We start from the raw sequence: 72089 nt of genomic DNA on the forward strand, positions 1-72089 counted from the left end.
TCAGAGCTGTGTCCCTCTCCAGTAATTGCTTTTGACTGAAAGGAACATCTCTCCCAAATTTAAACTTCTTTCCAGAGGATGCCCTTAACTAGGGACAAGTCAGAGTGGCATCATAAAGATTTGGCTCCTTTGCCTTGATTGAGGTAAACTCTGAAGGACCATCTCAGTTTCAGAGCTTCCAGTGGGACTACCTGAGGTCACACGTGCTATTATATCACATTTCAACTTCCCCCTTCTGCCTAATGCTGCTTCCTTTTCTCCTCCTTCACGATTGTTCTCAGTAGCACTGCCTGATAAACCTCTGCACACAAATAGCTGGTTTTCAATGTCTGTTTCCAGGGATCCTAATTTACATCAACTGGTACTGAGAGTGGCACAGAAAAGCAGACCATAAAATGGAATTTTGGAGCAGACAGACCAGCTGATCATGAGGATTCCATCACTGGTGGAGACTGGAGTATGAATAGTTCTTGCCATACTATATCAGGGCAATTGTTAAAACTTGCTTTTTTAGCAATGGTGAATTGGATGTGGAATAGGATGTTGGTGGAAGGGAATGCACTAGCAGGTGCGGTATCTCAGGTGTTGAAAGATTTAAGGGAAATTGTAATTATAAGCAACATGGCTTGGATTGCTGTGCTGAGGGAATCTTTGGAGAAAGCCAATGGAATGCTGAGAGTAACCACCAATTACAAGCGAACTGTGAAAGCCAAGGGGCCTCCTTGGACAGTGTAAAAAAGGCTCTCATCTCCTGTGGTTTGAAGGCAGAATAAGCTGAAGTTCAGCCTAGGGCTTAGTTACAGAAGTAACAAATGTCCAGAGGAAGTTCAATTCTCCGTGTTAGCAAACCTGGTATGCCAAGATGAAAAATGGGTTAAGGACATCAAAGTTTATGATCTAAATTTCTTGAATCTTTATTCTCTGAAATGTTTAGCACTATAGAAGTGGTCCACTGCTCCCAGTTAAAGGCTACTACTTGAAGATGATGCAGTGGTCTCTGCTTTGCAAGATAGCTTACATAACACCTCTGGATCTAACCCTACCTACTCTTCTGGTGCCAGACCAGTAAATAAGATCAAATCACAATAGTAAATCCAGTAGATAAATGCTGACTCTATAACAGGGGAAAAGAGCTATACCCTGATGACAATGGGGATGGCAGGATTCCAAAATAATAGGTACAAAAGAAGCAAGAGAAGTTGTGATGCAAGCAAGACTGGACTGATAACAGGATGTGAAGATTCTGACTTGCTAAGAGCAATGGAGATGATCAACAGAACATGTTTTTTTCTAGGTAAATGGGCAGCTATCAAGGGTATTGTTTATGCAATTAAATAAAATAACCGGTAACCATAAGGGGAAGGACAACTGCCATAAACAAATCACATCCCTTGCTTAATTTCTATAATTGAACCTGTTTTCAGATCTGGAATCATTATTTACTCAAGAAGAGGTCCCAGGAAGAAAGATCCAACACTATAGCAAGTAAATATAATAACTAACACCCTAGTTCTTTACCTAAAGTACCCATGCTTTTATATACTGGGAAAAGAGGATTACTCAGACATTTTGAGGGCTGTTGGATACAGGCTCTCAGTTAATCTTGATATCTGGGGTATCTGTTAGAGTGGAGTGTATGAAGCCCAAGAGGAGACATATTTGGTACTTGGCAAAACCAACTACTGCATTGATTTCTTCATTCTATGGAATAAGAGGGGTCACAGGGAAGGCCAAGCAGACATCTCTAAAACCTCTCCCTCAAAGCCCTAAGCCAAGGTAGTTAATCAAAATAATACTGCATCTATTAAAGACTTCAAGTACGTAAGGATAATGGTCCCCATAATATCCTCCATTTAATTCTCCAGTCTAGTTTCTATGGAAACACAGATGGAGCCTAGAAGATGACAACAGACTTCTGCAGACTCAACCAAGTAGTGATACCAATTGAAGCTGTAAGGCCAAATGTGCTGTCCTTGCTAGAAAGATTAACATGGCCTTGGGCACATGATATATTTACCAGTGAACAGAAGCATGTAGTCTTTTAAATCTCCATCAAGGAGGACCAGAAGCAAACTGAATTCTCATTAGGTACACAAGAGTATTTATTCACTATCTTGTTTTATATCTGTGCTCTTTATCAAAATATAATCAGAAGAGATCTAGACCATCTATACATGCCACATAATATCGCAATGGACTGCTACACTGATGGCATCATGTTAATCAGACCAGATGAGCACAAAGTGGCAAGTACATTAAGGGCTTCAGTAAATATATGCACTCTGAAGGACTGGAAATAAACCATATAAATATTCAGGGAACTGACTCATTGGTGATATTTTAGGGGTTCAGGGCATGCCAGCACATCTTTTTTCCAAAATAAAGACAAATGATTGTATCTCATATTCCTACCACTAAAAAGTAAATACAGTATCTGGTAGGCTTCTTTAAGGTTCTGGAGGCAGCATATTCCACATTTAGAATTATTGCTCCAATTCATTTACTAAGTGACATGGAAGGCTGCCACATGCAAGGAATATGCTTTGTGTATTCCAGGCTGCATTTCAAGCAATCTTGCCACTAGGGCTATGCAATCTGGCCTACCCTCTGGTATTAGGTATCTTGGTGGGTAAAACTCCAAAAGAGAATTATAATATAGACATGCAGTGATCTGGAGCCAGTCATGCCATCTGCAGCACAGAGTTATACACTATTCATATAAACAACCCCTTGTGTGCTGCTGACTTCTGGTAGACACGGAGAATTGGACCATGAAACATGAAATGTTCATATGGCTAGAGATGCCCATGGTGAGCTGGGTTCTGACAGACCCAGTGAATTATAAGGCCAGGCAGGCCCAGTTATAGACTATATGATGGAAGTGATTTATCTAGGATTGGGCATGAGTAGAGCCACGGGGTATAAGAGGCTTCAATGGGTTGCCCAGAACTTATGTCATCTATCATAGGTGCCACTGGGCTTATACCTATGGCCACATGAGGGGATGTCCCTTGTGACCTGGTGACAGAAAAGAAAAATGGCTAATTGTGTTTCACAGTTGGGTTGGTTTGGAATATGGGCTCAAGTGCAAGAGAGCTCCACTCAGGGATGGTCTGAGTAGGGTGTGGTAAGGGGAAATTCTCTCATTAAGCACAGTGTTGGCCAGTGCCCTTAGTTAGGCACTCTATGTGGAAAGAAAAGTAGCCCCAGCTAGGAATATATTTATGTGTTTGTGGGTAGGGTCAAATGGCTAAGCTCACTGGTTAGGTGGCTTGAAAAGAGAAAGAAGTATTCAGAATAAGGAAGACTAGAGAAGAGAAGTGTGAATAGACCTAAGTGAGTGGGCATGAAGTGAGGCAATCTTGGAAATGCATTTTAATTTTCACTAGAGAGCATCCACTATAGAAAAGTTACTAGTCAACTAAATAGACAGCATCACTCAACCCACTGACATCAGTCAGCCTTTTGTCACCAGCCACCCAAATGCTGCCAAGATGGGCTTATGAACAGAGTAGCCATGGTGGAAAGGGTGGAGCTCCAGCATAAATCACCTACTTACCAAGACAGATCTAACTACTGCTGCAACTTACAGTCCAACATTTTGGCAACAGAAACCAATGCTGAGCCATTGATTTGGCACGAGTCCTCAAAGGGATCAACTACCAAAGTGATGGTAAGCTGATATCACAGATTTTTTTTTTAAACTCTGTAAGGGGCTGTGATTGATAGATAGCATCTGAGATCATGATATATTCCTGGTATGAGTCTCTACTTCCAGCAGCTGAGCCTCAGCCAGCACCACTACCTGAGAGTGTTTGACCCACCAATATAGAATCCTGCTTAACATTTTCTTGACTCAATGAACATACTTTAATGGAGGTGTGACAGTGGGCACATGGTTATGGGATACACTGGACCTGTCATATACCGCACCACCAATGGGTCTGCTGGTTGAGCAGTCTCTTGAAGTCTCTTGAACAGTCTCTTGAGGTGCTAATTTGCTGATGATACTCAGTGTTGATAAATACCATTCCATGGGAGGCAATATTCATCTAAATAACTGACCATTGGGTGCTATATCCCCAAAAGATGGTATACAAGTCTGGGAATCAGGGAGTAGAAATATAAGTGGTCTCATTTCCCATCTTTTACAGTGATCCACTTGGGGAGTTTGTGCTTCCTGTATCTGTAACTAGCCTTCATATGCCTAGAAATGCTAGTTCTTACAGGGGGAACATTTACTCCAGGGGCTATCTCATGGGTCCCATTAAACCTTATGCGGGAAGGTACAGCTCAGTGGTAGACTGCATGCTTAGCATGTATGAGGTCCTGGGCTCAATCTTCAGTATCTCCATTAAAATAAACAAACAAACAAGCATGTAAATAAACCTAATTAATACCCCCAAAAAACAAGCAACAAAAAATGTTATGTGATGATTTCCACCCAGTCACATTTGATTCTTTTTGCCAAGGGACCAACAGGCAAGGAGAGCAATAGTGACCTTTGTAGGTTAACTGATCTTTATAATCAGGAGGAGCTAGGGCTGTTGTTACACAGTAGGGGCAAAGAACAGATCAGGCACCCAGGTGATCCACTGGGGCATTTTCTGGTATTCCCCTATACAACTTGGTGGTAAAAGGAAAAAGCAGCAGCCATGGTCTGATAAATCTGTGGTGACCATGGGAGCAAACACCTCAAATATTAAGATCTGCATGGTGACCTATATAAACCAGCAGAAGTACTGGACTAGGGGGAGGGGAATCCACAACAGATATTGGAGAAAAGGACAATCAGTATCAAATGTAGGCTTGGGCTCCACTTTGTCACACAAACCTTCCTCTTCTAAGTTGTCCCAGGAAGAGAGCCCAACCAGAATTCAGTTTTCCCTAGGTAGGGTGAACCTGCTATATGAAGCAAGTGGATCTGAGAGGCACAGGGATCAGCTGAAGAGGATGTGTTGTGCTGTGCTGTCTGCCTTTAGGACCTGCCTAATGCTTTGCTACTACTTACAGGTAGCTACATTCCTCTCCCTTACCTCCAGTTAAAGAAAGCTGCCCTGCCAAAGACTATGTCCCATTTCCAGGGTGGCCTACATCTCGTGACTGGTAAATACAGAGATACAAGGCCTAGCTGGCTGCTCTGCCTAGACTAGGGACATCTCTAAAAGGTCTTTCCAGTTTCCAAGTTCTCAGTAGAATCAGCAGAGTCCACTGTTGAGGTTTTATCCCAGTGCAACTTCAACCTCTGCCAAACTATTATTTCCTTTGATCTTGTACAGGTATCATTTCAGAGAACATTCTCCAGTGAAACCCCTGTTGTATACATTTCAGAGTCTCAGAGTCATTTTCTTAGGGAACCTATCCTATGACAGGAGGAAAAGTAATAAGAGAGGATATTTCCTTTAAGGAAACAGCTTGTATAAATTCACAGGGGTGAGAAAATGACAGGTATGAACACCTAGTAACTTACTGTTGTTGAAGTTTAGGAAGTATTGGGGAACATGCTTGGGCAGAGATGGAAGCTAGATCATAAAAGATTTTGAATGTCAGAAAACTGCCTTGAATGCCTAATTTAATTGGCAGTGTGGAACATTTATGGCTTTCAGAGAAGGAAACCAAAATGACCTGAACTTTGCTGTGGGAATACTGAGCAGCGTATTGAAGGGGCACTGAAATGGAGGAAGAGTTCACATTTAAGAGCCATTGGAAGAATTACCTTCAGTGTCCTAAGGGAGAAATCGTTGTTTTAGGCAATGGTAGTGACAATGGAAATGGTGGGAAAAATTCTGATGCAAAAATTGTGAAGGTAAACAGACTTGGCATCTGACTTGACGTGAGGACAAGTAAGAACTGGCAAAATGCAGTATTTCTGGAAGTTTGAGAAAGATGTTTTGAGGCCTTTATAGAACTCTTTAGAAGAACCAGGAAGTACCAGTTGCCTCGGTTTCCCCTGGAGATAATAAACTAAAAATCTTCAAAGGGAATGGGGAAGCTTTTTGTTTAGCAGTTCCCTACTATAATCCTCCCAGCTGACTACAGAAATATTTCCTAATCTCTGTGCCCATTTTCTCCCTAGGTTTAGCCTGCTCCATTCATTCTATGGCTTTGTTCTTTTGGGGATTAGCTGGGACAAACTGTGACTAGGCCAAATAGCTGTTTCTCTATACTACAAACTAGGCCACTATTGTATAGGCCCTTTTTAAGAGCAAAGTTTCTTAATGACCCTAAGCTTTGACTTAATTATTCTTATTATAGAATTACTTAAACACGTTTAAGCATAAAAATAGTTATAAACTCTGTGTGCTCATTGGCTTTATATAACCATGTATAAGAAAAACCATTTTACAAGTTCAAGTCAATAAAAACTACAAAACTCATAAAATTTAAATTAAGATCATTAATTTAATGGACAGATGAAGCTGTTTTGTGGAAATTAAATTGCTGCTCACAACCTAAATGACAATCAGGCTCTTTTGAGTTTGGAATGCCAGTGCTATCTTGTCACTTATTAGGACTTAATTCTCTCATCATTTTCTATATTCAAACCATAGAAAAATCTTCATCAGGATTTCAAATGACATTAGTTGGCTTTTACTGAGCAGGTACCTCTCATTTATCTATGAAGACACTTCTCATTAGCCAGAGGCAATTAAAGGGTTGCAGCTGATTTGGTAATATTCTGAACATAGATGTGAATTTGGGAGCCAAAAGTGAGTTTCAGTATTTGGTTATAGAATTGTCATCCAAATGATCCATAATATGATTACTGATAAATTTTTAGGCTACCATGCTAAACATACATCTATTTTTTTAGGAGCTTAGGACTGGAGCAGATTTTTTTTTTTTTTTTTTTTTACAGTTCCTTCGTCCACTGATGGACTCTAAACTGCTGAAATGATGTTGGGGTCTTCTGGGTTTTTTTGTGGGTTTTTTTTTGGAGCAACAACAAGCAATTCCATACAATTTCATCTCTGTGTTCAAAGTCCTGCTATGGGCAAAATACTATGTAATTTATTCAAGGTTCCATGATTTGGTGTTTATAAGTCAAAATTTTTATAATCCTAGATTTGCTGTATTTATTTCTTTATTAAGTAGTTTCTGACACACGGTGCTTGGTAATTCTGAGAAACTTCTAGAGATGAGTGGCACTTTCACCATCCTCAGGAAAGCTGCTGTATGAATGTTGTAAAGCCTGTCTTGTGTTGGTGATGATTCTTTAACTATTATTCTTGGCTTTTATTTGTAAATTCCTTTTAGTTTAACTTTACCATTATCCACTTCATTGTGCATTGTTTGTTTAATTCTATAGTGGGTAGCAAGGTATAATTTTATCACTAATTTTTTTGTCCACTAAACTTCTAATAACTAGACTCTAAGATATGTATTGTGAATCATGTATGAATCATCCATATCACCCAACCCTAACCTCCTCCCCAAAATTTTAATTGTTCAGTAAGTGACATTTCATTGCTATCATGGAGCAGTATTTCCAAAGGAAATTAAGAACAGGTAAGGTAACTGAGTTTCAGGGCTCTTTGCCATGTTGAAATGAAAGCTGGTCAAAATAGTTTGAGAGTTACTATTCAAATTAGCAGGAGACCCCAAACCAGGTTATTTGTCTTTGTCCTCGGTTCTCTTCTAGGAAAGTCACACCTAATAATGTATTCTTTAACTAAATTATCTTAGCATAAACTTGGTTTTCACAGTTCGCTGCTTAAAATCTTTGGATGATTGTTCACAATTCAAATAAGAAAGAGTGTAGAAAGGAATCTTAGTGCAATTCTAGCCATAGTAGGTCAGATTTGGTATAAAACTAGTACAAGTTGGATCAGATCCAGATGGGCTTATTAGCAAATGAACCAGAAGGATCTAATTATAACACTTTCACATTGAATATGGTCCTGTAGAATGGATTTCAAGGATAGCATAGTGAGAATGTAGTACAAATGAGAACGAGATGGATAGTTCTGATGAAAGAGGGATGCAGGCAGAATATGGGATAGAAGAAATGTCTTGGAGAACACAGATGAGGACGATATAGGGAACCTGATTCTAGAGTTATTGTAAGCATTAGCCTTGGGGTATGAAATGCAAATGAAACAAAAAGTAAAGTCTAAGAAGTTTAGTTGAATGTCAGAGAAGTTACTGACTGAAAACATTTGAAACTGTTATACTAAAATCAGTTCAATATGTTCAGTATTATTATTTTTATAACTAACTTATTTATTTTAATGCTCTTGAGCACTGTAATAAGCCATACTTCTCAGAATTTTTTCTGGCAGGTTTCTAGAACAGAGCCCCACATATCTTCTACCTATCCAGGTTATTTAAGGCATTCGTTGTTTACTAATTTCCTTAGGCGTCTTAAGTACAAAAATACAAATTTAAGACAATTCAAAAAAGGCTTTAAAAAAAGTTGCTAAGGGTTATGGATAGCCTAATAGAATTCTGTCATATAGTATTTCATTTCATATTTTCATTGTCTTTTTTATTTACATACAATTAGAGGTCTTGCCCATGAGATATACAATATACTTTGGTAAGTACAAATCAATGGCAGTACTTTTGAAAGAAATATTGGTGGTTAGCTGATGGTGGCTGGTTTAAAAATCAGTTTTTAAAAGATGGCTTTTAGTGCTTAGCTTTTCCCCCGGAGTGAAACAGAGGTTAGTAACATATGTAAATCCAATACTCCTTCTGGAAAAAACAGAAATTACCAAGATAGTCTGTCTATACAAATCTATTTCTGAGTCTAATCTCTCAAATTCTCTTGAAGACATAACTGATGATGGACTTCTCTTTCTCTAGTTACCTATTTTTCTGTTTAAATCTTCATGTGCATAAGAATTACAAAAAGAATAGCTAGAGCTATATTAAAATACTTTTTTGACTTTGTGGCATCTTAACCAAAACTTTACTTTTTAATTTTTGCCCCTACCTAAGAATATATGCATCTGAAATGATGTTTTCTTAAACCCGTAATGGTAGTTATTTAGGCAAAAGCTTTCTGATTAATTCAGTAAATGAAATCCATACTCTGCTTTACCGCTCCACACTTTTTTCAAAGCAACATGGTAACAGCTATGTCTAGAATACTGAAATTCCAGGACACCAGGACAAGTGAATGTGTGGATTTTAGATCTAGGAGTTGGATGTGGTCTGGTTTCAGTACAGTTTTATCTTCTCCAAGTTTGTATAATCCCTGCACACTCCTTCCCACACAATTTTTGCCTCTGGGATTTTTTCTGTTTATGCCCTGTCAACCATCTCTTCTATTGCTTGCCAACTATGACCTCCCATTGCTCTATGTTTCCACTAGGAGAATTTTCTGGTCTCTTTCAGTGACTACAGACATTGAAACAAAGGATACAGTTTTAAACAAAAATTTATTTATACTTTTTTCCCTGAAAATTAGAAAAATTTTAATCTCTCCCAGACTTAAATTTGTTCATGTCACATGTCACATATAGTACCAAAATCAAATACAACAACTGTATTATCTTTGTGCCTGAAAGTAACTTCCTGGAACTCATCCAGGTTTTTTAAGAGTATAGTAATTCACTGATTATGTCTACATAATGCCTAAACATCCGCTGGAAAATTCAGTCAAATCATTCAGTTGTTTGGTCCACAAGATACCAATCATTTAGATATTTGTTTAATTAGAAGATATCAAAAAACTATTTCTTAATATCTGTGTGAATGGGTATTGCTTAGATAATGATAGTTTTTTGTTTGTTTGTTTGTTTTTTTGCTATTCTGGTTTCAGTAGACACAACTTTGTAGGTGCTATTAACACCTAGAGAGTAGTTTATGCAATGTGAGCACATTGCTGATAGTTCTTCTATAATCAGACTTATTCTAAGAAAAATGTTAGTTTCAGTTCATCACACAGGTTCATTTTTATTCTATGTGTCACATAATCAATAGGCCTTTATAGTAACACATTCATAGAATTCAGTTCTAACACAGAAATTTACTTTATTCTATCATGCAATATGTCAAAGTAAAACTGAAAAATTCATTTTTTATTCTTTTATAAAATATGGAAAATAAAGAATTTGGACAGGAAGAAGGGACAGAAGAAACACTTACCTAATCTTATATTCGTGTGAATATAAGAATTTCTTATTGAGAAAAGTAAATGTTTATTTCATCATTAGTATTAATTATTTTTGTCAAATGAAATTTATTTGTTTAATCAATTTTTAAATTTCTTTTATTCCTTTATAACTTCCTAAGTATTTGCAAAGTCCTTAACTTGAACAGGCATTTTATATTAAATTTACATGGAAACATCAATAACAAAAAATTAACTGTGGTCAATAACATTGAAAATATTCCCCTTTCTGTAGCAAAAATCATGACGTATTTCTTAATCAAAAAAGGAGACAAACAGTCTGAAACCTCTAACCAAAGCAAATGGCTTCAGTGAGCATATATATTGATGAATAGAACTGAAATGGAGAATTCATGCACAGATCACAAAAGTCACTATTACTGATAAAGAAGAACATTATATGACCTTCCATCTTTTGGACTTCAGTCAGAAAGAGTTTGAGCTTGGCTCCCCACTGTCATGCTAAAGAGATTAGTGATGTAATTGTCATTGAATCTGATGTCCTTCTGAAAAAAAGAGTGGAATTTGAAATGCAAATCAGAATTTATTGAATCTTTCATACATAGTGGAAGAATGAAAGAGCTCTGGTTTAGGATGAGAAGAAAAGTGTACGTAGGTGAGAGCTATATTTTTTAGTGAAGTAACAAAACAAAATAAGCAGTAAGATCAGATTTTGAGGGGTTTCATTTTAATATGCAAGCATTTTTTTTACTAATATAAAACAATAAAAAAATTTTTAAATTATCTTCTCAGCATCTAAGCATTCAGACAACTACCTTCCTTTCATCAAGCCACTTATTTAATGAGCTCAAATGAAATTCACATAGAAATCTTAAATACTTGAATGTCCCATTGCTGACAATGAGAATTGCATGTATATAAATACTATGCCCAAAAGTTGTAATGCTTAACTGTGTCAATAATAGTGGACATATTTGTTTTAGTCTCAGGGAATTGAAGAAGCCTGACAGACACATCCAAGAATTTATATTTATATTCTATAATGTAACATCAAGACACATAGCCTGTTTCGTAAAATGCAGTAGAGAGGGAAACTATATAATCCTGGATCTTTTTGAACTCAATACAAAGAATTTTCGTGTGCAAATGTGTTTTGTAATCCAAAGGCAGATATGGAGCCATCATTAAAGAAACATGAGTTATGGCTTTTAAACAAAACAAAACAAAACCAAAAATGAACTAGCTCCCTGTTGAAAGAGCATGGTTCTCTAACTTGACTAGGGAAAATAAAGGATGTGATAAACAGTGCTTGGTTAACTCATTGGAGTCTGTGCAGCACTAAATGTGACATGTTTGTAGAGCATGTATTACTTGTCAAATCTAGGCACAAGAAATACAAGATGTGTCTCTTTCTTAGAATAACTTGTATTTTTTTGTTTTGTGGATGTAAGAAATGTTTAGAGAATAACACATGTTCTAAACTGGAATTTGGGATAAAGGGTCAAAATGAATTCTGAGAAAAGAGAAATCACCTTGGACTGGTGCTCAGCTGAGCTATGAAAAAAATGTTGAATTTATAAAGGCAAGACAAAAAGAGATCATTCTAGGCAAGGAGTATAACATGTCAAAAGTGAAAAGCTTGAATAACAATATTAGGTTATGATAACAACAGTAATAACAGTAGCAAACATTTATTGATTACTTGTGTGAGACTCTGTTCTAAGCACTTTATATCTACCATCCCATTTCACCATCGATCTTTCTTATAAATGAAGAAACAGGAGTCATAGAGAAGTATGTGACTTGCCTGGGGAGGAGCTAATATCCAGACTCAAGTAATCTTGGAGCCAGTATACTTTCTTGGTTGAAATGACTAGATGTAAAACATGCTGACTGTGGGAAAGAATCAACTCAGTGTTGACACAGTATAGTTATCTTACTTGGCTTTACTAACTAATATCAGGTATTACATATTCTACTGTAAAATCAGATTACTGAATTTCTCTATCTTCAACCTTAGGAATTCCAATTTTAATGTTTGTGAAAATAAGTTACTGGTCATATGGGCAAATGTGAACAATACATTGCTAAAATGAAACACTATTCTTTACCAAATTTTAATTTAATTGTCTATTTCACTGAGTTCCTTTACTGCTCCAAAGCAAATTAAATTAGTTAACTCAGAAAAAAAAAAAAAGTCCTGAAAGATAAGGTTTAAAATGACCAATTGTTCAACTAGAAAAATGAAAAAAGTCTCAATTTGTGGACACAGTCTAAATATGGAAAAGCCATTAAATACTAAAACTGAGGCAAACTTACAAGTTCTCTTCCTAATTAAAATCAAAATTAATATTACAAAGTCATTATACTATAGAGCTGGATATAAATGTAATTAATTGACAATGGAAATATCACATAATTTAATAGAACTATTTTGCTAATAGATTTTGAATTGAGACTTCTAACTATAAAATAAGTCATTTTGATAGACTTCTTTTTGAGAATCCTAATAGACACAGTTAATATACATTATTTATGCTCAGCAGTGTTTTTTATTATGCACATATGCCTAAAGGCTCAGGCAATGGGTGAGGATTTTTTAAAATAAATTGAAAGAATAAATAAATTAAGTAAAATTGAAGCCACATGTTACTTTTTTTGGCTGGGGGTGCGGTGAGAAGCCATATTTATGTGACTGTTGGCTACTCCACATGCTAAGCTTGGGTCTGGTTTCAGGTAATCTCATGATTAAAGGCCTATCCCTAAATAGTCTACGGCAGTCTGAGGTGACACACAGAGAAGGCAATGGAAGGAGATTCAAGTTCCGCAGTTCCTCATGAATCTTAAACACAATCCGTAGAGCCCTTGATGTAGCTGTGAGACACCCTGGCAATTTAAAAAGGTAATTTCTCCCGAGTAGGTAACTTTTGAGAGGTGTTCAGAACAGTATTGGACAGTTTAGATCATCAGACACGGGCTTTCTTGAGGCTTTTCACAATCCAAAATCGGAGGAAAATATGAATCGATGAGAATTATCATCTTTTTCAAGAGACTGTCTAGATAGGGGTCAGAAAAATAATGTACTTCTCTATCTACTTTTCTCTTGATCATCAAATCAAAGGGAAGAAGGGAGATGGAAAGGGTTTGGAATGCAATGTGAAATTTGTTAAAAAAAATCTGCTATTATAGATTTACTTCCAATCATTCCCTGACTGTATGATTATGTATTATGACATTGTCATAATACCAATTTTTTGATGGACTGTCAGAAACATTTTACAAGTCTGTGGTTCCCTGAAAACTCAAGTGCTTTTATAACTCCGTAAAGTTACTATAATAGGCTTTATTCTTTCTTTTAAATGACTGTCAGAGGGACCTACCATTATCTTGACACTTATATTTGAGAAACTTTTGCTGAAGCTCTTATATACCTTCATGGCAACACTCAATTTCTAGGCTCTTTGGCAGCTTCCTCTTTCTGCTTCTCATTATGTCTAACTAGCTGAATGTTTTGTCTGTTTTGATCAGCAAGGTTAGAAGTGAGCTGAATTCTGCATATTTTTTGCGCTGTTTTTCAGTTCTGCTTAAGAAATATTTACTGAAGCTCTGGACCCATAAAAATGAAGTGGATTTTGAGATTTTATTGATGTAATTGAAGAGAAAGTATTGCCCATTGTTACTATATTCAAAACACTTCAGAAATATAAGCGGAGAAATATGTCTCTATCATCAGAATTTAATATGAAATCATGTTCTTCTTCTGTCATATGGAAAATTTGTCATAGATTTTATCTGCAATAAAAGCTGTGTCAGTGGTGCCACATAATACATTTGTAAAGGTTAAAGATATTTTAACCCTAATCTGTGACCAGAATTATAATAGTAAGTAACCCTCTTAAACACCAATGACGGATTGTTAAAAATCTAAAAACTTTCTGCAGACATAAATTCAAAACGGCACAGGAATCCACAAATAGTAACACAGTGGGCCCATTTAAAATAACATTCTAGATATGACCAATTTATTACACAAGTAAAAACTATATGATTACAAATTCCATCAATCTTGTGTCCTTGTCATGGATCTGTGTTTTTAAAGTCCAGAGAGATCATGCTGTTGTATTGGTTAAATTCTCACAAAGAGTAATGTGGCTGTGAAAACATAACAGCTACATTACTTTAATGACTTCCTTTTTGAAATGTGTATTGTTACAAACCATGCATAATGAATAGCAAAGTCTCAGAAATACATGTTTTACTTCTCTAAATTTCAATTTCCAAAATTTATATAATTCTCTAATTTTAAATTCTGCTAATTAGGGAAACGTAGGAGTAAACATTGGTAGCTAGATGGATTCCTTAGAAAATTTAAGCCACTGACATTCGCTTTTGTAAAATTGTAGTATCTCTTGTTTTATTCCTATTTATATTTCCTGGTGTGACTTTGCAGACAGAATTTACTTTCTTCTTTAATTGCACCTTATATTTTTATATTAAGAGCTCAATTTCAGATGCTACAACTTCTCTAACAGGCAGTTCAGCAACTGCTGGGCAGCCACAATACATATACTTAAGTCACTGTACCAAAAATCGAGTTACAAGAGAACTACAATTCCGAACAAGCTAGAAAAATAAAATGAATTCTCAGATTTTCTTTTTCCCTGGATGTACATAAGAAATGAATATTAGTTTTACTAAGGCAAATCCAAGCAAAACTTTACTGTTTTTTTTTTTTAAATAGCCCAGCAACTAAGAGCCTCGCTAAGGCCCAGGCTGGTTCCTGGTTATTTCATTCTGATGTACAGAATATATTTTGAACACAAGATGATTTAATTTAACTGGTTTAATCCACAGTTTCAACTTTTGCCTTTTCTTTTAAAACAAGTTTCACAAAAGCATCTGCAGAAGCCTTGTTTTGATTACCCTTTATCCTTCAGCCTTAGATCAGTATCAGTTTTTTTCCCCTTGCTCATAATCCATTACAGAAAATACTATAGCTTTCTACAGCATGACCAAAACTCCACGTTATGTTTGCAATTTTCTGTAAGATTTGTATAGTATAAAGTAAAAATGTTTGCTTTAAGAGACATGTGCTATAAATAAAATGACAGTGTAAATTTTCAAGAGAGCAGCACAACTGCTTCAAAGGCTCAAAATATGAGCCTTCTAGAGCGAGTTCCAGCACTTGGTGATTTTCCAATAAGTCAACAGTGTTCCCTGTAACGTTCTTGAACAATGCCCAACCCCACCCCGCCCCCTAACTCCTGGTTCTCCCAACCTCCCTCCCAGATCCTGAAATTACAATGAAATTAGCCTGTAATGCTTTCGACGCCCTTGCAGATCAGCTTTCATTCTCTGGGAAACATGTGAATGGCATTAAAATACTCTTCCCACTCTCACAAAATATTTCCTCAAAATGCTTTAGAAACTCAAACCAGTTACTTTAGATTCTGATAGTATCTTTATAGCACCAGCCAGCTTGCAAGAGTCAGCCATCTCGGTCAGTGACACACATTATTTAAGAAATTTCCAGAACTACTCATGAAAGCTCTGCCTCAGGAGAAATTTGTTCAGGAGAACAGAGGCAGACTGGCCTTTCTTCTTCCAAATTCTCCTGTTAGCATTCCCTAAAAACAAGTAACAGAGTTCTTGTAACACGCTTTTTTTTGAATGACAGAATTTTTCATTTTTCCTCAAGTGAAGATCCTTATAATGGTTGTGGTCAGAAACTGAGCTGTGAAATCAGTGAGTAAGGATGACAATGACAGCCCAAATATCCACTGAAGTTCAGAGGAAGGCAAAGTCACTTTGTTAAAAATATGGTCATTGAAGAATATTAAAAAAATAAAAACTCATTTAAAAACTCTTCATGAATGTCATTTATATTTTTTAATATAGAAAGTGAAATCAGAGGATCAAATAATACTTTAAAATTCAAAATATAAAATTCTGTAGAATAATAGATATATTATATTCAAGCTTTGACCTTAATAAAGGCTTCAGGGGTTGATGGAGAAATATGTAAATTAAGGCTCATTATTTTTCAGATAACAAGAAAGGCAGTAGCAACTTGTGTGAATATTTCTTCATTTATTTACTGCATCTCTAGTATGAAAGTATTTTTCAGTATTTATAGAAATATATTTTAAATTGTTTTTTCATTATAATACCCCACAGGCAAATTATTTTATTGGAAAATTGATTTGCTATCAAATAAAATAGAGATAAGAGTTTAAAACATCTAAAGTAGTCAAATGGTAGAAATTTAGCTTACAAACACTACTGGATGTGTTACAATAGTTTTGTATATATATATTTTTAAAACCTTTTCATATTTATTGTTCTCAAAATTGACTTTTTGTAGCAAGGGGAGAAATGCTAGGCTGCCACTTTTTCAGACAGCAAGTGCCCCATGCACACAGAAATTACATAAATTGTTATGACTATCAAAACCAATTGCCACTTTTTTTTTTAACAAAATACTTCCCCCATTTATAAATGGTTTAATTTTCCCCTATCTCTTTGAGTCCTTTATCTTCTCCAATGTCCTACCCAGCAATATGTGTGAAATTTTATCAAAAGCTTTCTGATATTACCATAAATTACTGTGTAAGCAGAGCTATTGCTTATCTGTCAAGGGGGCCTTTTTTCCCCTTTCTTTAGCAATTTTCTCCATTTCTATATATGTGAAAGGTTTTCCCTGCTATTTCTTACCAAGGACTGTACCTTAGAGGCTTTGACTTTTAGTAAGGGGATACAGTAAAAACCTGTCTGTAGAATAACCTCAAGAGACCACAAAGAGGCAAGAAGAGTCTTTTGCTTCATTTGTTCTTTCTTTAACAAGTATTTGGGGAAGATAACTCCTATATCGTGGGATATATTCTTATATTAAATACAGAAAATGTATCTCTTTATTGTTTAATGTATTTTTCTACTATTTTTAGTACATTTTGGTTGTATACTTTGCATGCAATGACTATTTACTATTTTTCCAGTTACTTATTTTTAAATCTCTTACAATATGTTTCATTAGTACAACATGGTAAATGTTAATCTTTTGATAGGAATTACTTTATGGGGCTCTATTGTACCTGGTTAAAGTCATAATTCTTGACAACCATGCAATTATCTTTTCTATTGTGAGCTTTCTTTAAAAATATTCAAGGTTAATTGGATGAATATTATACTTTGGGAAGAAGTTATGATGATATCCTATTATGGACTATATAATCTGGAAAAAGGCTGAATATTAGGGTTGTTTTATTACTGCCACAGGCAGAGATGAAGTGAAATTTCTATTTTGGGCAACCCAGGGAAAAGGTCATTTTGAAGATCCAGACTTTATGAAGAATTGTCATGATAACAGAATATCTAGACACGACTTTAAAGCAGAAAACCACAAAGCCCTAGGCAATATGCCTGGGGTCTCATCAGTCAGCTGGAATTCCCTGTTTCGCACTCAGTGACTTGCCCTGCCATATTGCTAATTTTATGGAAAGTCTACCTCAGGTATATTTTTAAATCCTTTGCGAAAATTAGACAACCTATTCTTCCCTCTATAGCATACACCACATATTAGCCTGACAAATGGATTGAAAAGCAAAATAGGGAAGATGGGTCTCTGAATCTATCCCTGTTGAGGTCTATACAGTAATAATAGAAAAATGTTCATATTTATAACAAAAAGACTATGTATGTCAACAATGATCAAACTGTTTTCAGAAATATCAAGAAAGGTAATAAACAATGACAAGCAAAACCCTCACACTATCAGGCTTCCTTCTTTTTTTTGCGGGGGGCTATATTCCTCATTTGTACAATATACCCTCGAGCCTACAGGCTTCCCTCTTGAATAGTAATTTTCTTCTCAGCACAACTACTACAAACAGATGCTTTCACTCTCTGACCACAAGGCACGGCCACCACTGCACACTTGACAGGAAATACATGTAAGCTTGCCTATCTTGTTATAGCTCTTCTTTTGTCACCATATTTTCCTTGTATGTTTAATGTCTGTGGTGAAGGGAAAATTGAGAGCACTATTTCTGGAGATGATACATTCTGGGTTCCATACCTATAGCTCCCAAGAACTAGCTGTATGAGTTTGGACAAAAGTCACATAACTTGAGCCAGTCAGTTTCCCCATCTTCAAGATGGAGATAATAATAGAAACTACATCAAAGTGATTTTTTAATGATTAAAAAAGCTTCTATATTTATCTATTATCAAACTAGTAACTGAGTGTATTTATTTGTTTAACTTAATGGATTCCATTTTGGGGGACAGTTTTAGGTTTTCAGAAAAATTTAACAGGAAGTACAGAGTTCTAATGTACTCCCTGCCCCCAATCTCCCTGATTATTAACATCTTATATTAGTGTGGTATATTCCATATGATTGGTGAACTGATATTGATATATTATTATTAAAGTCCATAGTTTACATTAGGATTCACTCTTTGTGTTATACAGTTATATGGATTTTGACAAATGTATAATGTCATGTATTCACCAATACAGTACCATACAGAATGGTTTCACTGCTCTAAAAATTCCCTGTGCTCCACCTATTCATCCCCCTCCCCACTTCCCAACCCTGGCAACCACTAATCCTTTTACTGTTCCCATAATTGCGTCTATACCAGAAGTCATATAGTTGGAATCATACTTTATGTAGCCTTTTCAGACTTGATTCTTTCACTTAACAGCATATATTTAAGATTTCCCCATGATTTTTCATGACTTGATAACTCATTTCTTTTTATCATTGAATAATATTCCCTTGCATGGACATACGGCAGTTTGTTTATTCACTCACCTATTAAAAGACATCTTAGTTGCTTCCAGTTTTAGCTATTATGACTAAAGCTGCTACAAATATTTGTGTGCAGGTTTTTGTGTGGACATGTTTTAAACTCATTTGGGTAAAACATAATTGCTGGATCATATGGTAAGATTATGTTTAGCTTTGTAAGAAAGTGCCAAACTGTCTTCCAAAGTGACTGTACCTTTTTGCATTCCCACCAGCAATGAATGGCAGTTCCTATTGCTTCACATCCTTGCCAGCATTTGTTGTTGTCATGTCCATGTTATGGATTTTATTCATTCTTATAGATAGGTAAAAAAAACTCATTGCTTAATATACTTATTTTTTTAAAGAAAGATTTATTAGCTTTTATGTACCAGACACTGTTCTAAGGACTGGGGTTACAGGAGTGGATAAAACAAGACAAAAAAAACCTTCCATGGAACTTATGTTGTAGTGAGTAGAGGCTGGAAACAACAAAAAAAAAATTAGTGGGTAAATGTATATAACATGTAGGATGGTGATAAATGTTATAATGGAAGAAACTTGAGGAAAGTAGTATGGAGGTGAGGACTGTAATTTTAATTGTGTGGTCAGTGGTGTCACTGAGATGACATTTGAGCAAAGATCTAAAAGAGGAAAAGTAAGTAGTCTTGCAAACATCTGGGCGAAGTGTTCCAGGCAAAGGCCCAGAGGAAGGAGTATGCCTGGAAGTTTTAAGGAGCAGCACAGAAGCCAGTGTGACCAAGGAGGAGGTGATATCAAGGGAATCTAGGGGCCATCTTATGTAGAACCTAGTAGGACAGGGTAAGGACTTTGGGTGTTATTCTAAAAGAAGTGGAAAGCCATTGAAAGATTTTGAGCAGGGAAGTGATATGGTATTGCTTATTCTTTAAAGCATCATTGGGCAAGATATACTGAAAATATGTTGTAGGAGTCAAGGGTAAGTAACAGACAGGTTAGGCTGGAAACCACTGCAATAATCTACAGGAGAGATGGTGCTGCTTGCATCAGGTTTGCAGAGAGTGGTTCTAAAGTGCTTGTAATGTTGCTTGTCACATGATATCACATCTATTATTATTTTTCTTATTATTTTGTCACTGAACATAAAAAATATAAAATATTTCTATTTCCTACGTCATGTTTACAGTTACTATGATATCATATTCTGATGTTAATTATTCAAGTATTTTCAGTAAAATTGTTGTAACTATAGTATATAATTATGGATCTTAAAAAATATAACCTCTTCTACTTTGAAAAACTGGAAGAGTTCTTATGGGTTAGAGTCGCATGATACTCCCAGGATATGTCTTTTAAATATTTTTCCCCTATTGGAATATATTTAGCTCATTAAAAATATAATTCAGTTTCGATTTGCAATCCTTTTAGCTAGCAAGTCAAAGTGTCACATGAAATAAAGGCAGAGACTTGTTAAAATTTCAGGCTCTTAATTTTTTTCTTCCCCAGGAGCAACAAAATCAGCAGGAGGAGTGTGGTTACAACAGTTGTCATTCAGAGTTATGAATGGGGACACTTTGGTTGGAGGTTCATATCACTAAGAGTGGGACTTAGGAGACTGTTGGGAGATAGCTTTTTTTTTTTTTTTTGAACAAAAGATTAAATCTGGAATGCTAAATGCCCAGATAGCTGTGAATGGGAGAAACTGAAATCAACCCTGCTATCCTCTGGCTTTCACCCTAGATTGGAACACAGTCACTGGGTCTAAGGGAGCCTATGGAGCCATCAAGGATACTACAAATGTGTAAGAATTCTAGAGAAACTCTCCAGTAATTCTGCTACCTAAATGTGGCATTAGGTAGCTATCTAAATTGAGCCCAACAAAGTGACCTAAGTGTGGACATAAATATAGACATTAGTTCACTTAAGAACTATTTACTGACATGCTTTATTTATGAAGATCTCTTAGGAACTAGGGTTACAGAGATAAATAAAAGTCCCTGCCTCAGAGTTTATATTGTAATAGAGACAGCTGATAAACATTTAAGCAATTGCAAATAAAATATAGTTACACTGTGATAAGGGCTAAGCAGAAAATATGAAGCAGGGTAAAGGAGTGGCAGAGTGTACATTTTGATAGGTTGTTTAGGTAAGAGATCTCTGAGGAAGTGACATAAGAATGACATACAAAGGCAGCAAAGACACAAGCCATGTACCAGCTCCTGTAAGCATTTCAGGCAGAAAAAACTCCAAATGTAAAGACTCTGAGGTGGGAACATTTTTGGTTTGATCTAGGAACAGCAAGGAGGCCACATGACTACCTCCCTGGAGGGAGTAGGAGGGAGGAGGGTAGGAGATGAGGCTGATTGGGAAAGATGTGGAGTTTCCATGTCATAGGAAGCCATGGGCAGTTGAGACTATCAAAGTGTTATGTTCTGATTTTTCATTTTGAAAAGACCACTCCGTAGGGCAAAAGAGAAGGGAAGCACAGATAGAAACAGAAGGTCTAATCAGGTAGCAATTGTAGGCACCCAGGCATGGACTAACTTGGTAGTGAATAAATTTGAGATACATTTGTAGGGAGAGGTGACAGTATTTTCTCATGTGAGAGTGAAAAAGGAGATTTGGTGTGAATGGTGATATTTTACTAGATGAGTTGGGAGAGAGAAGTTGGGATACAAGGGAAAATTTTCCAAAGTAAGGAAAATATGTTATCTTCTAATGTTCCCGCAAAACCCACAACACACCTGAGACATGAAAAACAATTTATGTTGTTTAAAAAAAATAGTATAACTTGAGATAAAAATGGAGATGGACTATTTACCTTGACTCTCTTAAGATGAACATAAATATTTTCTACCACAGCAATTCCTGAAGAATGTTCTGTGGCCTACTGGTGGGCTTTCAGCGACCTCCCAAAGAGCCTCAAATGTGCAGATGGTCTTTTTCATCCTTAATGAAAAAGCAGGCGTTATTCCATAAACCTATCTTATCTTCATTCACAACTAAGAGGTTTTTGTTTTGTTTTGTTTTGTTTTACTAGTAACCTATGGTATTAACATTTGGTATTTACATACCAAAAATACCAGGTTGCTAGAACTTCCTGCAGACTAATGCAGTTTTATATTCAGAAGTGTTGACAGTGCTTGACAATATTCCCTCAGTTTTAGGGGAGGACAATTTGTTATTGGTGAACCAGAAATGTCTAGAAATGGCCATTATTTTAATTGTAGTTATCTGTGCTTCTTAATTATAAATTTTTGGTTTAGCTTAATCATTAGCATTTTAGTTTCTTGTGGGATGTTTCACTAAGCTTACAGTGGGTAGTCATATATATTTGATCTAACAGTATTTTTAGATTGTAATATCCCAAAGCATTGAATCTCAAAGTACTGTTATTTGGATATAAATCATCTATACACCCCGTTGCTAAAACAGATGTCTACATAATTTCCCTCCTTCATCCCTTAACTTGCTTGGTCAATGACACATGATTGTTATCACTGAATTCATTTTCCACTGGAAGAAGTGACCAGGTTGGGTATGTCAATTACGGAGTCTTTGCTATAACTAAATAGTTTAGTTGACAGTTGAGATCAGAATGTGCTACCTGCTGTACCTGTACATGCAAATCTTTGCTTCTTCTAATTTTTCCACTTTATCATAAGGCACTTTAGTTATGAGTTTTATATATTTTTCCTCTTTAAGTTTTCAGATGTGCAAAGAAAAGTGAATAGAAAAGAACTTCAGAATTTGAGGAATTCTCCTTATGCTTCATTTAGGGTCAGACAAGTTTGCATTTAAGTTCTGGCTGCACTAATTATTACTTGCTTAATCACTGACAGGTTACCTAACATCTTTGCCTAAATTTTCTCACCTGTAAACTGTAATATTTTCTACTTTATTTTGCTACTGTGAGGATTCAGTGAGATGGAATATATGAACTTTATTGTAGGTCATGCACTAAAGTTTTGCAAAAATATCAATAAGAAGATAATAAAAATATTTGCTAATATTTATAGCACAATTGCTGGAATAATAAATGATTTTTAAAATTACTCTGGCCAAATGTCAATAGAATGATTTTAGTGAGTTTGATAGATTTGACTTTGTTATCAAAAGGATGACTTTTGGATGTAAAGAATGAGTGAAGAATTGACCTGATGTAGAAAAATACATTGTAGAATATTCTTCCATTATATGGGATAAAACCAAGTACAGAGACTTTTCATATAGGTGAATGTATTTATGGCTACAGGTGAAATTTTGTATCAAGAATGGAGTAAAATATATTTTCTTCTGGAGACATAAATGGTTAAGGTTAAATGAATTTGTTAGAATATCCTAATCAGACATTGGCTCAAATGGCTCTTTTCCCCTTATTTAAGCAAAAGAGATCAAAATTAATTTTGACAGATCTGGCAATTACTGATAACTGCCAGCTTATTTTGTTAAAAACTACCCAATAGCAATAAAATCTGATTATCAGAAATCTTGTGTGAAAAAAGTCATATACCGAGTGCTAACGGGACCGTGGTGATAATGTGGAAACCAAAATTTTGCTCCAAGAAGAGGACTATGACCAGCAAAGCCCATGGACAATTCCTGGGGATTAAAAATAGAGACTACGGGTAATAAAGTCTAACCTTTTTCTTCCTTTGCGCTTAGTCCAGTTTCTCTCGCTCATAGGGTACGACGTGCAGAGGCCGTGCACCTGGCACTTCAGACCAGGGATCCTCGCGCGAAGCGCCTGAGCCGGCGCCTCAGCACGGCAGGCGGTGCGAAGGAGCGCCGCGGGCGGTGCAGCGAGTCAAGATGGGCGGCGGGCTGTGTGCAGAGACGCTGCGCAGGCGCCGCGATCCGGAGCCGTGAGCAGTGCGCCTGCGCCCCACTCTCAAGGGCTCCGCCCCCTCCCTGCTGACAGGATTCCCGTAAAGCAGCCCCAGGCGCGCGGGCTTGGGAGAGCCTGCAGCTAGAGTGAGAGCTCACACCAGTCCATTCCTGGACCAAAGAATAAAGCTTCCCTTTGCTTCTGAGCCGAAGGAACTCGGTCTCCTCTATTGGTGTGACTGACAGCGGGCAAAAGGACCCTTGCTGGGGACCGACTTGGGAGGGTCGCTAACAGGTGAGTGAAGGAATACAGGGCCAGAGCGAGAAGGTTCCCTGGCCGGATGGCGGGGGGGCCTGGTAACGCGTGTAACAAGGAAATGAGAATGGAGGCCGTTTCCCTCTGAGTCCTGGTGTACAAAGACTGATTTTTATTAACATTTCCACGGATTCTTTTACATTTTATTATATACTTACAACGTAACAAAGAATTTTGAAAGTGGGACCAGGAGGGAGGAGATGAGGAAAAGATGTCAAATCAGGAAACTGCATCTCAGTGCCTGGACCCATTGCCAGGTCCAGTTGTTCAACTCCCACAGCGCCGCTAAACCCTCTTGGGAAGGAAATTGAGCCATGAATTTCTCCTAACATTATTTATTCTTATTCTGTGCCCTGGATTGTCAAATACCCCGCCTGCCTTCCTCCCCGTCCCTGTGACTTAGTCGCTGTGGTCAGCTTATATGGAGTAATGGGGATGGCGACAGGAAAGACCAGTGGTTATAACTAAGCGGTTTCACTAACAAAAAAGGGCTGAAAATATGGGCAGGGTTTTAAATAAGACCCCCAGTGTGAACTCAAATTTGTGCATGGGTGAAGGAGCTTGTATCAATGATTGTCAAAATACCACATTGTACTGTCCTTGCATAGGGGCTCACATATTGGGGAAACATCACTCTTTCTTGGTGAAAATTGGGCAGCTATTTAAAACGTTAATATCCTACTTTAATGAGTCTAAAAGGTGCTCAGGACATTATAGAATTTTCTAAAAGGAGAAGTTTTGGGATTTGAGAAATGGTTATATCAGAAACCAAGGCTAGGAGTTACGAAGCTAGTTGTAAAATGCATTTCAAAAATCAGAAGCCGGAAGTTGTAGATGAAACCCTGCCTAAGGACGAAGAGATTGGGCTCTGGATAGTAAGTTTTAAGACACTTGGTCACAAATGTAAAAAAAAAAAAAAGTTTGTTTTTTTTCCTTTCTTCTGGCTCTTTGCTTCAGGTCAGAAAACACGCAAGCAACGAAGATTTGGTTCCCTCAGCTGTGAGAAATGTAGTCATACTTGACAGAAAATGAATCACAGCAATACCTAAATTGGTTAGTTTCTTGCGGCTCCTTGAGCCTAAGTCTTACTGGGTAAAGGGTTAGAAAATGGCCTGTTTGCTAACTGGGATCAGAAAGGGTGTAGCTAGAGCCCTGACAGTACATTCCTGAAATTCTGCCTAGTTGCCGATTCCGTGATTCCTAGCCTGGGAATGCCACAGGTCTAGAGGACACTGGGAGAGTATTTACGAGGTAGTTGAGTTTATGGAGTTCCTTTTTCTTGTTTTAATCGAGGATCATTTCCTATGACTTTTTCAATATAAAGTACTTTCATTACTCTTCATAGTAATGTTTTCGTGTACAGTATACCACTTGTTTCCTATAGTTTCTCTCTTGAAGAGACAACCTAGCAAAGAGTCTAAAAGTATTTCTGTTACCTAGCTGCAGCTAGCCAGCCCAGAAATAAACTTCTAATGAAGGGCAAAATTTTTTCCCAAAGTCCTGAAAATGCAAAATGTCTCATAACAATGAAGCCCCTAACTGAGAGAGGGAGAGGAATGCCAGCACTCTTACTGCGATGGGGAATCTCGATTCACTTCTACAGAAAGGAAAGCATAGCAAAAAGAAGCCTGTGGCATCCACTGTTTTCAGATATTCACAAATGAAGGCTTTGAGGGTTATCAGAATCAAATCAATTTTGAGCCATTTAAGCTAATGAAACTGTATCTACACCAAAGCGTGGTTAGGACACCCTTCAGAACTACAATGGCTTCATTTAAATTCCTGCTGCCATTTACTAGCTAGGTGTCCTTTGGCAAGTTATTTGATCACTGTTTTCTGATAAGTAAAATGAAGACCATAAATGAATGAACTGAATAAGGTAGATTATATGAATCAATATATGGTAAGCACTTAGAAAAGTGCCCAGTGCTTCAAATTGGTAAATACTATGTAAGAGTTAGCTTTATTTTAATTGATTAGTTCCTAAGACTAAATCTTAAGTTCTACTACATCAGTTATTGCCTGAAAATTATTAAATTTCCTTTTGCCTAAGATCAGCCTTCTGCAAAATATGAGGATAAGAGGGTCTAAATGGTTGACTTAGTAGGATGGTTTTATATATATATACAAATCCAAATAGGGGCTTGCTATTACTATTGTTATCATTATTATTTTGTTACAATCTCAAAGCATCCTACCTTGTGGTTTTTTTTTTCCATATAGGGTTATAAAAAGAGTGACTATTTTAATTCTTCAGTACCATTTCAGGAATTTACACATTTGCTTACTCCGGAAAGTGTGCAGTTGTGTTTACTAAAACATATGGATGTTTACTATAAATGCTTCATTCCTAGGATCCACTTTCACATGTGTATATCAGGCATAATGATAATATTTTAACCCTGGTAAAGTAATGCCTGCTGTATCAATGTGTGTAATGCGCTTCACAAGATTATTTTCGTCCTAATGTTAATTATTGGATCAAAATGCAAATATTTAATTGAATGTAAAATTGATCCTATACATATTTATTTGCTATCTCTATCCTCAGTGTATATTCAGTATGATTACTAAGAGCATAATTTCAACTGACTTCTATAAAAAAGATTTCACAGTCACCTGAAGTAACAGCCTGCAGCCGTCATTATGGAAAGCCCCCAAAAGGAGCTTGGAAAATCTTGGGAGGATTTTTAAAATCTTATGAAAAAAAGAAAGAAAGAAAGTAAAAGCAGATTTCTCCTCTAAAAGAAATCTGAAAATGTAGTGATAAAAACCAAGAAGTTCTTATCTATTGACATTTTAAACTCTTACCACCTAGATTTACCTTTCATTGTTCATTTTGCATTATTATGCCTCTCATTTTAACAGTGCTTAAAAATCGCTATGTATTCTTAAGCCATGAAAACAGATGAAAATCCAGATGTACAAGTTTTGTTCTTTAAAAATACTTGCAAAATTGTTTCTTTAAAGGGTCCCACACCAACAAAGGAAAAATATTAATGCATTAATAGAAGCTAGAATACAATATGGTGTGGTTCACCACTGGAAAATATAAGCAAGTTTACATGATTTTATTTCTACCAAAATGAATCTTGAAAACTTTACTGATTATACATCTCCTCTTTTCAATGTACTGCTTAGAGGATATAGAAAAGGACAGAAGTACTGATGAAAAATTAATGGACCAAGACGTGTTTTGTGAAACTCAGATCTTACTGTTACTATGGTCATAAATAATATGTGAATGTTACAGTCCAAAAATTTTTTTTCTGCCCTATTTAGGATACTGTAAGCCCAAATATTTTACATAAAATGTGTTTTTTTTTCCTTGCCTTAGTTTTCTGTTTTGTCATCTTCAAGTTATACTGTGTTTTTGATATTATAGCAACTTGGAGTTTGCACCACTAAAAAAATGTAACCCTATAAAGGGCCTTTGATACTGTACTTTGTTATATTTATGTTTTTAAAATATAAAAGCAATATACCCTAGAGGATAAACAAAAACTTAGAATTGCACTATTTCAACTCATTTGCAATGTGTCTTGTTTGACATTACATGTGGTATACTTATATCAATCATAAAATAGAATATTTACAGTTCTTATACTACCTCTAGAATCTCAAGAATTTTAACATTTGCATTTCATGGCATCTTAAGAATATATGTTGGCTTAATGGACACTTAAACCTGGGGTTTTCATGTAATTTAAAAAAATTCTGGACAAAGACGAGAGAACAAAATTGCTTAACAAGGAGTCATTTTCATGTGTTAGTTCTTTGATTTTGGAAGAGTACTCTATGAAAAGTTAACTATCTAAGAGAAGGCCAGAAATTATTCTATAATATTATCCATAAGCTTTCTCACAATAATCTTTGTTAGCAATTTTCACGAAATATATATATTTTAAATTTTGTCCTTCTATGCTGCTTTGGATACAGCTTCAACTGTTCATAGTTATTCCTGCATCCAACATCAAACTATACAGACCCCCTCATACACACATTGACAAACAAAACAAATTGAGAAATATCAAAATTAATGTGAGTTACTGTATATTTTTGAAATGCCTGAAAGATAAAAGTGGAAAAAGAACCACTAACAGCTGTGGAAGACCTCTCCATATTTTCCATGGACTCTCCTATCCATCAATATTCAGCAAAAGCTGAAAATAATCACTCTAAAATCTTCTCAAAATGCAAAATACTCTGTTTCCTGCATGTGAATCTCAATTATACTTACTATTTTTTGCATTCAGAAGATGAGTTCTACTTGTGTTGCTACCTTACTTGCTGTGATGCTTTAGACAAGCCACTGAACCTCTCTGAACTACTGTTCCTTAATGTGAAAACTTGGATAAAAATTTGAGTTCTGTCTGCTCACAGGATTGTTGTGAAGATCAAATGAAGTTTATATACCCTATAAACCCTGTGTGTGTGTGTGTGTAGTTTATATAAGCAGTATTTAGCTAGACACACAGCATTAGATCCAAATAATTTTTTATTCTTAGAGGGTAATTTATGGCTTCTCGATTTTTATAGAAGATAACTTCTGATTTATTTATTTGGCAAACACTCTCATTCTGAGTGATGAATGTATGGTAGAAGTGTTCAAAGGGGACATTCTGAGATTTCTGGAGAGTAGAGGTGTCTGAGTCTCATGTTCTGTGCCAGCCCTGTTGAACTGCCTGGGATTTAATCAGGGTCTGTAACAAAGGCGGGGCAAGGTTGTACTAGGTACCTGGCGGTGGAGGGATGAAACTCAGCCTCCTTTCTGTTCCTCAGGCCACATGCCCTGGCAAGGGAGTTGCTTTGTCTGCCTGGAGCTAGGGGCTCCTTTTTCCAGTCTTCAAAAGTCAAAGTATGGGATAACCCTGAGTCTCTTCCTTTGGGATAATCACTCATCTCTTCAGGTGGAATAGGATTTTTCTTAGCTCTCTAAGAAATGCCAGATTCTTCAAGACATATTTTAGAGAGTTTTTCTTTAGGTTCTAACCATTTCTCAGATTATAATACAGGAAATTTGTTTGACCATATTCTTCTAACACCTCTACAAATTCCACACATCTTTGAACTGCACCAGAGACAAAATTCTATCAACAGGACAGAACACAGTACCTGTAGAAGATGAGGTAACATGTCCTTCATCCTTTTGTGGACACCGACTTTCAGCACTCAGGCTTGAAAGATCACCAACATCTCAGGAACTTTCCTGTCCTCATTTTTGCAGTTTCACTGTAAAATATTTAAGTTGAAATTCTCTGCTATTTCTGCAAACTTCGACATAATTAATGTTCTGAAAGTGTGCTATTGATATGGTTTGGAAAGGTTTAAATCTTGGATCGTACACAGAGAAAAGTTAAAATTCTAAATATGAATGTCCAATTAATCTACAAAGGAATCTTTAAATATTGCCATATATTCTATCCTCGAAAATCCTATTTTCCATTCAGGCAAAATCATTATAGAATCCAAGAATATACAATTATTAAAGCATATAAATTCTAAAACTTGTGGCTTGTTCCTGGAAATAATTACACTGATTGAGGCCCTGTGAATTTGAAGTAGAATGTTTTTGTGAGCTGCTGCAGGAGAAAACTCTTAGGCTTCATAAATCTAAACTGAGTGACTGAGAAAAAAGAAAGGGTCTATAAAGCTATGAATACCTATTCTAGTAAAGGATGCAAAAATTTCAATAAAGAAATAATTGGTAATCTTAAATTCAGTGACAGAAAATTATAAATCTGTCTCTTTTATGAAGTCTCCTGTGTGAAATATGGATGAGTTGAGGTTATAAAAAAGCATGTTTACCAGCAGGAGCTTAAATCAACAGCTTTGAACATGATAGTTCAGAAAGTAGCAGGGAGCCACTGTTCCTGAGATGGGCAACACTGACATTTATTTAATTTTTTACTTTCTCACTGTATCCATTTCACTTCCTGCTCTGCCCCTCTCTACCTTTGTCCTTGGTTAAAATAAACCATCATAGCATTAAATCTGTCTACAACAGTTAATTACTTCAGTTATGTGCAAAAGCATTTAGTTGCAGCACCTTCTCTCTACGGGTTTTGAAGACCCAGTTTAATATTAGTTTGTATGGTGGTTGCTGTACATCTTCAAACCCTAAACACCATGTCAAGTGCTCCAAGGGATAATGAAATATTAATTTCGAGACAAAAAAGTTAAGTGGCTTAAAGAAGAAGCTGTTGTCTATCCCATGAGTGGCTTTTAAGACATTGATATCTCTACTTTGAACATAACTATTCTTAGCCATTTAAACCACACATAATGAGGCCTAAGTAACTGTCTGTCCTCAGTTGTGCAGCACACAGATAGAAACCACCAATTCCTTCTCTCTGTCAGAGCACAGCTATGAAAAAAAGGCTCCCATTTCTTATCTACAGTCTTTTTTATTTTTTGACAGCCTTATGCCAATATAAAAGACCCATTATTGTCTTGTAAACACTGCAAAAAAGAAATCCGTCTGCTGCTTAAAGAAATAGTAACAACCACATATTTTGTGGCATGTATACATATGAATTCAGTGATGCTTTTCCACACTTATTGCATTAAATATTTTGTTTGTGAGAAGAAAACCCCAAATGCCAAATGGAAACTTTTTCCTTATTCATTTATACAATAAATGTTTATGTACTATTTTTTGTAAGTCAGGGTTTATACACACAAAATAAAAAAATGATTAAGATAAAAATGGATAGAAACAAGTTATTGCTGTAAGAAATGACTTCAGTACTACTAGGGCTCAATAAATTTTGAACAATCATAAAGTAGTTTCAAGAAGTAAAAAAACCCCACTTTTTTTTGTTTATATGTTGTTGCCCTTGAAATTGGAAGTTCCATTCATAACGGTGATACCACTTTGATGAAGACATCAGCTTTTTTATTTCACTACCAGTTTTTCTGCAAAGCAGGAGCACTATGAATGCTTAATTGACTCTTAAACAAAAATTATTTGTAAATGGTTTATGGGACTAGGTTAAGATGGGAATGGGTATAGAGTCAAAAGTATTGGGGGACAGTCATGATAAGGACTGATTGCAAGCTTTCAGACAATTCTTGAAGCAGAGGAGATGCTAGTGGAAAAGCTGAGTAGATACAGGAACCAGCAACCACTTAGAAAAGCCTCAAAGCAACAAGATAAGAGGATGGTGGAGAAACATCATTTAAAGAGTAAGGGCTTAAAGAGATCCCTTTCTCATCGATAATTTTATAAAATATACATGGCCCACAAGGATCATATGCACACATTATGATGAGGGACATGATGTCATGAGAACCTCTTTTCTGTTAATGTTCCCAGAACTCTTTGATAGAATCAATATTCACAGTCCTGATTCATTAAAAAAATACATCTGTCTCCAATATAATGAAAGCTTATGGAACCAAGGTTTTTAAGATTTTCCTATTTAACATTCAAGACCTGCATGACCAAACAGGATAGATATCTTATTGATTCATGGGCTTAGCAAGTGCCTTCACCACACTGTATTTAATGCTCAGAATCTGTATTCATACTGGAATTGCTATTAGAAAGATCCACCGTTTGACATCACAGACAAAGCATGTTTATAATCTTATAATAGCTGGAAAAAACCCAGGCTATCCAAGAATGTGTGATTTCTTTTTTTTTTCATGTATAAAATATTTCTCTTTTTTTAACTTTTTTTATTGATTTGTAATAATTTTACGATATTGTGTCAAATTCCAGTATAGAGCCCAATTTTTAAATTATGCATGAACATATATATGTTCATTGTCACATTTTTTTTCTCTGTGGAGCTACCATAAGATCTTGTATATATTTCCCTGTGCTATACAGTATAACCTTGTTTATCTAAGAATGTGTGATTTCTAATTAACCGCCCTTTCAGATGGCTTAGTCCCCTCTTAAGTCTCTATTCTTTACCTTGTTACTCTCCTGTACAGGTGTTTGTTTGGCTTAAAAAATATTTATTTCTTTCTAAGATGTTAGGACAACTACTATTTTAATTTCTCCGTAGAGCTTCAATGTTAATACTCCCACTGGGAAGCAGATTGAGGAAGCAGGGCTTGGGTGTTGAACGATTACGTCTGGAATTTTATCCACCCTCAGGTAGAAGCAACTGCAAATAGCAGGAGGTGAAGTCTCTGCAGAGGCTGTACTGCATCCTCAGTATTAATCTCTGGTGAGCGATTTGTCAGTTTGCATCTACAAACCAGCTAGTGTGCTTCTATTGACACCTTCTCTAAGTTACTTTAGCATCCGTTCTGTGTCATGCATTGAGCACAGTATGTCCTCAAACACATTTAGTGTCATGAATGTAGCAGCATTCAAAATATTTTCCTCTTGGAATAGTGCCCTTTAGCAAAGCTTGAAACAGCTGAAAATGGGATTTTTTTTTTTTAACTAGAGTGTCAACAAATTCAACACCTGAGAGTTGTGTTTTTTCACTAACAAATAGAAAGGTAAATTGCAAGAAGTGTATTACTCTTGGTGTGTGATTTTGACATTGGGGGAAACAGTGTGTAGGGGCAGGCAGTATAAGGGGACTCTCCATATTTTCTGCTCAATTTTGCTGTGAAACTATAACTACTCTTTAAAATTGTCTATTTTAAAAAGAGGGTAATATTCCATTTATGCAAATGGAGGTGACATATAAAATATATTTTTTAGAGATTTGGTTTCATGCTTTAGGTTGATTTTATCTTTGCCATCATTTACTGTTTAAGGAGCACTTACTAGAGAATTTAAAAGTCTTAAGCCAATTTTTTCCATTGTTGTTTGCTGAATGCAGTTTTCTCTGAAGTTGTAATTACCATGCTGAAAACTGTAAGGATGTTATACATTATTTTTCAGCCTAAACATCTGAATGAATGTCTGTACTAGGCAAGGTTTTGAATTACAAAGATGACAATGTAGAAATAAAAGATTCTTGCTTTTTGTATTTTTATGTATGGACTGTCATACATAAAGGAAATGAATGGAAGAGAAAAGTTACAAGGAAGGACACTACAATGACTGAGAGCTCAACCGTGTTCGAAAACAAACTCAACATTGAAGATTGTGATTTTTCCCTTTCTTACATGTTCATTATGCATCCTTATGTTTTATTCACTATTTTCTTAATGAATACATAATTTTTTTGCCATATAGTGATCTAGAAGACATCAGATCTAAATCAGAAATGAGATGCAGTGCTAGAGAGCTTTGTGTAATGTTGAAAGTATATTTGATAAAATGTAAATCAAACAATATAACTCACTCATCAGGAAAAAAAAGAGCAGTGAGTGGACTTGAGTTGCATGCACAGAATAAAGCACATGCCTTAGGAAGAGTAAAAACTTACACAGACAGAATCTTTCTAATCTCCATCCCCCACATGTTTTGCATGCAGCACTCAAGATTTAGAAACCAGAAAAACAGAATTCACAGTGTGAGACTTGGTGTTCAAAATGTTGCACAAAGAATTTGACACTGTTCATTGCTCCACAAACAGAATTTTCAGAATCCCAGACAGTCAAAGCCTGGCACTCTGTACAGAATGATATGCTTGGATCTGAGAGAGGAAATTCAACAACCCTGACACAGCCTCCCTTGATGTGATAGTCCTACGTGGCAAATGGATCCCCCCCCAAAAAAGGTTTAATCTGTTTTCCCAAACTATAGACTTCTTTTACATCCACTTAAAATATGCAAGGGTTTTTTTGGTGTGTTTTGGGGTTTTTTTGCATCAGGTTTGTTTTTGTAGGGTAAGTGATTCAATCACTCAGAGACTGTCAGCAAAGGCCATTTGAGGGGTTCCTAGGTGCTAGAAGGTGTAATTTACCTCTTGTGTAGCCCCAGATTCACAGAGAAAACTAGGTTCTCCCACACTAAGGCAACGGTATTAGCTGTACACGACTGAAATGCAGGGCAATTCTCTCTCTCTTCTCCCTGGACCCTTTTCAGATAGGTTAGCAGTAAACGTTGTGCACATGAAGAGAGAACTAAACGCCAGCTAATTCGGATTGCACCAGGACATCCAAGAGATTGTCGGGGCAGCCAGATTTCCTTCATATTCACAGTAATAGTGCAATGTTAGAAATAATTGAAAGTATATATTGAAAATAGACTTCTAGAGATTTGAAACGGGCTGCCCATCTCCAGGGAAGAGAACGAAGCGTGGGGATGTTGATGCACACACAAACTGAAATAGGCGACCCTCGTCCAAGACAGCAAACTAAACCACAGAGAAACAGGAAAAGGGGTAAAGCGGGAATCAGTATGTAGCCGTGCAAAGAGAAAAGTTTGGATTTAAGTCTAAGCTGCTAAATACTGGATGAGCAGGTTCCTTGTTCTCTTGAAAAAGAAATCGCTACTTCAGCATTTAAAATGAGAATATACTCAAGAAAGCCCCTTTAGGCTCTGGCTGTTTTCACACTATCCCATTAAAACGTACCATTGCATACTAATGACGGTAAACATAGGGGAGGGGAAGAGGGAGTTCGAGGATTGAGAGACAGAGACAGAGAGAAGTAGAGAGAGGGAAAGATCAAGCCTCTTTTTCAAAAAGAGTTTAGAATTTAGAGTTTCTAAATGCAGAGTTCTCAAACCACTAAAGAGTTCACTGGGGTTTTTTTTTCCCCCCAAATTTTTATAGGACTATTGAAGTCCTGGAAGAAATTTCCTAGTGACAACTTTAAATCAGAACTGAGAAGTTTAGAAGAAAAGAGAAAGAAAAACAACCGCAAATGTAAAAACAAAACCAAAACAAATATGCTCGCTTCGTCAATCAAGGTGAGTCTGTGTGACTTATCCCAACTTCTTTACGACAGTAAGGTTGTAGCACTGCAGCTGCTTCTCTCAATTGCCTGTGGCATTAACTTTTAAAACTTTAATTTTCCAGTCAGATGCCAAGCATACCTGAGCTCACTTATGATGGGCGTGATTAGCCATGCTTGTTAGGCATAGTAACCATGGGGTCTTCACTGCAATGAGAAATTAAACTTTAAAAAGTCACCCTGATTTACAGCTATACAAATTCTCACAACATGGTAATAAAGGGGCTACATGATGAAACCTGACAGGATGTTAAGCTTATTGCACAAGTGTGGACAGCTGAAGAGGCAAGAAATAATACAGTTGTCACTGGGCTGTTTCACCTCAGCACGGAGCAAACAAAAAGAGCGTTGTTAATCAGTTCAACTCTTTGGCTGGATAATCCTAAACCAGTAATTGATAAATGGGAAAACCATACGGCCTCAACTCTGTGATTCATAAAACACATGAATATTCATACCATCTCCTTTGGTCAAGAGGCATTCTACATGCTTCCAGGCAGGCTTTGAAAGAGGAATACAAATAGTTTCTTGCTCAGCAGTAAAATACTGTTTCTCTTTTAAGCCCTATTTTCTTCTATTAAAAGTGAAGTTTAGCAATACACAGAGGACAGTAAACACAGTAAATGAAGGTAAATGACAAATGGTTCTGTAGGAAGTGCTGTACTTGAGCTTTTTTATACAGCTACGTTTGGAGAAATATGAAATCCTTAAAGGAAACTGAACGCTTACTCTACCAGAGAAGGCGTGGTGGTGATACAGCATTTTCATCTTGGAAAAACTTAATCTCTGCTTTTATAAGGATCATTTATTTTCCCCCCAAATCATACCATCTGAATTACTGATATGTTTGATACAACTAGTCTAGCTTGTGGATAGTGTTAAAATAATTTTCAGCATAATGTTGAAATGGAATATGCTGCAGCTTATTCTTAATAAGATCAGTTTTTAAAGTACTTAAAAGTAAAGTTATGGTATTGGTATCAATTAATTTTACCTTTAAAAATGTATCTAAATTATAGTGTGATAAACTCAGTGCACACATCAGCAGAAATTTATGCTCTAAGACATGTAAGTTAAAATGTTATAAATACAAGAATACTTGAAGCACATTTGTAGTTAGATACCTTGTGGGAAACCATTCGCATAAAATGAAGAATTTGTTCACAGTTTTATCTCTTGTAAAAATTGATTTTCATGTGTGACTTTTCCTTAAGTCAGAGCCCCTGTTGCTATACCTCATTTATGATATAAAAATCACAGATTACCCCAGCCCTCAAAGATAAAAACAGAGAAAGAACCAAAAATTAAGGAAAATAGTGGTGTGTTTGGCTTTATAAAAATATCAAAATATTCAAAATAAGCATATTCTTCAACATTATTTAGAATGCTAGTAAATGCTAACCAAATATGACCATTGCAAAATAAGGATCAGTAAAATAAAAATAAGATATACGCATGTTAGGGAATTCCAGGCAGCAATGAAAAGTTTGAAGAATATGCAATGATGTATGCAAGTTCTCATGTCATAATACATTGATAAAAATTAGTTAAGAATCACTTATGCAGTGTAATCCTGATGTGTGTATATACATATATATATATATATAATATTAATCTACATGTTTAGGGCAATTTTTCAATCCCCAGACTCTCCGCTATAGTTTCCCTCAAATACATTAATTCTGCCTAATCACTCTACTCAATCCCTTTCTCTGAATTTCTGTTTAATGACAGTTTGATTTTAAATTGTCGTTACTTTTATTATGCTAGTTTTGTCTCTCAAACTAAATCATATGCAACTTGAAGATAGGGAAATTTTTTATATATTTTTTTCTGTTTCCAACAATGTACTGCATATAACTGAGTGTCAACATACTCTATTTGTGATTGTTCTTTGACTTTTCTATTATTTGGATTTTAATGAAATTTTAAAAGTAATTCTTCTGGCACAGCCCTGGGGAGAAAGAATTTCTCCAACATGAATGACATCCTTTTCCTTTTCACTCTCCATCAAAACGTAGAGAATTTTAAGGCAGTACAGTGACCCCCCTTTTTTTTTTTAAACTAATACCTTTTTCTGCAAATTTATGAAATGGAAATAATTTTTCCTAATAGCTAACACAAGCTTTTGCATAAAATAGAAACAATTCAGAGGATGCAAAGTCTGTTATTAATTCCTACTCTTTACAACAATAACCACTGTTAGTAGTTTGGTGTTTAATTTCCAGACTCAACTTTCCACCACTCAACATTTTATTATGAAAATTTTCAAACATACAGAAAAGCTGAAAGTATTCTACAGTAAACACATACCCACTACTGTAATAGATTATACAATTAACTTTTACTATACTGTATCTTAAGCTTTTCGCATGTTAAAAAAAACATATTTTCTTAATCATTAAATGACTTTCATTCTATGGACATGCAAAGTATGTAATGAAAAGGAATCCTTCCACAAGAAGAAAGTGTCATTCATATTTTTTTTCTGGTTCTCTGAGGACTTCAGACAAGAAGTGAGAAAGAAGCTTGAAGTGAAACAGAATGAAAGCTTGACAAAAAGTGAAACGTATGTCCTGTTTACTTAAAGAAACCCTAAACCCAAAACAAAGAAACAGGAAAACTTCATGTGTGTTCTTAATTTAAAATAGGTGGTAGTTGATTACTTTCTTGAGTGCCTTTGCTTTCATAAATTTTGCCAACATCTACTGTTATCTTCCAGGGGAAGCCTGAGAGGATGGCTTGTAAGTGTTGGAAGCTTTACATCAATTCTATCAGGTCCAGAAAGGAGTAACATTTTTCTAAATTGCTTGTTTATGCCTTTGCTGCCACAGATTTGTCTACAAGTTGCAGAACAAATCTCCAAACAAACACCAGGTCTAACATTTTAGAAATCTGGAGTAAAGATTTAATAGATCTTAATTTAGCTAGTGATAGACAGTTAAATACAGTGTGCAGAGAAATGACAAACTTTTTTTGAAAAGTCTTTGGGTTTTTAACAGCATAGTACTTGAAGTTTAAAACAGCCATTAAATCTCAGCGTTTTTTTTTTTTTAATCTACAAAATGATCTTAATACAGTACCCATCACAAACATCTTCAGGTCAAATTAACGCTTAAAGCCTGTAATATAGTGATTGTCATATAAGAAACAGTCAGTACATAATAGTATCGATTTCCTAGTGCTCTTCTCCTTATTTCCGTAGAGGGTTAAACTGACAATTTGCAGTAATTATAGTGTATTTCTAAAAAAAATAGTAACTGTATAGGTTATATGTACAAATATAAGTGTATGTTTAAATTATTTTATCAAAATATATAGATATACCTTCCAGTTAGATTATAAATATTACAAGAGCTCTAAGCTATGTTTAGAAGTAGTGTGTATATTATTTGCTGTATCAAAAATTACTGCTGAGCTTTGGGGAGAGAGAGAGAAAGGGAGACCCGCACACAAACATTTATCCCTTCATTCAGCAAGAAAGAGTAGTTCAAATTCTGTCTATGGAGGCACTATATACGGCAGGTTTATGAACAGCGTAAGATGCCACAAATGTCAGAATTTATCATGTTATCACAAGAGTTATATTCTACTTTTCAGAGTTATCTAGACCTTGAATTTAGGTCAAGATCTTTAGAAGATATAATATAAGTATCTATATAGGCTTACTTATGAATATGAGTTTTAATTCTGTTTCACATTTTGATCCAAATACAGTCTTTTAGCTAATAACATCATTTTTTCTTTAAATAATTTCCCCTTTAAAAATCACTTTGAATGATTGTTTTAAATTCATAGCCATAAAATATTTAAGAGGCAACTTTAAATATTTTTTGTTTTAATCTTCTAATTTTTGTTAAGTTTGCAATTTGCTTACTCTTTCTGATTTAATTCGTTTAGAAGTGAACATGAGCCCCTGGAGTTTGAGGAAATTACAAGGACCCTTCCAGAAAAGCTTATGAACGCATTGAGACTATGCTTAACTTTTAGTAATGAGGATTTAAATAAGTTCGGGAAAAGATTTAGGTACATAACTGGGAGAAAGCTATAATACTGAACTTTCATTTACTTACTAAAATTATAACAAACATTATTAACTGAAATTTCATGTGAACAGCTCTGGGTGGATCCAGACTCAACCTATTTTTTGTCCATCAACACTTTGCTGACAGGTTTAATGGACACCTTTGTAAATTATTTTTAACTGGTATTAACAATACCAATCCTTAAGCCCCCTCAAACCTTATCCCACAGATTGACTCCTAATGGATTAAGTGAATTCAGCAGACAAGAGCTGCCAAAGCATTAGCATTTCTTTACATTTCAGTTTTGGCTTTATGCTAAGATGTCAATATTTACTTTAAAACTAAATCCACTCTCTGCAAAATATTTTTAGTTCATGTGCCAATGACGGTTGTCTCACATTATGGCACAGGTAATTATAACTAATGGAAATCGGCAGTGATAAACTTGCTTTGTAATAATCTCAGAGACGCTAGCAGTACATGGAACACATGCTTTTTCAATCCATTATTAAAAACATCTGATACATCTGTGAGAACTGGAGTCTTTCTTCCCCCCTTCTCTAGTGTTCTGAGTACTGGGAACAGTTACAACTGCAACATTTTAAGAGGCTGATTTTTTTTTTTCCTTCACACACGCACAAAACCATGAAAGAAGCTTTTACAGGAAGTAACAAATACTCCTAAATGACGTTTCATTAAAAATGTGTTCCCTTGGAAAGCAAACAGAACTAAAAGCCATGCTTTTACTTGGCAGAAAAAGTGGTACAGCAGGCAATGTGTGAATCTAAGGAGCATCAGAATCTACTTTGCCATGGATGTGAGCAGCATTCTGACCCAGAAAATAAAAAGGCAAAGGAATTTTACATGCTTTGATATCTTCTAAACCAAAGTTTCAGTAGAATTCCCATTTTAAGCAAAGAACAAACAGAAAATGCAGACAATTGTATAAACTGTTAGTATAAAGCTACCAGATACATTCTTGGTTTCATTTTTTTAAAATTCTACTTCATGACAATAAAAACTTTTATTTTTTTTTAAAGAAAGAGTAATTTGGTTATGCATCTACACTAATATATCAATTGTCAGCTGTGTCTAGATCAATGATATTGTCAGTTTTTTCCTTATATACTTTTTTCTTCTCTTTCCATCCCACTTCCGTTTCTTTTTCTATTATTTTTCTTGTTTTTCCTTTTCTCCTTTTTTTCTTTTGCCACATCAGATTAGTTAAAGCTCCAGAACATGTTTACTGTTTATGTGATTAATTGAAAAACAGTAGGAAAAATTAAACAGTTCTAAGTACAGTGGCCAAAATAATACTTCAGGTCATTCTTGCTGAAGACATCTGCTTTTAGCTATTCTTACCCAAAGAACGAGTGATTAACCTGAGTCGTTTCCTTCTCTTCTAGAGAGAAGCATGCCTAAGTCATCCTTCCCCTTGCTCACTTCTCGGTCCTGAAAATAGAGATTAAAATTGTCATTGAAAAATCTTCTGACAAGCTTTCACATACTCTGTAAAAGAATTTGCAAAGCAGAGTTAAAACTCTACTGGGAATGGCATTGCCAACTTGTTTTTCAAGGTTACTTTCTCTTCATTAAAAACGTTGTGAAATAATGAAGAAACTGCTTCCCATTAAGGATAGAAAAAGATCACTCGTCAGTTCTACCGCTCCCCTACTCGAACTTTCTCCTGGTTGAGGGTAATGCCGGCTCATGTTCTGTAAGAATCCTTTGCTTCACATTCCCTGTAAACAGAAAAGAGCCACAATTACGCCACATTTGATCCATATCAAAGCAACTGATCCATGTATCGATTTACATAAAGTAAAGCACATAAAACAGTTTTGCTTTTCACCCTTACTTCACTACTTTCTAAGGAAAGTTTCCTTTTGCATACTTCATTTGAATACAAAACCCTCCCGTTGAAATTTGTGCTGTTAAACAAACCATACCAGTCATTCAACTTTTTAATTAAGGATTCAGTGTTCCATCCCTTTTCAGACATTAAAATTCAGGTGCAGTCATTAATCTTTCTAAACGAATTCACCTGTGGCTAATACTGATGTATTTTCTATGAGGCTTGTCATGGACTGCATGCTGCATGCATAACCACTCCACAGTTAATTACACAAGGGATTATCGTTAGTGTCATAAAGATAAAGCCTTTTGCTAGCTGCATTATAGAGAGGTTTCCTTTTCTTTCTCCCTCCTCCCCTCTTTTTTGGAGTAATGCCCTATTTCATTTTGTTAACATCCACATAAGTATTTAAGAATAATACATAGTGTTTATCTCAATGGCAGGCTGAAGATAGAAGTCAAGGAAAAAGTTAGAAGGTAGGCATGAAGGGCTATCTATTTTAGGGTTTTTGTTATGACAAACCAGTTTGCAGGATACGGCTCAAACCCAAAAAAGCTGAAAATAATGTAAATAAAATGTACCCTTTCAGTTTTAGGCACCTTGATTAATTACAGAAAATAAAATTTTCTCTGAGTTTGTGAATTGAATGGTAGCTCATATGCCTGCATGCAGAAAACCAAAAGGAAAAGAATATCAGTTTTAGTAAAAGACCCACTTGAGATATGTAATGAGTCAAATTTACAGAAGAGTTCTTTTTTCCCCACAAAGTATAAAGTAGCTTACTAGGCTAAATTAACAGCAATAACAACAAAAAATAATCAAAGCAAAAACAAAAGAAAAACAAAAACCAGGACATCAATTTAGATATATTTTACTTCAACAGTTTAGATCAATCATATATAACAACTCCATGTACTTATACTCTGGTAGAAATAAAATCAGAATGATTATTTACAGTCACACATTGAGCTATAAATATATGAACTTGCTATCACAGTACAGTACTGAGGATGTAGTACTTCCTCAGAAAATAGAGAAAAATGTGTAAGTATAAAATACAGATGAGATGAAATAAAAATATAAGTGATTCATAAGCTTCAGTTAATGACAGTTTAAAATTACTTTAACCAAGTATTGAAGAGTCTGAAACACCAGACAATACAATAAGGGAGAAAATAAGAAAAAGAAACTTTTAAAAAGAGTTGCCATCAAAAGAATAGAAAATGTTTTTTTCAATTTCTTTAATGTGGTTTAAGCAGATTTTAAATCTTTATTATATCTTTTTATAACACTATTATATTTAGAAATAAGAATGAATTATTTCTGTCAGAAATTTAGGTATTTCCTAAAAAAGGCAACTGCCTGATTATTTTTAAAATTTTTATCTGTGGTTGGCAGCAAGTAGATGCAGCCATATCATTAGTTTTGGATAACGAAACAAAACATCTATTTTTTAATCACTTAGCAGCTGATCAGTTTGACTATTTTGCTTCACCAAATAAACATCTTCGTTTGAGTAGATATGAACTGATTGATACACTTAAAAAGATTAATCAATATTTCCCACAAAGTTTTCTGTTTCTTTAAATTAAAAGGTTTTTTTAACATTTTTTATTGATTTATAATCATTTTACAATGTTGTGTCAAATTCCAGTGCAGAACACAATTTTTCAGTTATACATGAACATACATATATTCATGGTCACATTTATTCTCTGTGAGCTACCATAAGATCTTATGTATATTTCCCTGTGCTATACAGTATAATCTTGTTTATCTATTCTACAATTTTGAAATCCCGGTCTATCCCTTCCCACCCCCCGCCTCCTTGGCAACCACAAGTTTGTATTCTATGTCTATGAGTCTGTTTCTGTTTTGTATTTATGCTTTGTTTGTTTGTTTGTTTTAGATTCCACATATGAACGATCTCATATGGTATTTTTCTTTCTCTTTCTGGCTTACTAAATTAAAAATTTTAAGTGCAAACATGTGACATTCCTGGTTTTTCTAGTTTTATCTACCCACTACTTTGCTGTTTTGTTGGCTCTAAAGATACATTTCTATTACAAAATAGATCATTATGTTTATGCATGTAATTTGATTTAAATTGATTATAGCAGCAATGGAGTAATGCTGTGGTAGACACTGAGCCTGTCAGTGAACAGTCATTACTAGCGTCACTGCCCTTGTCATGAATGATTTGAAATGGAACCAAATTATCTGTCATAGGCCAAATAGTTCTCATTTAATAGTTTGGTTACTAAAATACATCAGCACAGTTTTTCCCCCATCCCAATATGCTTGTGAACAGCCGAGTCCTAGGATATGATTGTGGTTCCCTGTTCTTTTGATTAGGTGCATGGTAATAACTTACGTGGCTTCTTTTCTATCACTTCCTTATGTTTCCTAAAGTTTTACATTCATGTGTTCTGAAGAATGTCTGATGTTTTCATTCTTAGCACATAAAATGCTAACTAAATTAAATTAATAGTACAAGCAACCTATAATTATACAAAAGCTTTGCTAAGTAAGAGCAAAATTATTTTTATCCACTCAACTTTTTAAGCTTTCAAACTTAAAAATGATGGGAAATATTTTTTAAAAGATTTCAATCCAAATTATACAGGTATATTCCAAAATATTCTTTCAAAATCATGACTTGTAGAATCATTCCTAACGGGTAGGCATTTATACCTTTCGAATATTACTTATACCAGTTGCTTTTAACAATTTTTTTCCAGAAATAAAGTGTTTTTCTCAAAGCAATCTTCACAAAAAAGGTCTTGCTTTTCATCCTCAAAATTTAATATAAAAATTATTACTCTCTTAATGGACATTACATTTAAATTAATCTGTAAAGGGAAATAAGAGTATAAGAAAAGTGTGTTTGGACAGTGAGATTTTCAAATTTTGTGGTATTTACTGTTTCCTTACCCCTGTTAGGTGTAAGACTGATTATAGCTATACTTTTAAAAAAAACTAGTTTTCTTTGTGCTTTAACCTAAGTGATTTAAAGGTATACAAATTTTGTAATACTATGCTTTATTTAAAAAATTCTTTTGGACTTCTAATACTCTCTACCCCTATTCTATCTGTTTAAAACTGCTTTCTATGACTTTTTCTATGTACATGCTCCCCATCCCTTAAAACTGTTAAGAATGTAACAAAATACTGACAAGCAAGTTAGAGAATACTTTTATTTTTACTGTACTATTCTATACAAGATACATTGCAGCTCAACTAGTGTAAATATTATCCAGGAATGCATGTGTAGGTTTCAGAAATTTTCAGGTAAATCAGTTAATAATTGGATTAATCAGGCATAAATATATATTGACTTTCTTTAGGTGTGTTATAATAGTTGAAGGTTAATATGATGCTAAATTTTATGTGTTAAATGGAATAGTAAATATTTTTTGGCAGTTTTGGAAACTACATTTGTGGCCTCCATCAGTTTGACAGATGAGTGGAAAGACAAATCTGTGAACAGTCAGCATATTTTCTTGCCAGACATCTAGGTAAGTGTTTGTCATATTGGTCTTTAATATTGTAAATCACCATAACGCTTTGAACAATTTCTTATGCATGAGATGGACAACTTGACTCTCCTATGATTTGTTTGGAAATGTCACATGTCTGCTATAATGATAAAAGTAACATTTTTTGAAATATTAGGTTGCAATATTTATTCAATTTTAGTTTACAATTATTGTCTACAGCTATAACCTAAAGACCAATAACATTAAATATACATACATGTATACCTGTATCTGCCAGAGTGTAGAAATATATCGTATGAATTCAGAACAAAGGAAAAATAAATGGGGTAGAAATCAGTGTAAATAACATTTGAGGAGACTCCTATAAATTTTGTTTTCAAAATTTTAGAGAGTAAAATACTGATTTAAGATATTTTCTTTCAGCAGAAAACATCTTAATGTTCTTGATTAAGTAAATAATAGATAAACAACACTGTGCTAGAAGAGAAATTTTATATATTCACAATTGTTGATGTAAGCCTCACCCAATTACCTTAATTAAAGAGATAAAGAAGCCTCTTATTTTTAAAATTTGCTCCATTCATTGGGTTAGAATCAATAATTACAATACCAGGTATAAATTCCAATAAGTTGTTTTTAAGCAATATTTTTAAATGATTTTCAGGCCATGACCTTTCTTCCTTTCTCTCTTTCCTTCTTATCTCTTTCTCTCTCTCTTTCTTTCTTTTTATAAAATTTCAGATTCTGCATACATCTCTAGTTTGAATTGGCTGCCAGTTATTAACATTTGAACAGTTATTAAGTTCAAAAACATTTAATACAAATTAAACTCATGTAGTGAAACCAGTATTCTAAAAGACAGAGTTATTAAGTTCAAAAACATTTAATACAAATTAAACTCATGTAGTGAAACCAGTATTCTAAAAGACAGAGTGCATCATTGGGAGTTGACAAGATTACCATTGAGCTCACTGTGTTTTCCTTAATCATAGTGTTCATTTCCAGTTTAGTCTTGTGCATATTCCTAATCCTCTAATTCAGGATCTTGAATTTCCTTGTTCATCATTATCTTTACTCAAACTGAAAACATATTTCTTAACCTCACTTTTGTACCTGTGGAAGAAAAAGAACATTCCATCTACCTTTCACGCTGGTTACACACAGTAGACATATGCTGCACCCCTAATAGTCCCAGACCATGACTTCAGTTTTATTGCAGACAGCTTGCAAACCTACTGACAGGATACAGTATAAACACACCAGGCTTTATGGAATTAGTTGATGCACTCGCAAGGTTAATGTAGCATCTGTGATGCAAATCTGTGACCATTCTAATAGCTCTATTGGTAGACCGATGCCATTTCTCAGATCTGCTCTTGAGTTCCATTAAGCAGTTTCCTAGTCACCATTAACTTCAAGTATCATTTACGCAGTAAATATGTGAATCTATGGAAAGGAATACCAGAGTGCAACCCATTTACACCCCACAGGATACTGTTGAATCACAGAAGCACCAACCGCATTTAGAATATCCTGGACTGACAGCACATTCCAAAGCCTCACTTTGCATTTCTGGACACATGTTCAATTTTTGCTCATGAGTAAGCTGGTCACTGGGCTGATACATTTGCTATGAAAGGCTTCATTTTTCTCATTTAGAGGTTCAGCAGCATGTCTTGCTGAGGATATTTATAAGATGTCATATTCTAACAAGCATGGAATAGACTCTGGAGTCAGGAGCAAATTTCACACAGGACAAGCTTTCCTTTTTATCTGAGAACACTAAGGCCGAGAGCCCAGCAGGATTCATCTAGTCCACAAAAGCGCTTCCATCCTGCACACAGTGTGTGCTTAGCCAGAACACCCGCACATCGTGTTTTCTTACCAAATGACATTTTCTGGCTGCTCACTTCATATTTGTCACTTGTATACAAAGTGTAATGTCTAAAGAAAGCATGATCAGCTTGTGCATCACTAATCTCATTACTGTAATAGCTCTGAAAACATGCAACAAAAAAGTAACTGGTAAGCCACTACACATACACATGCCATGCTCAGCATGCACCTCATTGAAACGTGCAATTCACCGACTGCTAAGAAAGGCAGCAGTCAGCAGTGCCAATTTGACTCCTCACTCCCTGCTGCAAATGAAGAATAACTCCTCAGACCTAAATGAAAGGAATGCTGACAGGCCTATCTACCTTAACAAGCTATCGAGTACAAGGGGGGCAGAGTAACAACCACCGACCTTTCAAATCCGATTGAGTATTTCTCTTTTTGGAGACAGGAGCAAGGGAGCTCTGTCTGTCCATTTAAAGTTTTTTTTATTGTCATTTACTCTCCCTTTCATTAGAATATGACTCCTTAGACTTCAACTTGAGGTCTACGGAGACCCAGATTATATCATTAACGTTACGTGGTATGTTGCACACTAATCATAACCATTACCACTTACAAGTCTGCAGCTTCATTCAATTAGCTGCTTGACATGTATTTTTTAGTTAATTCATGGTGAAGATCAGCAGTGGTCAGAGTGGCAGGTGCATTCTGCTACCTCTTTGAATGCCAATTACCAGTCTTGGGTAATTAGAATGACTTATAGACAAGTTAATCAGAGAGATCAAAGCCTAATACGGCTCATAGAACTGTCCAATACTATTAAAAGTCATATAGAATAGTCTATGTATTTAAATAAATTTATATTCCTTAATTTATTTAAAATTAAAACACATATCCTTATGCTTACTGCCTTAATCTTAGTGTAAAATAAAACGTGTATATCATGATATAGGGGTATATATAATATCCTTAATACATATAATTGACTTCTATTGACAAGCAATACTAGGAAATCATAATATATGTTTTTGAAATACTGTTAATTATAACTTCAAATATTTTCTGTAGAAAGTTAGTGAGCTAAATCACATTTATTGTTTAAGACTTCCTCACCCCTTCCAATGTTGTCTTTCTTGAAAAACTGGAATCTTTGTTTCTGATAATTAGAATTATATATCATATGTAGCTCCTATGTGCTGTGGTTATCAAGAAACAGCACTAATTATGGTGTTCTTTTAAAGTATCTATATTAGCCACATCCTTGGCATATTGCTTTTTTCCTCTGATTCATGAATTTTAATTATTTTAGATATTTTTTAGGTAAGTAACATCAATACATTATATATTATATATTTAATAATTTAATATTATATATTATATATCTCTAACAATTACATGTATTTTTGCGACTGCTTACCTCCTGTCTCAAATGCATATGTGTTTGTATTTGAGTGAGCACACGCACACACACACACACACACACACACCACACACACATAGGCACACACAATGCATATATTCGTAAATCACTTTCAGGAGATAAGCAATATAAATCAGTCACTAATTAAGCTGGTTAGACACCGTAAATTGTTCTGAATATTAATTCTGTCAACAACATACATTCTGTAGGATGTTCCTATTGAGACTGTAAGACCAAATTCATAAAGTATTTAGCGATGGTGGTCTGGGCCAGACAGTGAGCTGACTAGGCAACAGACATAAACAGTGAGTCAGACTTGGTTGCACTCACCACTGAAGTGAGAGTCAGGAGTAATGCACAAAATACAGTCAATTCAAGTATAATTGCTAAATAACATGATGCGAAGAATGGCAGAACAATAATTGTATATCTAGTTGACAGTTACATGGGGGTTCATTATAGCTTTCTTTCTCTGTTGGTATATTAGGAGGGGACTAAATCTATTTTTTTAAAGTAATCTTCTTGTGGAGAAAGTGCCTTAGCTTAGATGGAGTGTGTGTAATCAGCCAAGTGAAGGCATGTGTGAGGAAATGACTGCGGTGGTATAGAGAAAACAGCATTCTCAAACACTGGCAGTGAGGAGGCACATGGCACCTCTGGGCAAAGAACAGCATGTAGGTCAAGGTGAAGTCATAAGAGATGAACCTGAACACCAAGCAACACTCAGATCACTAGGGGTTTTCAAATCAAGTTTGGGTTTTTATCCCGAAAATACCTTGTACAAGACCAAAGTTTGTGAAGGAGCATGTTACCTAAGTAGTAATGTATTTTAACAATAACATTTACATTTTCAAGGCATTGGATCAATACTTTGGGAACAATTTTCTTTGTATGTGAAAAACAGAGACTTTGAAAACATGATACATGAATACAAAAAGCTTAAGACACTTCATAAGAAGGCTGGACAGAGTTTCAACTGGTATTTCTAAAGACAACGTTCATACAAATTTAGTAGAAAGAGCCATAGCACATTGTACAGTCACATCTCAAAAAGATTTATGGAAGTATGAGGTGGCATGAATGCTGCCTGGGAAGTTAGTTTGTCAGATACGTGAAAGGCCATACAAATGGTGTGGAAGTGCCTGTTCTGGAACAGTCTTCCAGAGAGACAACTACGTGAGAGACAATCAGTTATTCAATAGGTCTTGTTTGCTTGAGTTTATACTAGACATAAATTAAAACAGTCATGAAAGAACAAGATAAAAGGGCTAGTTATTAAGGTGACCCATACTTAGTTTGTAGAGTCCTTCAAGTTTTTTTAGAATTTTATTTGTTGTGAATACCAGTCATTGCTGCATTTTATTGATTCTTACATTTCCTTTGATCTGAATTAACATTGTACCATTCCCAAATCTCCTAAAAAAGTTAATCTAAACAGTGCAATGAAAATCCAGTGGCGTTTGTTAAAAGCACTGCTTTACAATTGTGACTTTATGCCTCATTCCCCAAAGTTACGAAAAATACCTAGACATCTGCAGAAGTAAATTTGCATGCAACTCTTTCTTCTTCCTCTAAGATTATTACTGTCTGTCAGCACAGAATACTTCAGAAAATAACTAACAACTTGTAGAAGGTAATGAGATACCAGGGAAAGTATTGATTTTTAAGTTTATTAAAAGGTAAGAGAGAAAAGAGATAAAATAAGATAAATATAATGTCTGGATTAAGTCAAAGATTCTACATGAAAAGTTAGTAATCAGTCCTGACTTTCATGTCTTTTGCAATAAGAAAATAACATCCTCTGTGTAATGGGACAGATTCAAGTAGAGGCATTTAGGCTCATAAATACCAGATGATTGCAGAAATGTGACTCTAAATGGATCACCTGGATTTACTTTTTCTTCTGTAAAGTAATAGTCTTTATTTATATTGTTTGGATATCTTCTTTATTTGAAAATATAAATCACCCATCAAATGTCAAAGACAATATTCACTGCTATGGTATGGCGAGTGATTTTAAATAATTTGTTAGAGGACTTTTTTTTTTTTTGGTTCTCTTGAAAGAAGTAGAATATAGGTTAATAATTATAACATTTTCAAATTATCCTTCTGTTTAATTTTGAATGTACTGTGTTATTTTACCAAAATTTTAAAACCTCAATGAAGTGTTAAATATTAGAACTTTTAAAACAGTAAAATGCCATCTGAATAAAAGATGCTCTAAGACACTCTGAGGAAGAACATAAACGATTTTATCTTTGAGAAATAATACAGGAAAAGGAGATCTGAAATAAAACCAGTGACTACTGTCTATAGAAGGAAGAACTTTTATTCTATTCATTTATTAGCATCCTATTTTTGTGAGGTAATTTGTAGACCTATGATTGGATATTTATGAGTGGAATTTGGGATCCAACTGCAAAATATAAGATGCACAAAATTTAAATAGAGTTTTTTATATAGAAAATATAATAAATACAATAATTTATTCTAAGCTATGTGAAGAGAATATATTTGCCCACAATATAGAAAAGATAAAGAGATGAATGTAGTTTGGAATACAAACAGAATTCTAGTTAAATGTATTAATTTTCCCTTACTTTAAACACCAGCCCCTTTTGATTTTTACCAATAATACATAACGTCTGGATTAAGTCAAAGACTTAACATTGAAACCTGGATAATTACTCCTGGCTTTCATGTTTTGGCAATAAAAAAAAGAATGTCGTATTTAGTAACGGGACATGTATAAGTACAGATATTTAAATTACAAATGTCTAACAGTAGAAGAAATTTGACTCCTAAGGATTATATTGATTCTAAATATATGTTGACTTTCACTATGGAATGAAAGAAGAATTTGTGGAAATAAGTAATTGACATTTGGCATTTCTTGAGAAAATATTACACACAATAAAGTAATAGTGAATAACATTTCACAGATTAAAGAAAGAAGAAAAATATCTGTGTCAATGAAATATATTACTCAAAATTATGATTTTACCTTTCATGGATGGTGATTTGCTTGGGAATTATTTTTTGATGTCTTTCATGGAAAGCAATTTTATTTAAACTTAGCTGCAAAAGGTCTGAACATCTTGAAATATTAGCACTGTTACTGATTGAATTATTAAGAATTTTTAAGTTCTTAAATAAGGAGCTTATTAAATAACGTTAGTTGCTTGCTTCATTACTACTATCTAGTCTTTTCTTTTTCAAACTATATTTCAAGTTACATTAAACACAATAGTGGCATTCTACCTACAGATTTTTCTGAGCATCTAGGTTCCAGTGAAATTTAATATCCACATAAAATATTTATTCAATACATGCTTATTGTGCATTTAGTACAAATGAGGCTCAATGCTGGGTACTAGGACACAAGGATAAAGGTTTGTGATTGATAAGGTTTTTTTTTTTTATTTAACTTTTATTTCTTATTTCGCTTATTTTATTTTTAACATGGCAAAAATATGTACAGCACTTAGAAATGAAAATCAGAAACTTTATTTATGATATAACCCCATCTTTGGAATTCACCAGTGAAGGTCACTAAATTAAGAAGCTAAGTAGAAGTCAAAAGAAGCTGTAACATTTTATGATGGTTAGGTATTAGCTGAGAAAACTCAAGTTAATTCTGCAAACTAAAACAATGACATAAAGGTTAGCAAAAGTAATCCCACAAGGATTAATTGTGCAGTGTTATGAAGAAGATCTTTCTCTTTTCTCACTAGACTGCAGATAACCCTAAATGCATTTTGGTTATTTTTAGAAGTATTTTTAAAATCATCCTCTGACACTTGGAGATAATAAGTATTGCCAGTATAGATGCCAAATGGCCAACTATTTATTGTAATTAAAAAATTACAAGTGATAAAATCTGTTCAGTTATGACCATTGTATATAACACTCTTTATGAAACATATGTGTGATGTGTATCATACATACATGAAAAGAATAACAAAGCAACTCACAATTTAACAAAATGTGCTATTCCTATTATACTATATACGTTTATTATATAGGTTAAAATACATAAGTAAAACACTTTAATGACTATATATTTATGCCAACAATTTATGCATTTACTTTTATGATAAATAATATGTATCATATAGGATAAAATATTAAGAGTGTGTATGTATGTGTATAAGAAAGCTTTCCAGAAATGTAACTTAAATGACTTCACAAATTTCTTTGCACTTGTTTGGATTTGCATAGCTCATTTACACTAATAATCCGGAAGAATAAAGAATAAAGTCTCATAAGATTCTTCAAATTTTATTTAATAACCTTAAATATAAAATTTATTCAACATAGATACTAATGCATTAAATTTTACTATTTTTTGAGATACATGAAGTATAATGTCTTCTACCATAATTATCAAGGTCTGTTTCACCTTGAAATAGCAGTTTTCAATTTTGCAATATATATACTGTACTTTAAATTAAATTTTATGAAATATGTTAATCTGACATTGTGGCCAGATTGTGTGACAAAAAGTAAATGCCATGCATTTTAGAGGAACCATCAATTTACTTTATAACAGTTTAATAGTTTTGTTTACTATTATTTTTGATCTTCAGATAACTTAAGCAGAAAACCAAGAACATTCAAAAAGAAGTCTAATTTTTATTTGTTTAAATCACGAAGGATTACATTTCACAGAGGAAGGCAATGTCGAGGCCGGTGTTTAAGGCTTTTGGCTCTAGCAGTTACTATTTGCGTCCTTTCGACAAATGACTTCTCTTCGTCTCTTTTTTTCTCATTTGTAAAGCGGGAAGATTGTAATAGAATGCACCCCAAAGAACACAAGGAGGAGAAATTAAATAATCCACAGCCAATGCTGGTAAGTCGGGGGCAATTGGTAAACATCAGCATTTTTAGCTGGTGTTACCATTTTGAATACACATACATGCTTTTCATCGTCATAATTTCCTGTATGTGATTTTTTTTCTCACCTTGATAATATTTTGGTCAAAGATAAGAGAATGAACAATAGATATTCTTTAACCTATAGTTTTCTCTAAAAATGATTATCTTATGATTTTGGTGCAAGTTGTCAGATTTGAATTGTACCAAAGATTTTAAAAATGATAAAATCCAATGCATGTCAATTATACGACATGGACCAAAATATACCAGAAGGACAAAGCAGCAAATTTGTTTTTCTCTTCTCTTAATTGTGTCCCATGAAGTTAAAGGGTGTAAAAAAGTAATTTTTTAATCTCTAAAAAGAATTATTTTATTCAATTTTTTATGACATACCAAAATTATTTAATTAACATTAAATTAGATAATTAAACACTTACTTTACATTCAGGGAATAGAGGCAGAAAATGCCATTATAATTAAATAACATATATCAGGCAATTCTATAAAATGTTCTATATTCTTGATATATTACTAGGTGTTTTTCATTGCAAAATTAAACTGTTGGTCCTTATCTTTAAAAGCATAGAAGCCCAGAGCAATACTGATGATACAAATATTTAAAGAACTTAGAAACAACTGAGAAAATAAGGAACTAATACCAGTGAAACAAAGTTCGTATTTGAAGTACACCCTGGTGGGATTAGACCTTATTTACCCTGAGAACTGTGATTGTATTACCTGCAGAATTGAATGGATGGGTATTATTGTATGCTTTGTATACAGGCAGGGTTCAAAAGTTCACCACCCTCTTTTTGCCCAGGGTTATGTCTGCCTGTTTGGATTTTCCTCCAACCTCGCTCTCCCCTCACCCTGCACAGACACACACACCCATGCACGCCCCTTGTAGTTTCTGTGTAACCTGTACTTTGCTTATCTCCCTGTATCTGCACTTGGATCTTACCTCTGGCACACAGATTAGCTGTGACCCTCAGCCTGGTTATCTAAACTCCACAAGCCTAGTTAACTGGGATCATTTATTCATTGGAACAATAACTAACTCATACTTCTTTTGTCAAAGATATGACCAATAAATTGGTAAGTAAACTGTTAAGCTACTTTTATAAGGGTCACATTTTTGCTTTAAAATACTTCTATTAATCCAATGAACCTATATATTCCTATAGAAAATGTTCAGGTAAAAAGAATCTCTGTGAAATACCCTAAATCTGAGACTTTCAAAAAATGTGTTTTATAAATACATGTTATAAAATGCCTCCTCCAATGAAAAACTGCTGCTTTGAAAGAAAACTCTGAAGTCAGTGAAGATTTGATTAGAGGCAACTTCTTTGGAAAACTACCTGGTTTGCAAAGGTGACAATTTCCTTCTTACTCGGAAATTTGACGATACTTAAATATCTTATTTTCTTCCTATTTCTCTGAACTCCCTTGTCTCATCCTATGTATGTTTTCTTTGTCCTGTTATCTTGCTAAACAACAAAGCCCCTCATGCCTGAAAAATTCTTTCCCTTTGAGCCTGCCAAATCAAGGCCTTCTGCAGATTCCTTTTCTGAAGTTTGCAGTATGCACTAGATAGAACATCAGTTGAACAACAATAGACACCCCAGAAATAGACTGATAAATAATAGATGGACAGACAGAGAGATGGTAAAAGCTGTTGACTCTTTCCTTCCATAGGAAAAAGAGAGAGAAAAACGAGCTGGAAAGATGAATAGGGAATGGAATAAAAATTAGCCAAACCTTTAACCATTGAGTCTTTTCTTATAATTCATTCATGCACTCTACATAAATAATAGCCAAGAAATTTTTTTATTATGTGTAATCAAAATATTAAATAAAGCTAACATTATTAAATGGATTAAGTTTCAATGACTAAGCATAGAAAGTAACTTAATTAGATGTTAGTATTGAGTAGTAACTTAATTAGATGTTAGTATTTACCACATGTAAAGATCAGTGCTTCCAGATAAAATAGCTAATATTTATACCATGTTTACTGTGTCCTAGGCAAACTAACATCCTCTACATAGATTAATTTATTTAATTCATACAAAAAAAGAACTGTAAGGAAGAGACTTACTAAAGTTTAGGGTGGTTAGAGACATTTGTAATAGGATAAAGAACTTGTCTAAGTTTATTCAGTTTAAGAAGCAGAAAGTCTAGATATGGATACTAATCATTTGATGCCTCCAGAGCCAATGCTCCAGGCCCTTATGCCCAAAGTCCTAGTGGGCATAAACAGCAAGACATGTTTTACAAAAAGACAAAATAACTTCTGATTTGAATGGCATTGTTTTATGTTCAAACATTATTAGCCAAATATAGTGTTGTGTTAAATTATTCCTGAATCAGATTTTTTTTGCCTTGTCCAGAGAAGGTTTTAATATAAGATATTATCTTGCTGGTATGCAGACAATTTAAAAAATAAATATATTTTGCATAGTCTCTTAATAGATATTTCAACAGAGCATTTTGTCTCATGTATGTCCTGCTACATCATTTCACCTCTGAGAAAGAAGGTAAAGGTTTAAAAATATGTAAGTAAAAGATACTTTGTAAAAATTACCCTTAATTCCACTGTATTTGCCTATTCATCTGTGCACTTGAAAACTACTTACTTCTAAACTGTCAATTCAAAAAAGGAAAGTTTCATTTTCCCACATTCATCTTTATATCTCTCTCCAGTACATTACAGTCTTATATTATGCATATATGAAATAATTATTTTGTGCAATGTTTTAAAATATAGGCTATCTGCATTTGTCCAGTAGAAGTGATGCTTTTTCTTTACATGTATGTACTTGATATAAAATTAAGTAGTGTTTTTATGTTACCGAAAGAACTTATTTAGGAATGCATCTTTTGATAAATTATAGACTCATCTTTTTATCCTCAAATGTTAGATTGTGTTTTACAAACTAATTTTTTTTTAAAAAATGTGTATTATTTTCTTTTCCTATATCACTAGGGAGAACCATTCTTAACAAATAGGATTAGGATTGGTATTTCACATACATATATTACCTTTAAGACTTTAATAATCGTATAAGCCCAGGTTTAAAACAAATATCAGTAGATACTGGCTATTAAAACTGAACTGCTCTGAGTTCAGATTTCCTATCCAAGTGGAAGGAAACTAGGAAACTCAAAACAATATGTTCTAAGAATTTTGAAAATTTATCCTTAAGAAAAGATCTTTATATTTATGTGACATATACTCAGAAATTATAAACACTATTGTGAAGATTTAAAAATAGTATAATTACCTCAAGGAACTAGAAAAGGAAGAATGAATTAAGCCCAGAGAGGGAAGGAAATAATGAGGTCAGATCAGAAATAAATGAGAGATGAAAAAGTCAACGGAACAGGTCAACAAAACTAAGAGTTGGTTTTCTGAAGAGAACAACAAGATTGAAAAATCTTTAGCAAGGCTAACTAGGGAAAAATGAGAGATGACACAAATTAATATAATTATGAGTAAAAGAGGAGACACGACTTATGCAAATCAATAAATGTAATACACTACATTAACAGAATAAAGAGTAATAACCATATGATTATCTCAATAGATGGAGAAAAAGCATTCAATAAAGCTCAACATTCTTTCATGATAAAAACTCTTAACAAGATATTACATAACTTTAATATGTTGAGGGAATGTTCCTCAACATATTAAAGACTGTTTATTTGACAAGCCCGCAGTTAACATCAGACTAAGTGATAAAAGGTAAAGCCTGGATGGAACTAGAGACTATTATATTAAGTGAAGTAAGTCAGGCAGAAGAAGACAAATGCTATATATCACTTATTTGTGGAATCAAAAAAATAGTACAAATGAACTTATTTACAAAACAGAAACAGACTCAATGTACAGAGAAAACATACTTATGGTTACCAAAGGAGAAGGGGGGGAAGGATAATTAGGAGTATGCAATTAACATATACATACTACTATCTATAAAATATCCAAAATATACAAAGAACTCATAAAATTCAATAGCAAAATAGCAAATAATCCATTAAAAAATAAATGAGCAAAGAACCTAAACAGACATTTTTCCAAAGAAAACATACAAATGGCCCACAGGTGCTGAAAAGGTGCTCAACATTTTTAATCATCAAGGAAATGCAATTCAAAACTACTAGACCTCACCTCACACCTGTTAAAATGGCTATTATAAAAAATGGCTATTATAAAAAAGACAAGAGGTAAACGTTGGCACGGATGTTCCACCTTATACACTTTGGCTGGGAATGCAGATTGGTACAGTCACTATGGAAAACAACATAGCAGTTTCTCAAAAAATTTAAAATTGAACTACAGTATGATCCAGCAATTCCACTCTTGAGTGTATATCCAAAGAAATTGAAATCAGTATTTTGAAGGTATATCTGCACATCCATGTTCATTGCAGCATTATTCACAAGGCAAGATATGAAAACAGCCTAAATGTCCTTCAGCAGATAAATGAATGAATAAAGCATATGTGATTTATATGTATATGATGAAATATATATATATGATGGAATATACATTTAAATATATATATATATACACACACACACACATACTCACTACATATACACAAAAAGTTTATATATGTGATGAAATTTTATTCAGCCGTAAAAAGAAGGAAATTCTGCTTTTGTGACCACGGATAAACCTGGAGGGCATATGCTAAGTGAAATAAGCCAGACAGAGACAAACAAATACTGTATACCATTTCTATGTAGAGTCTGGAAAAAAAGCCATTTTCATAGAAACAGAGTAAAATATTTGTTGTCAGGAGCTCTGGGGGGGAGGAAGAAGTGAGGTGAGGCAGGTCAAAGAGTACAAATTTTCTGAGTTCTGTGGATCAGCGTAATAACTGTAGTTAATAATATGGTATTGTATATTTGCAGTTGCTGAGAGTAGATCTTAGCATTCTTACCACACACACACACACACACAAGTTAACTATGTGAGGTGATGGATGTGTTAATTATCTTGGTCTTGGTAATCATTCCACAATGTACATGTATAGCAAATCATCACTTGGTACATTTCAAAAATATACAATTATATTTGTCAGTTATTCTTCAATAAAGTTGAAAAAAGAACTCAGTTAACTATTTATACCTGGTTTAGGGAAAAATAGAGGAAGACTTCACTACTCTCTGTTTTCAAAATGTTCAACTAGTACCCCAGCTCCCCTGCCTGACACACACACACATACTCCAAATTAGAATCTAAAGATAATTGCATTTTTTAAAATAACTTATAATTTAACAAAAAACACAAGGAACTAGGATTCTCTTATGAAGGCTACTTGGCATGCTTGATATGCAAGAAATGTCACGCTTGTCAAATTCCACTGCAAAAACACGCAGGTTCCCAATCTCTAAAGTCTCTTTTGGAGTCCTTAACCAAAGCTGAATTTCAGATATGAAGAATATTAGTCTCCAAAGGATATGCCCTGCTGACTTCTTTGCCTGTTAACAGTATTAAATCATCTTTGAACAGAAACCCTTTATAGTTTATCATAGCCTGGCAGCCCAAAGAGACAGGTAACTTTTATTTGTGGTCATTCAGGTGGGGCACCTCAAGTCATTTTGATATGCATGTGTTTCTATAGTGTAGTTTTGAAAGAAAAGATTATGTTTCCTTTTTTTGTTCTTAATATAAATATATCCCCTCCTTTGTTTTCTCCCTAGCCACTCTCTTCCTACCTTGAGGAGAAATCTCATATACCCTGAAAACCAAACACCAAACAAAAACAAAACAAAAAAACTAAAAAGAAACAAACAAGCCAGGAAGCCAAAACCTAACCATTTTAAAGAAAAGAAATGCAAATTAAAGGAGAGCTGAATGCTTTAATTTCCTTCCCACATTGCATAGCCTCTATCATCAAATTGGATTATCTAATATAAAGATCTATCAGAGTTAGGCAGGTAGTTCACGTATTGTGCTGTCTCCACAATGACTTCTACAGGAGCAGGAGAACACAGCCGAGCACTCTTGCTTCATAGTTAAGCCAGGCAGGCCTCATATGCTGTTCGTTAAATACCTCCACTGTGTGCATAAGTAGGCCAGTTGTTTACTTCTAAGTTATTTTGAGCTTCAAACTAGACTAAACCAAGAAAATATATCACTTTTATTTGTTCGCTTGAAAAAGGGAAAGAATCCAGAGAAAAATGGCAATTTTACAAATTTGGTGATCAACCAATAGCTACAAAAGTGTTAGAGATATTAAAGTATAAAATTTATATTCTTACTGAGAAAATACTATAAAGATAACTAAAATTAAGTGAAAATAATTTTTAAAGTGTGGGAGAATTAACCAAATGGTGTTTTACTGGTGATTTTAAACAGCAAATTAAAATTTATTTTTCCTTCTGTCCATCAGGTATAGAAAACTACTAGGTAGCCAAAAAAAAAAAGAGGAGGATAGAGAAGACAAGAATAATTCTTCCAATGTAACAAAAAAGAATGTATCTGATATGAATTTAATAAAACTAAAAAAATCTGAATTTTAAAATGTGGACTATGTTGTTCATTATTTTTCTGATTTTTTTTTTTTACATTTCAAAATCAGTAACAATGAAATAATCTGGAATATTCATTTTGGCAATAATTGAAAGGATTTTTTAATGGAGGAGAGTTTACATATTTGAAGTGAGTGAAGCAAAAATAATATTATTTCTTATTTTGGTTAAAATTATTAACAAAAGAAATTCATTGCCTTTTTTAAATTTAAGCAACCATCTCTACTATAACTGGAAAAAAACTAGCTTGAAATTACATTTTCTGCTGCTGTTCATACTACATTCTTAAATATACGATTTATTTTAAAGTTTTAGTTTATCCATTAGAACAGCAAAAAAATTTAAGTGAAAATACAAGTTATTTTAAGATTATAAAATCGCTTATGTGTAAACAACTGTTTAAATTCTGTCTGAGCCTCTTCTAGGTTTGTATAACTCAGTGAATCTTAGTTTCTTCACCTTTCAAATGGAGAAAGTATCCAATTTACAGGACAGATGTATAGATTAAATGAGATTATTTTTGTGTAAGAGGCCTAACTGGATAGCTGAGACATCTAAAATAGTAGCAATAGTGGTGTATAAAAAGGAAAGAACATGAAAATTACACAGATAATTCAGATACACAGTTTATACCTGCCAAGGAAAAGAAAAGCAACCGTATATAAAATAGCATAGGATTCTTCCTCCCCCTGCCCCTTCCTCCTCCTCCTCCTCCCCCTCCTCCTTCCCATCGCCCCATCATCCTTTTCCCTCTCTTCCTTCTTTTCTTCTTCCTCCTCCTTCTCCCTTACCTCTCCCTCCTCTTCCTTCTCCTCTCTCTCCCCCTCCTCCTTTTTCTCCTCTCCCTCCATCTTCCCCTCTTCACTTCTTTTTCCCCCCTTTTCATCTTCATCTTCTTCTTTGTCCACTTATGCTGATCCTCCTCTCTTCCTCCTTCTCCTCCTCCTCCTTTCAAACGTCCAATCCCACCAAGCACAGTGCTAAGTGACTTGTTTTATATAATTTGAACCTCAGGGCAACCTTAAGAAATAGCTGTTTTTGTAGCAATTTTTGTATTGTAAAATGTACACTAAAAAATGGAACAAAAAATGGAATGACCAAACCCTCTTGATTAGTTAAGAGTAGATTTGCACTATTTTTTTCCTTTTAAATGTCTCAGTTTATATAAACTATCTTCATTCTAGGTAAAAGCATATCTATTTTTCTCTGGATTTTTCCTTTTAAATTGTTCTGATAATTATTTAAGTCATGTTATTGCTTTTTCTGATGTTAAAGTAATATATAATCATGGCCAAAAATCATAAAATACAGGAAGCAAAATGAGCTCAAATCATGACAATCACCAAAAATAACTAATGTGTATTAACTCCCTTTGGCTTTGTAGGTATAGGTGAGGGCTAAGGAGAAAAAGAGCAGTTTATCTTTAAAAAGAAAGTATGAACATTGTCCATTTACTGTGTATGTGATCAGTCCCTATTAATATTTTTTTTATTCTTTTATTCAACACATGGAGTACTTACTGGCCTAATCAGTGTGTGGCAGAGTGCATGTGTAGTGAGTATAGGACGGTGAACAAGGTAACAAGAGTCTACGTCTAGTTGTAACTTTTGCATAAAAGAAATTTTGAGGTAAAGTTTTCTTAATGGACTTATTCTAGAAAGATTTGAATCAGCACATATAAATTAAGACATTGGGAAAAGTGTTTGTAAAATATTGTGTATTGAGTTTCTGTCTATGTGGATTATGAGGAATGTTTAAGGTGGCAGAGTATGATACTACCATGTCCTACTAGGATTCAAAAAAATTTTTTTAGAATGGAAAATGCCGGAAACAAGTCATACTCTTTACGAGTAATAATCAAGCTGGAAAGATCAAAACAATTGATGAATAATTCCACATTTTTAAATCCTTGCTAAGATGAGGTTATCATTTCTAAGATTTTTTCATTTCTAGTTGATATTTTACTATGTATGTGTTTTGTCATATGTGTGCTCTTGTGTAACTAATCTCAAATGAAATTTTGGTGAGTGTAAGGTAGAAAGGACCTATAAAAACTACAAAAGTTCTTTTGATTTTATTTTTCCATAAATTACAGGCAAATCTTTGATTCATTATTAGTGTTTAACAGTAGAGAACTCTATGATTTCCTTTTAAAAATCGGTTTAATATATCTCCTGAGTTTTGATTAAAATTAAGAAATAAAACCATATATTAATATTGTGATTTTTTTGTACAGACAGAGACTGTAAAACAATTTTGAAAGTATTATGAGTTTAAATTTGGGTCAGTTAAAAATTTTCCACTTATAGTTTACATTTGCAAAACTCTAAATGAAAGAGGAAAAGACTTAAGCTAAACAGAGATTACAAATAAGCTAAGCGCTAAAGCACATAATTTAGTTCTAAATTACATATTTGTCCTAGTAGAATGAAAGGATTTCTTCCAACTCTTCATTTTCTATTTTGTAGTGACAAAACGATACCTCATCTGAAAGCCTCAAGTTCCAATTACTAGTTATAAAGCTGCAATCATTAACAAAATACATAAGCATGGAACTATGTTTTCCTCTCTATCTTATGTCCTGTCACCTTAAAAAATTAAATAATCTCAGGCTTTTAGACAGTGTGCAGTGGTAGCCAAAGAGCAAGATGCAGTCCACTTTCCCCATTTCTAATCTTAGCATTGTTAATACTAACAAGACGTCCAGGGTGGTTGAACATTCTGAACAATGCACCTTGAGGCCTCAATAAGTCAGCAAAGTCTCAAAGGTTGTACCATGTAAAAGTCAAGTAATTAAACACTGATTACTTACTGTTAAAAAAAAAAGAAGGATGACGGCTGGGAAAAGCTGGATTTGGAAGGTCTAATTTCACAGGGAAGATTTCAATGAAAATTAAGTCTTTAACTATATTCTGCTTGACTTGATTTGAAAGAAAAGGACTTAAAAAAAAAAGATTATAAAGGTATTCAGTACTGCCTTTCTGCAGCACAGCTTTGGGAGGTGACGAACAGCCACTGGTAATTCATTCAGTCATCTTTTCCCCAAACGGCATTTAGATTCTCCTTCAAAATCTGGCTGCAACTCTTTGGTTTCATTATTCTTTCAAAATACAAAGTCTCCTCACTTTTGCACTCTTGGCTCCAGTTGAAATGCTTTAGCTCCCTAGAAACAGCTAATTTCTAATAAAGTTTGCAAGCATAGCAAAGTCCATTTCACCTAACACTGTTTTATTTCTCACGCAGGGGAAAAAAAAAGGCAACCCGTTACTAGGGTTCTAAATTTGACATATTTTCAACTCTACAATCTTTTTACTCAGGACAATTAGAATTCAGAATATATTTAAGTGTTCTTCCTTCTGCTCCACCCCCAACCCTCAGTTTAATTCAGTGACTAGTATGAGGAAAAAAAAAATGCCATAGAAGACACAGGTGCTAAAAATTCTTTTCTTACTGAAAGTCATCTCAATTTTTATACGTCTCACTCTACTCTTCCTATTATAAGGGGGCATTTCTTTCCATTACGTGGGTGAGATTAAGGGCTATCTAATTGAAATATTTATACTTCTTCTTAAAACTCAATTTGTTTTTTGGAAATATCAACAACTATCTGTTTATATGAACATGTAAGATTATTTTCATATGGGTCTAAAATTACCGGTGCCAAATTTATCAAATATTTTTTTGTTCAGTTGTTCCTAAGAAAGCATGCCTACGTTTATTGACAGTGAAAGTCAGTTTGGCTTATTGATGTCTCCTGGAACACAAGAATAAATATGTGAGCCTATTCGTACCTACCATGGAATAAACATTTCGGTAGGTTAGATACACTGCAGAAACATTTTGCAGAAAGGACTAAGGAGCAAACAAGAGTTGCAAATCCTGTATGAGCTACTTAATAATTAAATATCCTTTAATGCTATTGATCAAATCTGTTGTAGCTGAAAGGAAAAATTTGATCCCTAAATAGGTAGTGTTATAATGTGAAGCAATTTGCTTCAAACACCTTCCTTGATAATGCTGCTTTTTTATTAGCTTTATTTTCATATGAGAATGTTGAGAACAATAGTGGAGTCAAGCATGATTTTCATAGACCTTGGCAGCCAAACTGGAATCTTTATAAGAAAAATAGGATCATAAATAATTAATTGTAAAATAGTATTTTTAAATGCTAATATTTTTAATGACAAAAATATTTTAAATACTGTGTAGTGCAAGCATAATCATAAATTCAAAGTTTACTCAACATTTCTGTTTTCTTCTCTTGTGATAAGCTTTTTTTCATCCAGGCAAAGAAACCGTTGTTCAATGGTGAACTCCCACCTGGATGACAAATGGTTTTCCAGGAACATTTGTATAGTGAGAAGAAAAATATGTTCTTTTGTAAAGAAAAAAAGACAGTATAAAGGACTTTAAAATGCCTTTTGAAAAAAGCCAGTGGAAACAAGCTCAGTACCAATAGGCCTTTAACTCAGATACTTTTCTTTAAAGCATTTGGATCTAATTTCTGAACATTTCCAGAGACTGAGGCTTTCAGCATTGTCATGGGTGCTAGATGTAAAAGGAGAGTAAGATGTTGGTTCTGTGATGAACAGAAGTGGAGAAGTGAACATTAATGTCCTTTATGAAGAACCAGAGCCCTTGAATTTCTCCAAGAAAAACAATACGGTTGTGGATGAATTCCTACTAGAGAAAACTGCATTGAAAATCTTTTGCCTGAATGACCTTCAGAAAAATACTAAGGCAAACAATGTGGGTGGTATCTTTGCTACTCCTCTGGCAGAAAGAATGAATAGGGGCCAGGAGTCAGAAGTCCTTTATTTGCTGTAGGATCCTAGTCTTATCTCTTGTCTGACAGCACCTTCTTTTGCTGTCAAAATAAAAGTAGCAATCCCTAAATTTTAATACAATTCAAAAGGACTGCGTCAAAATGAGGACATTTCCTTGGTTTATATTCTCTTTCTGCTTCTGATCCATCTATGAAAGCACAAAATCTCTTATTTTATTCTCGAAGTTAGCATTCACTAACTTGGTAACATGGTCCAGTAGTCCATAAGACACATGTATTCTGGAGGAACTTTTGCAATGTAGAATAATAGTTTACTAGTTACTAAAATTTCTTTTCAAAAGCATACTTGCTGGTAATTTCACTCTTGGAAATTTGGTAAAAGATCAATCAAAAGCTAGAAAAGCTCAAATGTAAGCCGCTTTGTTTTGATAAACTACAGTTGCATTTTGTTGAGCCCGTTTCTTTGAAAATGTTGAAACTATGTAGTGAATAGGGGAAACACAATCATTGACTTGTATTTTTCATCACCAAAAGCTTATTGAGAGCTAATTCATATCTAATGACAACACTAAACTTTTCAATCGAAAATGTTTACATTCCTTTAAGTTTTTGTAAACAATTAGCAAATAATATATGCTTACTAAATTTAAACACAGAAGTGTTTAAGTTAGTCTGTAATACAAAAATTGGGGAAGCAGAATTAACTTTCTTAAAAGGTTTTTCATATAGAGACACAAAAATATCAAACTCATAGTGCTATTGAAATTGTATGTGCCATATTGGGTCAAAGAGAAATTATTTTGGCTGAAAGAAACAGAAAATCTGGGCCCAAGTGGCTGTAACAAATACAGGTTTGTTTTCCCCCATGTTAAGAGTCTCAAAATTGTTGCTGTTTGTGGAGTAGCTGAATACTATCAAAACCAGTATTAGACTTTCTGTCATGAGTCTTAGACAGAGTCTCCAGTGTAGACATGAAGACTCTGTTCAAGGCTGGAAAGATAGGCGAGTGAGTAGGGGATGAAGGACTTGCAAACAGTCAACTCATTTTTTGCAGCAAAGCACATGTTTTCTGGGATATATCCCAGCAGATGTCTGCTTCTCTCTCAGTATCCAGACTCCATTGCATAATCAGTGCTCTCTATTGAAGGGGTTGGAAGAGGAAGGCTTTGGTTGTGTTTTGCCTCCTTCAGCCTCTAAAGTGAAGGCAAATAGGAGAGGCAAACAAGCTGAAATGGGTGTTGGGTTAGCTTCATCTAGTACTTTCCCCGTCCATTTTATTCTTTCCTCTTTTAAAAAATTATAAAAATAAAACATTGCCAAATTTTGGCAAATGGAATATGGAAAAAAATCTCACATTTCAATATCATAACAGAGCAATTATCATTTTATTTATCTCATTCTAAATTTCTACATTCACATATTTTAAAATCTGGTTGTGCTACAGTGTGATAGCCTCTTTTTCTTTTGCAACATATAAGACTTTTCAACATCTGAAAATAATCGTTTTAACCAATACTTTAACAGGTTATTCAGTAAGTAGATTTATCCATTTTTCTAGTAATCTCCTATTGCCAATGCGGTTTCTTTACATTTTGTCATTTTCAAGTTGCTGTTGTTAACAAAATTTTGATTTAAAGCATATTAAGAGACTTTCTATTATTTTATAGATGTTAGTGAGCAGATACAGCACAGAGCCAGGGAAAGGATAGTTAAACTGATATAGAATGTACCTCAGTTAAATATTGGGAAGGATTTCTGAAAAATATTGGTTGTAAAACATTGAAGTTTATTATCATGGTTGATAGAAATGTCACCTTTTCAGAATGTTCTCTAGAAAAGAGTCATCTTGGATGATTTAATTTCTTTTTTTTAAATTTTTTTTATTGATTGGATGATTTAATTTCTGTTCAAATTGTAAGAATAAACTGGATGGCCTCTCCAAGTTCCTTGAAAGCCTCTGGATCTATAGTCATGTTTCATTTATTAATGACTCTTGTTCATAAGTTATGAGTACCTTTTAGAGAAAGTGATTCTCTTATATCTAAGGGTCCTTAGAAGTCGATAATGTTATGATTTAATGCAGATTTTATGTTAAAATAATTGTATTTTTTGATAATTTCTTTCGAGTTTTAAGTTATAAAAGAAAATAAACTATCATCTATGTCTAAGCTTATGAAGCATTCATAAAAGGAGAAGTAATAAAAAATTATTGAAGAATACATATTGAAATTAAACACAGTTCTTCCAAAATTACACACCGAAGGATTTTACTAACTCGAGAGTTACAAAAGAGAAGTCATGAACAGAATGTAACAACTTGATAGTATTTAAAATAATTCCTACTCTAAATAATAGGCTAGATGAAACCGTCAAATGGTATTGTATGCAACCCAGTGGGAAGGTTTTCTATAATTCAGCTCTAAGCTTAGATATAAATGGAGCTATTACCATGGAAACTATTTTGGAGGCTAATAAAATTGTAACAAATGGGATTAAAAAATACCTATAAAACCCCTACCCAGATAGTAGATTTCCCCTTCTCAGTAAAAAAGCAGTTAAAAAAAGTGAAGACCTTCAGACATATAGATTCCTTTGTTGTATAGAGAGAACACTTGTTTTCAGCTGGTTTCTTCTTTTTTCGTATGGCATGTAAAGCTTCCCTTCAGGGTAAAAGTGAGATTTATCCTGATGCATAAAGGGAGGAAAGGGTTTAGTGAAGTGAAATTTGTGGAATGCACACACTCTTAAAATATAGTTTCTTTCCTACCTTAAGTGTAAATCATAGTTTATAAACAAGATCTATTGTTCCCTCCTTTCTTTTAAAGCAGACAGCAGACAAGACCATGATGCAGTACTAGTAATTTATGACTGCCCAGAAAAAAAAAAATCTTTTGTAGTTTTTTTTTTTTCTGAAAGTGTCTATGAAAATTATATCTTTTATATTTTTGGAGTTAAAATATGTTTTATTTATGATGCCATTTAAAAATCAGCATTAATTTTCAAATATAGTTGTAAAAGGAGTCTAGATAAAGATTTCCAATGGAAAGCATCTTATAAGTCGTTTGTAAAAAGTTTTGAATCTCAGTGCACTGGAATAACACCTTATGCCCCTTCAGAAATGACACTAATCAAATATTGTTTCACAAAATGGAATGTAATATTCTGATTAAGGCAAGAGGCATAAAGGCTAAATATAAGATAATTCGTTTCTGATTCATTAATAGACAATTTCTGAAAAATTAAGTGACTGAGCAGTGGTAGTTCCTGTCCTTCAATACTGCTAGTCTATTGGCAGGGTCACAGACGTTAATTCCTGGTCTCTCAGACATTTTCATCAGCATCTCAGGATTTCTCTACTTTGATGGAAAAGTTTCCCAGCACCAAGCAAGTGGTGCTTGACCAGAATAATTAAAGCAGTATGCACTATAATTCATACTAAAACAATCCACTGGGCTGGCTTTTATGAAGTATAAATAATCGCTGGGTTATCCAAGCACAATGGGCAAAAGAAATGCAAGGATATTGACAGCACAGCTTCAGGTCCTCTAACATTGGGGCACATTGCCTTAAAATGGTATCAGTCTGGTCAATCTGATGTACATACAATAAGCAAAGTTAAAGGACCACTCATTTTTAGCCAACAATAACAAAGTGAAGGGCTTCTATAGTGACAGAAGCTACGTAATGACAAAATTCTAGAAAGGAAAAAGACCTCAGGCTGTGTGCCTTACTTTAATACTACTTGCAAAAAATGCTAGTATCAGTGGCATCGCATTCATTCACAAACATATATTAAGTACCTAGTATTCAGGTACTGAGGGATGCAGTCGTGAGTGATATGAAGTCCTTGCCCTCACAAGGTGTCCAGTCTTCTAAAAGGAGATATAGTTAAGTGATACTACATTTTGCACTTTATATGTTGGGAACTGAATAAAGATACTACTATTTGCTATTTTATTTAACCATAACAAGCCTATAAGATTGTGTTAGTTCATTCGGGGTGCTTACAAATGAGAGAAATTTGCTTCTCACAGTTCTGGGGGTTATTGGAAGTCTCAGCTCAGGGTATTGGTATGGTTAAGTTCTGATGAGGCCCTCTTCCAGGTTGCAGACTGCCAGCTTCTACATGAATTCTAATATACCTAAAAGCAAAGAACAGCAAGCTCTCTCCTGCCTCTTATAAAGGCACTAATTCCATCTATGAGGGCCCCACCCTCATGACCTCATCTAATCTTAACCATCTCTCAAAGCCCCTACCTCCAAATACCATCACATGCAGGGCTAGGATTTCAACATACGAATTTGGAGGGTATACAAACATTCAGTCCATAATAAAGATAGCATTAATATTTTTATTTTACAAATGGATAAAATGAGACTTAGAGACAATGGTCACATAGTCAACAATCTGTGTAAAATAAAATCAGATTTTGAACTTAATTTTACATAAAACCATAAGCACAACCAAACTCCATAACTACACTATCTTTCTGTCTGTTATCTCTCTATCCATGTAACATTTTTTGTCAATATTTTTCAAGCTATTTCTCTGCCTCTGATGGGAAAACATAAACAGAAAAATCACCATGTGGTTAATAATTGCTACATTAGCAACTTGAAGTATGAGTTGTTATACTTCAGATATAAAGATGTATTCAGGAAGGAACTCCTAAGTGGGTTGGAAAAGTTAGAAAAGATTTCATAGAGAGATGATTGAGAAATTCTTCTTATTGTCACCTCTTAGAACTTCTTCATAACTTCCACTATCCTCATAATAATTTTGAAATCAAAAGCACATAATAGACTCCATATTTCCATTGTTATTTAAATACCCAAACAAAACAAAAACTGCTGATTCCAATTATACAGATTGAATTTTGTCATGTTAAGACAATAATAACTATCATTTCTATAAATTTACTGTGGCAAGGCACTAGCTTAATATTCAGTCCTTCTAACAACAAAGTGGGTTCAGTATTGTTAGTAACCTTTTTTTCATGAGGAAACCAAAGTGAATGGGGAGGGAGAGTGAATGAGCCAGGCAAAAGAAATGAATTCAAGTAAGAATGGACTTGAAAGTTGGAAGAACTTTAAAAATTTCAGTATCCCCTGAAGCACAGAGTATGAAATAAACATGATGAGAGAAGAGATGGAATTATAGTCATTAAGATTGACGGCTCCAAAGATAGATTGTTTAAATTTGAATCTGCAGTGTTCCATTATTTGTTATTATGCTGAGGCAAGTGATTTAATTTCTCTGTGCTTCAGTCTACTTATCTGTGAAATGGAGAAATGGTCTCTCACTTGGTGTTTTGAGTATTTAATAAAGTATGAATTTCAGGGGTTTGGCATAGAGCCTGAGAAACAACGAGTCCTCAGAAAAGGCAAGTTGCTGTTGTTGCTGTTGTTCAACTTGTGAACTAAGCAGAGAAGAGATCATTATGACTCTTGAAGGCAGGTCAGGGAACTGGATACCTCATCCACTCCCGACAACCTTTGAAACGTTGTGTATTGCTAGTTTAATTATTTTATGATTTTTTTTACCATTATTATTACAAATGAATACTTTTCCTGTTTCCCAGGATCATTTCCATGATATTGAATAGAAAACAGATGTGCTGGCTTCAAGTAAGTTTAAGGAGGAGTGGGGTGGGGTTGGGGGAGGGGAATTGTGCACTATCTTAATTAAAGCACTTGCTGAAAACACAGTTCATTTTATCTACAGAGATATAATTTTAGGAGTATATTTGTGATAAAACATACAACAAAACTCAATAAATCACAAGTAATTAAAATATTACAACTAAGCAATAATCATATTTTATTCACGTATTTGAGCATAACATTTTACTGGAATGTGTATATTTTAAATGGTCATCTGATGTTTGCTAAAATGAAGTTCTGGAACAGTGTTGCAATGTACCTCCCTCACCTCCTGACCTGCTAGCCTTTACCTGTTCTAGAAAAAAAACAGTCTAAGTTTCAGTGCATTTGGGAGCCTGAATCATTGAAATAATTACCTTAATTCTCTAGTAAAAGAAAGGTATCTTAAAAGAGATCTTCGTTGATTGACACATGTCTGCATTTAAAAAAAGATAGCTAAAAGAGATATTTAGTGTAATTAATGATTTTCGCTGTGTGACACAATATGGGGTGTTAAAGGCCCAAATCCTAGAGATGTGGATACCTTATTACACACTATTTTTTGGTCACTTAGAAGGCAGTCTTCACTTACTATTAATTAAATGTCAACTGTTCAAGTAATCAGCAGTGAAATTAAGCATCTATTTTTAAGAGGGTGAGAAGGGTTATTTTTAAGCTTCATTAAATCCATTGTGCTTTCTCTTGTTCATTTGTTTCATTGTCTGCTTTTGGCACAGAAGTGTCAACAGGTGTAAAAAGTTTAAACAGATGCAGGGTGCCAACTGCTTCTCTAACTCTGGCATGAGAAGGGACCTCCTATAAGAAGAGCTGCCTCCTGAAGCATTTTGTTAGCTGTCATTGGCTGGAATTCATGTCATAGTATAAGAGGCCAGCCAACTTATGAATAGGCAACCTGCCATGTAAACAGATGGGCACGGATTTGGCAGCCAGAGGCCAATATATATAGCAAATATAGGTATCAAGGATTCATTTCCAAGCGAGATTGCTGAGAAGTCTGTTTGTCCTGCTCTCATATAAGCTGTTATGATGGGTTTACTCAGGTTTTTAAGGCATAAATGATACTAGACACTTATCCTAAAAAGCATTTCAATACTTTTGATTTGATTGATTATTAAGAATTTATTAAGGAAAGTGGAGAATTAAACTTGGAAAAGAAGCATTTTAAAACAAAAACTAAAGCTATAAAAAATTGGATCATGTACTGATATATTCATGTGATGAAGGCAAAACTTTTATGACATCTTTATATTGTCCCTTTAGAGTATAACTATTCTGAGAGCAAGAATTTTGAGGGTATTTTTGTGATAAAACATAAAACAGAACTCAGCAAATTATAGTCAATTAAAACAATAGAAATAATGCATATTACTTTCTACATAAAAACTATGAAGTAAAGGGCCTTGCAAGTCTTAACTGTTGTTACTTTTCTCAGAGCTTAATAAATGCTCAGTAAATGCTTGTGGATAAATGTACAGTCAATATAATTTTTTGGTAATGTGACATTTGCTTATTTTGTAATATAAAACTTAAAACAGGCAAGAGTGAACTTGATTATGTCTCTGACCAGTATAAGAGTGTTTTTAAAAAATTCAGTCTCAATGTATTAATATTTGAATGAAACCTGTGCTGACTTAAAAGTTGCATTTAGAAAGTTTGGCAATGTCAAGGATATCAGATTGATGTCATGTTTATTTTAAATATATTCAGACAGATAGATACAGAAATAATTACATCCATAGGTTAGTATACACGCGAGTATTTCCTAGCTGTGTCCGCTGAGGTATACTCAAAGCAGTGACAACTACTAGTAATAAGCACACAGAAGGCCCAGATCTTGGTTTCCAAATACCATTCCTCAATAAAAGGAGATAGGGTTCCTTGGAGAAATGACTGATTGTAGGACTGGGGAAGGAAATAAATATGCGCCTAGAATAGTAAGGAAGAGCTTAAGGGAAAAAAAAAATGGAGTTATGTCAAAAAGGACAGTAAAGCCCACCGAAAAGAGACTCTAATGGCCAAATCTGCAGCATTTTGAGCAATCAAATGAATAATAATAGTATTGGATTAAAGCATAAGAATAAAACTATATACTCATGAATCCATACTAATATCAATAATTAATAAATAAATAAAAGGCAGAAAAGGACTACATCTTTTTCACAGAATTTCAGATAATAAATGTTTAGAGGAATGAGGGAATTAGAAAATCACAATTATGGTAATAATTGCAGCAGGCAAACCTACTGATGAATGCTAAAATTAGTAGGTAAAACTTTAAGGAGAAACAAGATATTTGCATAGACAAATTATCTCCCCACAAACAATTATTACAAATTGTTGGTACTCTTTTCTTCAAGGGACATGTGTATCTGTGTGTAGGGGGGCAAGGGGAGCTTAATTTCCTAGCCTTTGAGTATAAGCTGGACTTGGTAAACATGCTAGACCTATCACTGTGGATTCTAGATTCTTAGAAGAGATGCAAGAATTTAGATGCAGTGGTTAGCATCTTCCTCCGTCTACCTTCCTATCCTTTTTAAAAACACCTGTTTTATAAATCCTTTGTAGTAGTCAACCAGATACATTTATTAGTCTTTAAACACGTCTAATGCATTCTTCCATCAGTACTTTTCCTCACTTTGTTTTTTTCTGGCCTGGAATTTAATCTGTCCTTATGACTCAGCCACTCTGTTTATTATCAGTGCTTCAAGGTCCAAACTATGCAGTACTTCCCACCTCTGAACTCCTACTGATCTTGCTTGTTTTATCACA

The 72089-nt window shown here is 34.4% G+C and overlaps 1 long non-coding RNA gene across 1 annotated transcript; it reads left to right on the plus strand.

The window, feature by feature from the left end:
• The first annotated feature begins 23808 nt into the window (after window positions 1-23808).
• Window positions 23809-54877, plus strand: LOC140700870 (uncharacterized). The gene is made up of 5 exons (XR_012079591.1): window positions 23809-23971; window positions 34630-34766; window positions 44114-44208; window positions 52230-52301; window positions 54789-54877. It is a non-coding gene; the product is annotated as an uncharacterized lncRNA (long non-coding RNA).
• Window positions 54878-72089: the final 17212 nt, after the last annotated feature.

Source organism: Vicugna pacos, chromosome 13 (genome assembly GCF_048564905.1).
Source record: "Vicugna pacos chromosome 13, VicPac4, whole genome shotgun sequence".
Taxonomy (NCBI): domain Eukaryota; kingdom Metazoa; phylum Chordata; class Mammalia; order Artiodactyla; family Camelidae; genus Vicugna; species Vicugna pacos.